Genomic DNA, 72,089 nt, shown 5'->3' on the forward strand with positions numbered 1-72,089 from the left:
ATAGTTCTGAAAAGACGGGAAGTAAAAAGCAAAGGTGAAAAGGAAATGTATACCCATTTGAATGCAGAGTTGCAAAGAATTGCTGGGAGAGATAAGAAAGTCTTCCTCAGGGATCAATGCAAAGAAGGAGAGGTAAATATTAGAATGGGAAAGACTAGAGATCTCTTCAAGCAAATTAGAGAATCCAAGGAAATATTTCATGCAAAGATGGGCTAAATAAAAGACAGAAATGGTAGAGACCCATCAGAAGCAGAAGATAATAAGAAGAGGTGGCTAGAATACACAGAAGAACTGTGCAAAAAAGATATTGGAAATTGAAGTCAAGTGGGTCTCAGTAAGCATCACTATGATCAAAGCTAGTGGATGCGATGGAATTCCAGTTGAGCTATTTCAAATCCTGAAAGATGATGCTGTGAAAGTTCTACATTCAGTATGCCAGCAGATATGGAAAACCCAGCCATGGCCACAGGACTGTAAAAAGTCAGTTTTCATTCCAATCCCAAAGAGAGTCAATGCCAAATAATGCTGCTATCTATGGGGGGGAGGGGTATCAAAGAATCACCCCAAGGACATTATTTGGTGGCTGAACCAAAAAACTCATCTCATTTTAAAAGCCTTTCCAAATTTCCACAGGATGTGTTTTCATCCATGCACAGACCCTTAAATGAGACCTTTCAGGCAGTGATGCCAGTATCCACACTACCCACTCTTCTTGCATTTTGTGGAGCCATCTGTGGCCAGCAGCTTTAGAATGAAAAGTATTAGTGTCATTTATGAGTAGCAACACCCTCATTATAAACAATGCAATGTCGCTGGAGGTTTGCTCCATTCTTCCTGCCCTCAGGCTTCTCTCGTTAAGAATAGTACTCCAGTCTCACCCAATTGTCTGAAATTGCATCTGTTCACCTAGTCCTTAGGGATGCCACAACAAAATGGGTTCTCAAAAATGTATGCATATTCACAGATTCCTATGCTGTGGCTAATGCCCGCCCCCTTCCCCACTCCCCCACCCCCCACCCCACCCCCCCGCGGTAAATTGATTTCACCTGCTCACTGCTCCTTTCTCCTGGGGGCTCACACATGCTGCTGCCACAATCACTAATACTCACACAAGATTCCTACTCAAGACAGGTAATTGCTTCCCTTAATTAATTTATTCTTGGTTCCTTGGAATCAATAGATATCACTGACTCTGGTCAGTGAAACCACTCCAACTCTCAGAAAACTCAACAGCGGACACTTCAACAAAAAATTCTTTCATATTTTCAATGCAAAGGACTTTGCTTATTGAATGCCATAGCAAGCTTCTTAAAGAGATACTCCTAAAATTGATTCCAAAAATGGATAAAAAAGAAGTTCTTTGTCCTCATCTTGCTAAACTCTCACACCCTGAGTCTTCTTCCGCACATAGAAATTCTTCTATTCTCCCCAGATTCCACGTTGGGTATTTTTTAGGCAATAATCAAGTTTTTATACTCTAAGACAATGTTCTAATTTGTCCTATGATTCTACTTCCCCAGTCTGCTTTAATTTTAGAATCACTTCACTCCGCACTACTTGGGTGCAACCTCAAAAATGACAGAATGACCTTAGTTCATTTCCAAGGCAAACCATTCAAAATCACAGTATTGCTAGTCTCTGCCCTGAATTCTGATCCTGAAGAAGTTCTGAGTCATCAGTTCTGTGAAGACCAAGAACACCTCCTTGAATTAACAGCAAGTGAAAGATGTCCTTATCATCATAAGGGATTGGAATGCAAAAGGACAAAGTCAAGAGATACCTGGAATAGCAGGCAAGTTTGGCCTTGGAATAAAAGATGAAGCAGAACAAAGACTAATCAAACTCTGTCAAGAAAATGTAGTGATCAAAGCAAAGATCCTTTGACAACCACACAAGAGATGGCTTTACACATGGACATCACCAAATGGTTCCTAATGGTATCAGCCTTACTATATAATCAGAGGGAGAAGTGTATAAGGTCAGGGGAAAAAAAAAAATCTGGAGCCCACTATGGATCAGATCATCAGTAACAATCTGCCAAATTCAGAAGGTCAGGTGCACAACTACTAGGCCTGCCAGGGACTAGAAAATCAAATCCTCTATGAATATGCAGTGCAGGTGGCAAAGAGATTCCAGGGTTTATATCTAGTAAACAGAGCACCTCAAAAACTAGGGAAGGAGGTGCAAAATATTGTACAGCAAACAGTGAGTGAAACAATGCCAAAGAAAAAGAAAAGCATGGAGGAGGATGTACAAATAGCTAAGGAAAGAAGAGCAGCAGAAAGCAAGTGGAAAAGGCAAAGGTACCCAAACAAAGTTCAGATTTCCAGAGAAGAGAAAGGAGATGTAAAGCACTCCTGCAGTACACAATGCAAAGATATATAAGAAATCAATAGAAGGGGAAAGACTAAAAAAATCTCTTAAAAAATCTGACTATATAAATGCAACATTTCATCCACAGGTGGGCTCAGTAAAGGACAGAAAGTTGAAAGGCCTAAAAGAAAGAAAAGAGATCAAGACAAGATGGAAAGAATGCAAAGAATTTTAGGACAAAAAGATCTTACTGCCCCAGATAACCAGGACACTGTGATGAATCCCACAGAGCCAGCCATTCTTGAATGTGAAGTCAAGTGGGCCTTACAAAGCACTGCTGTCAACAAAGCTAACGAAGGTGATGGAATTCTGTCAGTGCTGCATAAAATTCTAAATATTGATGCTATGAAAGTGTCACATTCAATATGTCAGCAAATGTGGAAAACTTAGCAGTGGTCACAGAACTAGAAAAAGGAAATTCTTACCCCAGTCCGCAAGAAAGACAGTACTAACGAATGATAAGAAAACACTGCACAACTTCACTTGTCTTCCAAGCAGGTAAAGTTATGCTCAAAATCCACTAAGCTTCTCTTCATCATTCCATGAACTGAGGAACTCCAGATGTTTAAGCTGGGTCAGACACATCAGAGGAATAAGAGTTGAAATGGTCACCATTTGCTGGATTTTAGAAGTCATAGAAGTACTAAATTTCGTTGATCACTCTCAGCAAATTTGGAAACTCAGCAGTGGCGACAGGAATGGAAATGGTCAACATTCATTTCAATTCCAAAGAAAGGCAGTGCCAAAGAATGCAGAAACTACCACGCAAATACACCCATCTCACACGCTAGTAAAGCAATGTTTAAAATTCTCTTAGCCAAGCTTCAGCAATATGTAAACCATGAACTTCTAGATGTTCAAGCTGGTTTTAGAAGAGGTAGAGGAACCAGAGATCAAATTGCTAATATCTGCTTGTTCATCAGAAAAGAAAGAGACTTCCATAGAAACATCTATTTCTTCTTTATTGACTATACCAAAGCTTCTGACTGCGTGGATCACAATAAACTATGGAAAATTCCAAAGGGAATGGGAATACGAGGCCACCTGATCTGCCCCTTGAGAAATCTGTATGAGGGTCAGGAAGCAACATGTTAGAACGGACATGAACAACAGTCTGCTTCCAAATAGGAAACGGGGTACATCAAGGCTGTATGTTGTCACCCTACTTATTTAACTTATAGGCAGAGTACATCATGTGAAATACTGGGCTAGAGGAAGCACAAGATGGAAGCAAGATTGCTGGGACATATTTCACTAACCTCAGATATGTACATGACACCACCCTTTTGACAGAAAGTGAAGAAGAAGTAAAAGAGCCTCTTGATGAAAGTGAAAGAGGAGAGTGAAAAAGTTGGCTTAAAGCTAAACATTCTGAAAACTAAGATCATGGCACCCGGTCCTGTAACTCCATGGCAAATAGAAGGGGAAAAATGGAAGTCATTGATGTATTTTATCTTTTTGGACTCTAAAATCACTCCAGATGGTGACTTTGGCCATCAAATTAGAAAACAAATATTTCTTGTCAGAAAAGCTGTGAGAAATCGAGACATGTGTGAAAAAGAAAAGATACCAGTTCGCTCACAAACTTTGGTATAGTCAAGTCTGTGGTCTTTGCGGTATTCACATAGAGTTGATTGAGCAGGACCACAAAAGTGGCAGAATCCTGAAGAATTGATGCTTTTGAATTGTGGTATTGGAGAAGATTCTTGAGAGTTCCTTGGACAGCAAGGGGATCAAATTAGTCAATCGTCAAGGAAATCAGCCCAAAATAACCGTTGGATGAACTGCTAGTGAAGCTGAAGCTCTAATACTTTGTCTATCTAATGCAAAGAGCCAACTCATTGGAAAAGACCCTGATAATGAGAAGTACTGAAGGTAGAAGGAGAAGGGTGTGACAAGAGTGAGTGTGTTGGATGGCATAACTGCCAATGCAATAGATATGAACTTGGGTCAGCTCCGGGAGATGGTAGTGCCTATTGAGGCTTGCCTGATGCAGTCCATGACATCACAAGGAGTCAGATATGACTTCCCACTAAACAACAAAAGGGAGCGTCCTAATTGCACTTTCATCTTTATCTCTCAAGATTTTCCAGCAGCACCTATAAAGGATAATATATTCTCTCCATTGTATATTGTTGCCTCCTTTGTCATAGATTAGGTAAGCATTTGGACAAGAGATTATTTCAGGGTCTTCTATCTGTTCCATGTTCCATTGGGCTGTATTCCTTTTTTTTTTTTTTTTTACAAGTTTCATGCTGTGTGGATGACTACAAATTTGAATTACAGACTGAAAGCAGGAAACCTGATTCCTCCAGTTCTGTTTATTTTTCTCATGATAGCATGGCTATTCAAGGTCTTTTACATTTCCCAACAAGTTGTAAAAAAAAAAAATTTATCTAGTTCTGTGAAAAATGTCATTGGCAATTTCAAAGCAATTGCTTTGAATATGTAAATTGCTTTTTGTCGCACAGCCATTTTCACAGTATTGATTCTCCAAGTCAAAGAGAATGTTATATTTATCCATTTATTTTGTCACCCTTGATATATTTCCTCCATGTCTTATTCAATTCAGCACACAAATCTTTTCTCAGGTTTACTTTCGGGAATTTTATTCTTCTTGCAGTGGTGACTGGGATTCCTTTCTTAATTTGTTTTTGATTTCAGTTTATAGGAATGCTAGAGATTGCTGTGTGTTAATTTTATAGCCAGACACTTCCCTGAATTCATGGAGTACTGCTAGTAATTATCTGGTTTTATGGTAGGATTCTCTGTGCATAGTATCATATCATCTGCAAACAGGGACAGTTTTACCTCTTTTTTTCCTTTTCATTTGAAACTTTTTTTCCTTCTTCTTCCTATTCTCTGATTGCAGTAGCTAGGTGTCCCAAGACTGTGTTGAGTAACCATGGTGAATAAGAAGCATCTTTCTTTTATTCATGAATTAGGGGTCATGGTTTCAGAATTTTACTATAGAGAACACTGTTTGTGGTGAGTTTATCCATAAATGGCCTCTATTATGTTAAAGAAGATTCCCTTTATTCCCTCCTCCTCTACAGGTTTAATCATACCTAGGTGTTAAATTTTGTCGAAAGCTTTTTCTGAATCTATATCCTAAACAGATTCAACACCTCTTCTTGGAATACTTAGGTATCTTTCGGTTTGTGTGTTTGTTTGTTTTTCTTCCTTTGGCCACATGATATAAAGAGCTGATCCATTAGATAGTGTCCTGACGCTGGGAATGATTGAAGGTAAAGGAGAAGTGGGTAGACAGTGATGGGATGGTTAGATAGCATCACTGATTCTATGGACGGAAATCTGAACAAATTGTGGTAGATAGTGAAGGGAAATCTGGCAGGCTAAAGTCCATGGGGTGACAAAGAGCCAGAGCTGACTTAACGACTGAATAACAACAAATGTTCTCCTTCTGTTCTTGACAGGAGTAGCTTTTTTTTGTTTTGTTTTTACTACTTCATTTTCTATCCTACCTCACCCTATCTAGATTCTACCTATGTTATATCGGCTCCTTATCATGTTGAGATTCAGCCACATTTTGCTGTTTTTATTGCTACCCACATGGCCCAACATTTGTGTGATTTTAAACTCCACATGTTTCAGTGGTTTCCTAACCACCAGCATACTGATATTTTCCTGACACACTGATGTTTCATTCTATTCTGTTCATCTCGGTCTCACATTGTGTGCATATGCCAATTTTCTATTTCCCTTGATTTTTCTTTGCTGTTAATGTATATAAGACATTCTTTTAAATTACTAATGAAGATTTTTTTTTTCTTTGTTTTATACATTCTTATGTGATGACTATTCCATATTGACCTGTTTGATGTTCTTTGATATGATATATTCTCCAGTTGAAATAACCAATCAAATCATATGACTATTTCTGTTTATGATTTACTCACCGCTGTTCAGGATTAGAGGCCTCTGTTTGAAAAATACAGCCTAAATAATGAAACAAATAAGAAACAAAACTTAAACATATAAATCTTAATAAATTCTAGATTTGAAAAGAAAATTATCTCCAAGAAAAGAATATATTGTTTGCAAGTTAAAACTGCCAAATCTGTCTATTCATCCCTAGATCAGCCAAAAAATATCATCAGCTTCTTTGAAAAGCATATTTTGAAATGATGATTAAGGCAAATGGCAGACGAAACAATGAACAACAAATTAATCTGAAACATATACAAGCAACTCCTGCAGCTCAATTCCAGAAAAATAAATGACCCAATTAGAAATTGGGCCAAAGAACTGAGATGACTTTTCTCCAAAGAAGACAAACAGATGGCTAACAAAAATATGATGATGCTCATTATCAGAGATGCAAATCAAAACCACAATAAGGTACCATTCCATACCAGTCAAATTGACTTCTATCCAAAAGTCTACAAGCAATAAATTCTGGAGAGGTGGCAGAGAAAAGGGAAGCCTCTTACACTGTTGGTGGAATGCAAGCTAGAACAGCAACTATGGAGAACAGTGTGGAGATTCCTTAAAAAATAAAACTGCAATAGGACTGCCATGTGACCCAGATTGCACTGCCTGGCATACACACCGAGGAAACCAGAATTGAAAGAGACAGGTGCCCCAATCTCCATTGCATCACTGTTTATCATAGACAGGGTATGCAAGCAACCTAGATGTTCATTCGTTGAAGACGAATGGATAAGAAAGCTGTGATGAATACACACTCTGGAATATTCACTTCAGTTCAGTTCAGTCGCTCAGTAGTGTCCGACTCTAGCACCCCATGAGTCTCAGCACGCCAGGCATCCCTGTCCATCACCAACTCCCAGAGTTTACACAAACTCATGTCCATCGAGTCGGTGATGCCATCCATCCATCTCATCCTCTGTCATCCCCTTCTCCTCCTACCCCCAATCTCTCCTAGCATCAGGGTGTTTTGCAATAATCCAACTCTTCACAGGACGTACCCAAAATATTGACCCAGATTCAGCATCAGTCCTTTCAATAAACACTCAGAACTGATCTCCTTTAGGATGGACTGGTTGCATCTTCTTGCAATCCAAGGGGCTCTCAAGAATCTTCTCCAACTACACAGTTCAAAAGCCTCGATTCTTTGGTGTTCAGCTTTCTTCAAGTTCAACTCTCACATCCATACCTGACCACTGATAAAACCAGAGCTTTGACTGGACGGACCTTTGTTGTCAAATTAATGTCTCTGTTTTTATATATGCTGTCTAGGATGATCATCACTTTCCTTTCAAGGAGTAAGAGTCTTAATTTCATGCTACAATCACCATCTACAGTGATTTTGGAAACCAAAAAATAAAGTCTGACACTGTTTCCACTTTTTCCCCATCTATTTCCCATGAAGTGATGGGACCAGATGCCATGATCTTAGTTATTTGAATGTTGAGCTTTAAGCCAACTTTTTCACTCTCCTCTTTCACTTGCATCAAGAGGCTCTTTAGTTCCTCTTCACTTTCTGCCATAAGCGTGATGTCATCTGCATATCTGAGGTTATTGATATTTCTACCGGGAATCGTGATCCAAGATTGTGCTTTCCGACCAGGGTTTCTCATGATGTACTCTGAAGAACTTAAATAAGCAGGCTGACAATATATAGCCTTGATGTACTCTTTTTCGTATTTGGGACCAGTCTATTGTTCCAGTAGTAGAATATTACTCAGCCATTAAAATCAGTTCTAAAGAGTGGGTGAAACCAGAGCCTTACTTAGAGAGTGAAGCCATAAAGAAAAACACCAATAGCGTATACTAATGTATATTTGTGGACTTTAGAAAAATGGTAATGGTAACCCTGTATGCGAGACAGGAAAAGAGACACAGATGTAAAGAACAGTCTTAGGACACTGTGGGAGAGGACGAGGGAGAGATGATATGGGAGAATGACATTGAAACATGCAAATTATCACATGTGAAAGAAATTTCCAGTCCATGTTCGATGCATGATACTGGGTGCTCAGGGCTGGTGCACTGAGGTGACCCAGAGGGATGGGATGGGAAGGGAGGTAGGAGGGAGTTTAAGGATGGGGAACACATGTACACACATGGGAGATTCATGTCAATACCTAGCAAAACCAATACACTACTTTAAAGTAAAAAAAAAAAGAGAAAATAAAACTGCAAATAAAAAAGGATTAGAACATATAAATGCAAACAAACAAAACAAAATTCAGAATTCTACATCAGGAGTACTAAATAACAACAGACAGGGGCATTTCTACTTTAGAGAAATTGTGGTTAGAGTAAAAATATCTTTCACTTTCCTTTTCTTGGTGAATGGTATTTGCTCTTCTGTAGTGGGAATGTTTTCATCAGTATCCCTTAAATCAGAGTCCATAATTGCTCTTCAAGTGACTTATTGCTGAGGATTTCAAGGAGAAATGGAAAGAGGGAACAAAGATATATCAGAAGGAATACAGAATCTAATATTAAGTGTAGAACAAATTGCACCACTTTGTATATAAATTTTTCAAAATTTTTTCTCACTTTGAATTAAGCCATTTTTTTCCAAGTCACTCACTGTTTAAGTTTTACCCATGGAAATGGGATCTTCTCCTCTCACACGAGGAGGCTTTCATGTGACCAAAGGAAATTATTTTCAGACTAGGGAACTTTTTAAAGAGATTAGCGGCCAGGGCTTGTAGATCTTGAAGGGTGCCTAAAGAAAGAGACCTGGGTGGGGCACTGTAAAAGAAGATAGTCTAGACACAGTCTCCCCAGCTTGTCACGCTTCATCTCTCTTTAAAAATTGGTCTTTTTACTTACCGTACCCCTGAAATAGAGGTTACTTCTGATCTTTGGACAACTACATATGGGAAGAAAGCCTACTAAGGAGCAAAATAACCAAGTGGTTGGTGTTGAAAATACCTAAATATGAAAGAGCTTAACAGTTCCAAGGAAATGGTTTGATTATGAAGATGATGAGAAAAATAAAAATTAGAAGACAGAGCTTTGCAGGCCCACATTCATTCCATAGTTCCACCTCAAACAGTTTACATTTTATCTACTCTATGCAACATAATCTGAGGAAGAAATTGTTACAATTTAGAGTTTGGCGGCTGCTAATCTGAAAATATCTTAAGTATTTAGAAGACATAGACATATAAGGGAAGTTGTTTGTTCAAGTCCAGAAAGTTATTAGTACGAGGTTTCCTCAGGAACTCTCCACTTGATGAAATTGTAGTACATTCTCAAGCTACTGTTATTCTCACATTTCCCTAAGGTTGGACAAAGGACTACACCAAGCAACCTGATACTCTGTGCAAGGCACTATTATCAGTATCATCATTTTCCATATTTCCATTGTATTGTTCTCATCAGCAGTCGGAGAAGGCAATGACAACCCACTGCAGTACTCTTGCCTGGAAAATCCCATCGACAGAGGTGCCTGGTAGTCTGTAACCCATGCGGTCGTGAAGAGTCGACATGACTGAGCGAGTTCCATTTCGCTCTTCACTTTTATACATTGGAAAAGGAAATGTTCCAGTGTTCTTGCCTGGAAAATCCCTGGGGTGGAGTTGCTTGGTAGTTTGCCATCTATGGGGTCACACAGAGTCGGACACGACTAAAGTGACTTAGCAGCAGTAGCTCTAGTGCAACTGTTTCTGATCATGATCAGTTTTGACAGATAAATTTCTTTTATATATTATTCTAGAGATATAAAATTCTAGCTGTGAATCTCTTCGATGAATGTGTTAACGATGAACAATATTAAAGTTTTCTGTCATGCTTGTGGAGAAGGCAATGGCAAGGCCCTATCTATGGCTATTCATCCGAAAGTTTCTGTGTTTAAATATGTTAGGAATTTATAAACTATATATATAGATGTGCTAAAGCACAATTTATACTATTTAAACCTTAGTCTAAAGAGAAGATAGAGTCAAAAATGGTGGTATTGAATATGAAGAATTCATATTAATGCATAGACTTTGGACAGACTACAGATACTGATATATTTGTGGAAGCTTCTTGGTGTCACTGGGAGCTTTTGAAGATTAAAATGAGTCTGATCTAGGCCTTCAAGTAATGACGAGGTTTCAGTAGGAGACATTCGTCAGTAGGAGACATTCGGAAAGAAAGGAAGGACAGCTCTGGCAAAAGGAACATTGACAAGACCCTGAATAGGAAAATAATAAAGCAAGGAGTTTAAGTGTACCTGAATGACAGATTTGCCTGTTACTCCAAGTGTTTCTTGACTTCCTACTTTTGCATTCCAGTCACCTCTAATGAAAAGGACATCTTTTTTTTTGGGGGGTGTTCTAAAACGTCTTGTAGGTCTTCATAGAACTGTTCAACTTTGGCTTTTTCAGTGTTACTGGTTGGGGCATAGGCTTGAATTACTCTAATATTGAATGCTTTGCCTTGGAAGCAGAGATCATTCTGTCGTTTATGAGATTGCATCCAAGTATTGCATTTCAGACTCTTTTGTTGACCATGATAGCTACTTCATTTCTTTTAAGGGATTCCTAACCCACAGTAGTAGATATAATGGTCATCTGAGTTAAATTCACCCATTTTAGTCCATTTGAGTTCACTGATTCCCAGAATGTCGATGTTCACACTTGCCATCTCCTATTTGAACACTTCCAATTTGCCATGATTCATGGACCTAACATTCCAGGTACCTAAGCAACATTGCTCTTTACAGCACTGGATCTTGCTTCTATCACTAGTCACATCCACAAGACGGCTTTGTATTTGCTTTGGTTTCATCCTTTCAGTCTTTCTGGATTTATTTCTCCACTGATCTCCAGGAGTATATTGGGCACCTACCAACCTGGGGAATTCCTCATTCAGTATCCTATCATTGTGCCTTTTCATACTGTTCATGGGGTTCTCAAGGCAAGTATACTGAAGTGGTTTGCCATTCCCTTCTGCAGTGAACCACACTGAGATAGACAAGGCTGTAGTCTGTGTGATCATATCGACAGGTTTTCTGTGATTATATTTTCAGTGTGTCTGCCTGCTGATGCCCTCTCGCATTACCTACCATCGTACTTCGGTTTCTCTTACCTTGGATGTGGGGTATCTCTTTACAGTCGCTCCAGCAAAGCACAGCCATTGCTCCTTACCTTGGACAAGGGGTATCTCTTAACTACCGCACCTCCTGACCTTGAACATAGACTAGCTCGTCTCGGCCCTCCTGCGCCTGTGCAGTCGCCACCACTTGGACATGGGGTTGCTCCTCTCAGCCACAACCCAGAGCTCGGGCGAGGGGTAGTTCCTCTTGGTCATGCTTCTGCGTGGTCCATCGCACAGCCAGCATCACTTCTGCATGGTTTGTCATGCAGTTTTGACAAGAGAACGCACTGGTCATAGCAAAAACCCTCTTTCACCAACGTAAGAGAAGACTCTACACGTGGACATCACCAGATGGTGAACACTGAAATCAGATTGATTATATTCTTTGTAGCAAAAGATGGAGAAGCTTTATACAGTTAGCAAAAACAAGACCAGGAGCTGACTGTGGCTCAGATCATGAATGCCTTATTGACAAATTCAGACTTAAATTGAACAAAATAGGGAAAACCACTAGACCATTCAGATATGACCTAAGTCAAATCCCTTATGATTATACAGACGAAGTGAAAAATAGGTTTAAGGGACTAGATCTGATTGATAGAGAGCCTGACGAAGTATAGACGGAAGTTCGTGACATTGTACAGAAGAGAGGGATTAAGATCATCCCCGCTGAAAAGAAATGCAGAAAAGCTAAATCACTGTCTGGTGAGGCCTTACAAATAGCTGTGAAACGAGGAGAAGTGAAGAGCAAAGGAGAAAAGGAAACATATAAGCATCTGAATGCAGAGTTCCAAAGAATAGCAAGGAGAGATAAGAAAGCCTTGCTCAGCAACCAGTGCAAAGAAATAGAGAAAAACAACAGAATAGGAAAGACTAGAGATATCTTCAAGAAAATTAGAGATACCAAGGGAATATTTCATGCAAAGATGGACTCGATAAAGAACAGAAATGGTATGGTATGGGTTCTTAATAGAAGCAGGAGAAATGGAGAAGTGTCAAGAACACAGAACTGTCCAAAAAAAAGATCTTCCCGACCAAGATAATCATGATGGTGTGATCACTCATCTAGAGCCAGACATCTTGGACTGTGAAGTCAAATGGGCCTTAGAAAGCACCAAAAAGAACAAAGCTAGTGGAGGTGATGGAATTCCAGTAGAGCTGTTTCAAATCCTGAAAAATGATGCTGTGACAGTGCTGCCCTCAATATGCCAGCAAATTTGGAAAACTCAGCAGTGGCCACAGGACTGGCAAAGGTCCGTTTTCATTCCAGTCCCAAAGAAAGGTAATGGCAAAGAATGCTCAAACAACCGCGCAACTGCACTCATCTCACACTCTAAAATCATGCTCAAAATACTCCAAGCCACTCTTCAGCAATAAGTGAACCGTGAAGTCCCAGATGTTTAAGCTGGTTTTAGAAAAGGCAGAGGGACCAGAGATCAAATTGCCAGTGTCCCCTGTTTCATGGAAAAAACAAGATAGCTTCAAAAAAACATGTATTTATGCTTTATTGACCCATTTCTTTTTTCAGTCATTTGTTATTTAGGCATTGAGCTTCATGAGCTGCTTTTGTAGTGTAAGGATTAATTATTTGTCAGTGACTTCGTTTCCTGTTATTTTCTCTGTTTCATAGGGTGCTTTTTCACATTGCTTATAGTCTCCTACTGATCACTATAGTAAAAGCGGATATCAAACGAAGTCATAAGTAATCCTGTCAGTCAAGTAAGGAAGAAGTTGAAATTTGCGGTTTAAATATCAGAGGAAGCTGGTTCATCACCTGTAAGCAGTGTATGTGATGAGGGGAGAGACTTGATGAGACCTCAGTGGGAGAAAAATGGATTTCTTGATATCTACAACAAATAAGATATGTACAAGGATTGCCAATTTCTCATCAGAGCTTCTTCCACACTATTATGTCAATCAGTCGTCTAATGGTCTACTTTTCCATGGTCTTTCTTTATCTTCAACACTTCTCAGGAGCTTGCCTTCATTTACTGCTATTTTCTCCCTTTCAAAGAGTTCCTTTTCACATTTTTTTTAGGTTCCTTCATTGTACAAAAGCTTTTAACTTCAATTAGGTCACATATGTTTGTTTGAGTTTTATTTCCGTTTCTCTGGGAGGTGGGTCAGAGAGCATCTTGCTGTGATTTACGTCAAAGTGTGTCCTACCTACGTTTTCCTCTAAGAGTTTAATAATTTCTAGTCTTATATTTAGATCTTTAATCCATTTTGAGTTTAGTTTTGCATATGTTGTTAGGAAGGGTTATGGTTTCATTCTTTTACAACTGGTTGATGCCTTTTCCCTCAGCACCACTTGTTAAAGAGATTATCATTTCTCCATTGTATATTATTTCCTCCTTTGTCAAAATTAAGATGCCCGTGGATGTGTGGACTTATATCTAGGCTTTCTATTTTGTTCCACTGATCTAGATCTCTGTCTTTGTGCTACTGTCTTTATAACTGTAATTTTTTAGTATAGTCTGAAGTCAGGGAAGTTGATTACTCCATTTCATTCTTCTTTCTCAGGATTGCTTCTGCTTTTAGAGGTTTCCCTGTGTTTCTATATTTACTGTGAAAGTGTAAATACTGTGAAAATATTTGTTCTAGTTTTGTGAAGAATACTATTGCTTACTTGATAAGAGTTGCATTGAACCTATAGATTGCTTCGGTTTGTGTACTCATTTTCACTATATTATTTCTTCAAGTCCATCAACCTGATATAATTCTCTATCTGTCTCATCTTTCTTTCATCATTGTTTTATAGTTTTCTTTATATGAGTATAAGTCTTTTTGTTTCTTTATGTAAATTTACCGCTAAGTATGCTATTCTTTTCATTGCAACGCTGAAGAGGATTTATTCTCTTTCTATTTTCTCATTGTTCATGTATAGCAGTGCAAGGGGCTTCTGGGTAATAATTTATAACCTGCAACATTTTGATATTCATCAATTAGCTCTAGTAATATTCTTGTGGTGTCTTTAGGACTTTCTATGTAGAGGATCATGTCGTCTGCAAATAGTGAGAGTTACTTTTTTTTTTTTTTAACCAACCTGGATTACTTTTTATTTCATTTTCTTCTCTGACTGTTGTGTCTAGGACTTCCAAATCAATGTTGAATTGTTGTGGTGAGAGGACTTCCAAATCAATGTTGAATTGTTTTGGTGAGAGTGAGCACCCTTGGCTTCCTCCTAATTTTATAGGAAATCCTTTTAATTTTTCACCATTGAAGATACTGTTTGTCGTGGATTTCTCATATATAGCTTTTATTGTGTTGAGATATGTTCCTCTTGCACTTGCTTTGTGGAGAGTTATCCAACCAGTCCATTCTATAGGAGATCAATCCTGGATGTTCATTGGAGGGACTGATGCTAAAGCTGAAACTGCAATACTTTGGCCACCTCATGCGACGAGTTGACTCACTGGAAAAGACTCTGATGCTGGGAAACGTTGGGGGTGGGAGGAGAAGGGGACGACGGAGATTGGGATGGCTGGATGGCATCACTGACTCTTGGACATGAGTTTTCGTGTACTCCGGGAGTTGGTGATGGACAGGGAGGCCTGGCGTGCTGTAATTCATGGGGTCGCGAAGAGTCGGACACGACTGAGAGACTGAACTGAACTGATCATAAGGAGGTGTTGACTTTTGTGAAAGACTTTCTCTGCATCTATTGAGATAATTATATTGTTTTTAATCTTTCAGTTTAATATGATGTATCAGATTAATTTGCAAATATTAAGGAATCCTTGCATCCCTGGGATGATGCCCACATGCTTCTAAGGTAATGATGTGTTTTTTTGATATGTTTTTGGATTCTGTTTGCTAGAAGTTGCAGGAAAATTTCTGCACCTATGTTTACAAATATGTTTAGTGACATTAGCCTGTAGTTTTCTTTCTTTTTTCCATCTTTGTCTGGTTTCGGTATTAGGGTGATGGTGGCCTCGGAGAATGAGTTGGGGGAGCTTATCAGCCTCTGCAATTTTCTGGAAGAGTTTGAGTTGGTTAAGGCTTTGTTCTTCCATAAACCATTTTTTGGTAAATTAAAAAAAAAAAAGTAGGATTCACCTGTGAAACCGTCTGGTCCTGGTCTTTTGATCGTTGAAAGATTCTTGATTACAAGTTTTATTTCCGTGATTCTGTTTCATCTATAAGATTTTCTACTTGCTCGTCCATTTATGGACAGTTATTCTTTCTAAGATTTTTTTTTTTTTCCATTTCTTCAACGTTGTCCATTTATGTGACATATAATTTCTCACAATAATCTCTTATGACCTTTGATATGTCTGTGTTTTCTGTTGTCATTACTCTATTTTCATCAGCAATTTTATTATTTGGATTCTTCTCCACCACCCCAGCACCCCCTCTTGTTTTTTCTTTTTCCTTGATCACTCTGGCTAATGCTTTGTCTTTGATTTATATTCTAAAAGAACCAGATTTTCATTTTATTGAGTTTTGCCATAGTCACTATTGTTCCTTTTTCACTTATTTCTGCTCTGATTTTTATGGTTCTATTCATTCTACTGGTGTTCTTCTTTTTGTGTTTGCTTTAGATGTAAAGGTAGCCTCTTTCTTTGATGTTCACCTTCTTCCTTGAGGCAGATTTATATGCTATGAAACTCTTTCTTAACATTGCTTGTTACTGAAACCCAAAGTTTTGGGTTGTCGTGCTTTAATTTTCTTTTTGTAGTTTTATTTATTTTATGGAAGTTAATTAGTTTATATTATTGTATTGATTTTGCCATACCTTAACATGAATCTGCCCCAGGTGTACATGTGTTTTTATTTTCCTTTGATTGAATTTAAATTTGATTTCCTTTTTGATTTTTTCTGTGATCTGTTGCTTATTCAGATGTCTGTTATTTAGCCTCCATATGCTTGGAGATTTATTTAATTTTTCTTCTGTGTTTGACACCTATTCTTACTTCATTGTGATTGGAATAGATGCTCGAAATTCTTTCACTTTTCATTTCTTTCTTTTTTTTTTTTTTTTTTTGTTTGTTTGAATTTAGCAATGCTAGCTTTATGGACGGGGATTTGACCTTTCCAGGAGGCTGTTCCATGTGCACTTGAGGAAAGGTGTATCCATTACTAATGAGTGTAATGCCTATATATAGCAATTAGGTGTAACTAGACCATTGTGCTATTTAGCAAACCCTCAATTTGTAAGGTAAATGCAATCAAGTAGAAAAGGGGAAATTAACAGTAACACAATTATAATGGGGGCTTTTATATCCCACTCACACCTATGGACACTTCAACTGAAGAGAAAATTAGCAAATACTCATGAGCTGTAAATGTTCTTTTGTAGGTTGTCTGTTTTTACACTAATTGCAGTGCCTCAGGTACAGGAGGAGGAGGTACTCTAAAGTTGGCCATATTTAGAATTTGCAGGAAGTTACCCAGCACAATTGGTAGAGTTGGAAAATTGATAGAAAAGTCCTAATACAAAGATGTGGCTTCCAAGCTATTGCTATCTTCCATTTTTATGAGTCGAGAAGTACTCACCAAGAAAGTGAAATCCCTGATATGAGGGTATATGATCTCAAAATAGAAATATGCCTAAGAGAACAGTCTATATGCATAAAATTGAGTCCTGGCTCGAGCCTTATTAATTATACTAAGTGTTAGAAAATGTCTGATAGAACACATCCCCTGCAAGTCTCCCAGAACCTCCCCTAAATTACTATCTCCTTCATTTCTAAGCTATGGCATTGTACTTGGTATAGTATCATAGGCTGAGGCTTTAAGATTATAAAAGCTCGTGGAGGACAGAGACAACATTAATTTATTACCTTTGTAAATATCTCCCAAAGGCCTGAAGCCAAGTCTGGTGCAGCTGCCACCACCCAAAAGGCCAGATGCTAACTCTGAAATCTGCCCTTAATTCTCCTCTCCAACTTCCCCAATCTTATCACCAACAGTGGTGTCTGTTGTCCCTTGCCCTGGAAAGATTCTTTGTTCTTACAGTCTTCTTCATCGTCCAGGGGTGACTACCCATTGTCTGTATTTCAAACTCTCTGCTGATTGAATGAACATAATTTAGGAATGGAAACCAGAGGCTGCAGACAGGCCAGTACAGAAGATTCTGAAGTTACATAGTGGGAATCTGCACTGACATGTGGCTACGTTGAATGTTATTAGTGACTTGAATCCTATCAACTGGGTCATCTGGGAGATGAACATTTTCTCTGTGAAACTGTACAAAAGGATTTCTGTATGACTTTATTTGGGTGCAAGCCTTCTCTATAGTCTCCTATACCTGGAACTGTTCCCTCCAAATATTCCCAGTTGAACATACCTTGGCCTGATGTACACACAATCTCTCCTTTAGGCTTGGCTAAGACGGGGGGTTCAGAGGTCTTGTTGACCCAATTTCTCAAGTTGGTAGAGGACTTACAATCTACACTCTTTATCAATAACTGGGGTATGTGCCTTGAAGGGCTGCAGGTGTTAACAAAGAACTTGCCTGGAGCTGTGGTTTTGCTGCTCTAATGGCCCTTCTTAGAGCCGAGGAACATGTGATTATTCATAGGCCCTTCAGTTTGGACTGGTATTATTTATTTATTTATTTTCACCAGTTGTGCACTTTGCAAACTAGAATCGTGGTCTTTTGGGGTTCTCACAAATCCAGAGGACTGGCAGTAATACTGGGGGCCATAGATGAGAACTTTTAAAAAGGGACTTCAACACACCTGGAAAACTCTCTGTGGGAAAGGCCCAGGTGGCTCCAACACATCGTGGGAGACCTTGTGATCCTCTAGTCTTCCCAAAGGCTACTGCCGCCTATTGTCTTGGTTAACGGAGGTGTGATTACCATGATGTGCTTGCTTTGTGTCATCACTAAATCAATAGGCAGCAATGCCTTGGTCATTGCCCTTTGCAACATTTTGACCAGTCCTCAGGATTGGTCAGGTCTTATCCTCGGGATTTAGAAGGAAATCAGTGGGAAGGATTAAAGGAGAGTTCTGTATGTTGTTGACCAGGTCATGCTGCCTTCCTGATGTGCTTTCTTTCTTCTATCCCTTTCCCTAAATTATGCCCCTTCCATTGTTTCCTAGGAGATCTTACCCATTTAATAGAATGTTCATCCCAGCTGAATCTCTGAGGAAACAGTGAAAACACTTAGGGAGCATTAGGAATCTTTGAGGATTATCAGTTGATGGGTAAGAGTGTTCTTTATCACTTTCCTTTCCCTGAGAACCTAAGTAAGTACGGTGAATTCTGTTAAGTCACTCAGTCCTGTCCGACTTTTTTGACCCCATGGATTGTAGCCTGCCAAGCTTCCCCGTTCATCAGCACCACATAGAGCCTCCTCAAACCCATGCCCATCGAGTCAGTGATTCCATACGAGCATTTCATCTTCTGTCTTCGCTCTCTCCTCCAGCTTTCAATCTTTCTCAGCATCAGGATCTTTTCCAGTGAGTCAGTCCTTCACATCAGGTGGCCAACATATTCAAGTTCCAGTTTCAGAATCAGTCCTTCCAATCGATATTCAGGACTGATTTCCCTTAGAATTGACTTCTTTGATCTCCTTGCAGTCAAAGGGACTCTCAAGAGTTTTCTCCAACACCACATTTCAATAGCATTGATTCTTTCGAGGTCAAATTTCTTTCTAGTCCAATTCTCACTTCTACTTGACTCTGTACGTAGATTTGACTAGATCGACCTTTGTCTGCTTTATAATATGCTGTCTAGCCTGGTCATAACTTTTCTTCTAAGGAGAAAGTGTATTTTGATTTCATGACCAGAGTCACCATCTGCAGTGATTTTGGAGCCCCCTCCCCCAATAAAGTTTCTCACTGTTTCCATTCTTTCCCCATCTTTATGACATGAAGTAATGAGACCAGATGCCATGATTCTCATTTTGGATGTGGTGTTTTAAGTCATCTTTTTCATTCTCTTTCACTTTCCTCAAGAGACTCTTTAGTTCTTTTGAAGTTCTGCCATGTCAATAGTTTCAGCTGCATATCTGAGGTTACTGATATTTCTCCAGAAACCTTGATTGCAAACACTGTTTTATCCAACGTGGCCTTTTGTATGATTAATTCTACATGTAAATTCAATAAAGAGGGTGACAATATACAGCTTTGATGTGCTCCTTTCCCAACTCCTAACCATTCTGTTCTTCCATTTCCTGTTCTAACTGTTGCTTCTAGACCTACATACAGTTTACTCAGGAGGTATATAACATGGTCTAGCAGTGCCATCTTTTGTCGAATTTCCCATTTTGCTATGATCTACCCAATCAAAATCTTTGGCATCGTCAAATAGGAGTAGGTGCTTTCCTGGTGTTTTCTTGCTTTTTCCATTCCCCAACAGGTGTTTGCAGTTTGATCTCGGGTTCGTCTGTCCTTTTTAAATCCAGGTTGAACATGTGGAAGCTCATGGTTCACATTCTGTTGAAGCCTGGTTGGGGAATTTTGAGCAGTTCTTTGCGAGCGTGTGAAATATGTACAACTAAGCCATAGCATGAACATTCTTTGGATTGCCGTTTTTGCAGTTGGAATGACAACTGACCTTTTCCAGTACTCTGGCCACAATTGAGTCTTCCAAATTTACTAGCATATGGATGGCAGCACATTCCTAGTATCATCTTTTAGAATTTGAAATATCTAAACTGAATTCCATCACTTCCACGAGCTTTGCTTGTAGTTATGCTTCCTAAATCCCACGTGACTTCACATTCCATTATGTCTGACTCTAGGTGAGTGATCACAGCATTGTGCTTAACTGGGTCATGAAGAACTTCTGTGTATCATTCATCTGTGTATTCTTGCCACCTCTTCTAAATAGCTTCTGCTTCTGTTACATCTGTACCATTTCTGTCCTTTAATGTGCTCCTCTTTGAATGCAATTTTCCCTTGGTATCTCTGATTTATAGGAGGGATCTGAAGTCTTTCCCATTCTCTTTATTTCCTCTATTTATTGGCATTGATAACCAAGGAAATTTTATCTCTCTTTGCTATTCTTTGGGACTCGGCATTCAAATGTATACAGTTTTCCTTTTCTTCTTTTCGTTTAGCTTGCCCCTTCTTCTCAGCTCTTTGTAAGGCCACGTCACTTTGCTTTTTGCATTTCTTTTTCATGGGGATGGTCTTGATCACTGCTTCCTGTACAATGCCACAAATCTCCACCCATAGGTCTTCAGGCACTCGATCAGATATAATCCGCGGATTCTGTTTACAACTTCCACTGTATAATCATAAGGGCTTTGATTTTACATGTGTAAAATATATTAATTCCCTGTTTCATGTAGGGAAATATTCACCCAGGCTTTCATCTAAGAAATACAGAGAACTCTTTATGGTATTAGAGAAATACATGAAATATAGCTGTTCAATGTTTGACTGTTTAGCACAGGTCTTAATTTCTGAATCATTGAAAATCCTCTATTTTAAGTTTACAAATCTGGGAAATGTTTTCATACGTGAATAATTGAGATTTCATATGAGAACCTTTCTCCCCAGATTTTCAAATATGAAATATACAGAATTCCAAATCTCCTATCAGAAGACCTTCATTCAAAATTTCTTGATGGAAATACAGACAATTTCATAGCTCAAGCATGAAAATCTGTGCACAAATTCTATATGTCTAGTAGGAAAATTAGTGCAAGTTTTTCACATATTAAATAGACAGTATTCAGTATCTCATGAAGGAAAGTCAATACAAAGATTTTCAAATGAGAAATATGAAAATAATCTCATATTTCATGTTAGAAAACCTGTGACCATGCTTTGATATGTGAAATGGACATTTTCATATCTCCTTTAAAAGAATCTGCATCCAGATTTTCATAGCTCTAACGTGAAAAATTCCAGATTTTATGCAGAAAATTCTGTGTCCATACTTTCATGTGTGATGTATAGAGAATTCCATGATTCAAATTGGAAAAACTGTCCCCAGATTTGTATATGTGAATAATAGAGAATTCTGTATTTCACCTACTGAAACCTGCATCTAGATTTTCATATGTGAAACTTAGAATTTCACCTTTTATGTAGGACTATCTCGTTTCAGATGTCTATGCTTGAAACAGAAAATACCTTCATCAAGAGGCTCCTTGGTTCCTATTGTTCTTCTGTCATTTGTGTGTTGTCACTGGGATAACTAAGGTTATTCGTATCTCCCGCATAAATTTTGTTTCCAGCTTGAGCTTCATCTAGGATTTTATTTTTCATGATGTTCTCAGAAACAGAAGTTAAATAAGTAGGCTAACAATCCATAGCTTTGACATAGTCCTTTCCCGATTTTGAGCCAGTTTATTGTCCCCTGTCCAGTTCTAACTGTTGCACCTTTACTAGCACGCACATTTCCCAGGAGACAGGTTAGAAGTTCTGGTATTCTTATCGCTAGGAATTTTCCACAATTATTTTCCCTTTGTTTTAGTTTGAGTGTGATTCACAGTGTCCTAGTTATGAACAGAGACAATTAAGCAGATATAAATGATTGTATGGTATCCCCTTTCTTTTTCTATGATCCAAACATCAATTAATGTGTACCTCTTATGATTAAATCACTAACTACACATTTTGTTTCTTTTGTTTTGTATTTTAATTTTATATTTGGGTCATTGTTGCTATTGTGGTTTTCTCTCTTTTGCAAGTATTCAAGTAGGAACTGGTAATTTCTTGTGTTTGCATTCTTATTTTACAAGATTTAAGTTATGGTCATGGCAGTCTCTGACCTTTGACACCCACTGAATGGAGTTAAGCTTTGAGATCCAAAATTAGACATCTGTGCTGTGGGAAAATGTCAGGAATGTTAAAAAAAAAAAAAAAAGCTAGATATATTCAAGTGCTGACTTTTTGAGCTCAATTATGCTATTATATTTTAAGTGGAAAGTTCTGAATTTCTTCATGCTGATGAAAATTCTTCATTAAGAGAAATTTCTAAGGGGGAAAGAAAAGCAGTAACAACAATAAAATGCACTTGATTGCATTTGGAAGTCAAAGTAGTACTTTTATGTGTGTATGCATGCAAACTCCCACCAAACAGAGTAATTCATGTTAACTAATGTTTCATGTTTTGCTTTCAAGGATTAAAAAAAAAAAAAATAGAGCTTGCCAGGAAAAACAGAAGTTCGAAGAAGATAAAAATTTAGGTGGACGTGAAATGCAACTCTCTCAAAGAATGGATCACAAATACTACTTCTACACTGACAACAGTTCTCCAAGTGCATCCGATAAATACTAGCAGAAGACCCGGGTCACCAGAGTGTCCCTTGTGGGTTTCAGACATACCGGGGTGGAAAGGAAATAAGATGGAAGAAGGAAGGTAAGAGGAAGCAAGACAAAACCTGCCCCTTGGGGTGGGAGATGGAGAAGCAGGGAAGAGATTTCCGGAACGAGGCAAGATGCTTCACTAAAGTGTACATTACTTGGGCTGAAAGGAAGCAAGGAGGAACAGCTAATGAAATATAAATTGTATAGAGCAAGAGTCACACAGACAATGTGTGTCATGGCCTATAGGCCCAAACTACAATGCAGCTCAACCAGTGTGCATGGGGTCTGGCAGCTGGAACACTGGATTTAGAGAGCCATCCTGGGAGAGGACTGCTGTTGACTATGTGGAGATGGCCTAATGGAGCAGGTACGAGTAGATATGTAGCAGGGAATGCATTTTGAGTATTCGCAAACTGCCAAAGAGGCAGGACCTTACTGCTGATCACACTCCGGAGGTAGAGACACTTTTGTAGCCCCTCCTCTTCCTACCCGTTAACACCGACTGCAAGGCAATAGAGAAAGACCAGCCAGAAGTATCACTCATTCCAAATCTCTTATGCCCATGGCTGCTGACTCCTATTCATAATTGGCACCACCAGGGTTCCAGCATTCCAAACAGCTGTACCACTCCTGTGCTCACCAAGGCAGACCCCAGTGCTCCACAAGTGTCTCGGGGAAGACTTCTTTGGTGACCATAGGTGAAGGAAAGATGAAAATTACATCTGAGACCCAGGGACAGAGACATTAAGGAAGAGGACTGAAAATCTTCCAACCGGTTGAGCATGCCACTGATTAAATACACACTATTAATCACATAGACCCTGTATCTACAGAATAGATCAAAAGATGATAAGAGCTCAAGCAAAAGAAAATGACCAGGCTAAGGCAGCTGTAAGAATTCACAGGAATTATAGCAGTTTTAAGTATGAGCACTCCTTGGAGAGATCCAGAGTCCAGTTTCCTCCATCGTTGGACAGCTTCCTAAAGAGGTATAGTTGTCCTCTGACTCATCTTGGGGACTAGGACACTGACAGATGAGACACTAGGAAATATGCATTATTCTTTTGATGCATTGCATTGTTGTGTTGTTGGTGCACTATTTTGCCCACTTGTAGCCTTCTTTGTTATTACACATTGCTTTGGCCTTTTAAGATTATTTCAACCATATTTTTTATTTCTTGTATAGATGTTTCAACTTTTACTTTGGCTACCTATTTTCTAGGCCTTTAGTTGCTGTTGCATCTCTTCCTTTTTAAAAGGTATGCATTTCTACATTAATTGTGATTTTCTGTTATTCTGTGGGGGCTGTATCTGATCTTGTCAGATTTGCTTTCTTTATTCTTCAGTTGACATTCTGCTCTGGTGTTGTTTCTTTGGCTTGAGATTTTTTCGATTGGTTCCCTTTATGAATCTGTTGTTTTTTCTATTGTGTTTATTGCTTGTGCTCCTTTTATTTATTTTTTTCTTTTTGCCATTTACCTGTGTTACTTTTTTAAATCTCCTCAATCTCTTCCTATGGTATCGTGTTTCTCTGAGCATAAGATGGGTCTGATCTCCTCAGGTGTCATCATGGAAAACAGGATCATGGTACACCAGGGAATTCCTGTCTACAGTGAATATTAACTGGTGACAGTCTTCATGAAGGCCTCTTTCTTGATCTAAGATGCACTCCAACCAACGACCTGTGCAACCCAGGGCTGATGCCTCACACCACACAACAAGCAAGACAGAAATACAAACCAAATCATTAGCAGATACACTGGCTAATGTCAGACTAATCCCATCAGTACAGTTCCGTTCAGTCGCTCAGTCATGTCCTACTCTCCGCGACCCCATGAATCACAGCACGCCAGGCCTCCCTGTCCATCACCAACTCCCGGAGTTCAATCAAATTCATGTCCACAGACTCGGTGATGCCATCCAGCCATCTCATTCTCGGTCGTCCCCTTCTCCTCCCACCCCCAACCTTTCCCAGCATCAGAATCTTTTCCAGTGTGTCAACTCATTGCATGAGGTGGCCAAAGTATTGGAGTTTCAGCTTTAGCATCAGTCCTTCCAATGAACACTAATCCCATAGACACCTGCAAATGACATGAACAGACATGGTCACACCATTAGTGAAAGAAATCTTAGCTGCAGACTCAAGAACATAGTTTCCAGTCTCTCCCACTGCAAAGTCCAAAATAGGCACTCAACCAACTTTATCGACTTGGGGTGAAGACGAGGAGCAATAACTATAACCCAGCAGTCTGAGAAGAAATGACCATTAACACAGAAAGTAGGGAAATATGAAGACAGATAAATATGTTGTGGGCGAAGGAATGTGGTAAAAATTCAAAACACAATGAAAGAAAAAATGGGCAGGCTCCCTACAAAATACTTGGAAGTAACGATAGTAAAGGTGAGAAAAGCATTCCTGAGATAGAATGGAGAAAAGATGAGAAACATTTTTGAAGGGCCTAGAAAAACGAATAAGTAACAAAAAATAATTAACAACGGACATTAAAAAAAATGGACATTGGTCTCCTATAGGCTAATACACACTGTTGTACTGTTGAAGCCAACACAACTTTAGGAAGTAATTATCCTCCAATTAAAAAAATGAAATTTAAAAAGAAACACAACCGTTCAATGGCAAGAGACCTGACAAAGTTAAATGATACGTATTGGACATTTCAACCAAACAGAGAAAAATATGCATTTTTCTAAAGTGAAAATGAAATATCTCCAGGATATATCACAAACTGACTCTCAAATCAAGCCTCAGTAATTTGAAGGTAATGGTAATTGTATCATTTTTTTAAAAACCCACAATGCTATCTTTTACATACCAGATATGGGGACAGATACTGTAAAAATCAAGAATCCATGTAGGCTAACAAATACACCTCTACATGGCCAAGAGATCACTGATGAAATCAGAGAGAAAATTTAAAAAAAAATTTAGAAGAAAATAATATTAAAAGCATGATTATCTAACAGTTGTGGAGCATGCTTAAGCAGTAAGAGAGTGAAGTTGATAAATACTACACATCTCAAGTAATTAACATAATATTAAATCTAAAGCATTTAGAGAAAGAAGAAAAAGCAGACAAAATTTCCCAAAGTGAATACAAGGGACAAAAATGATAAAAGAAAATCAGAGCAGAAATTAAAGAAAATACATGATGAAAAAAAAAAAGCCAAAATCAATATCTTTAAAAGGGGTCTCTTGGAGAGGATAGACAAAATAGATAAATCATGGTCCAGACTTATCAAGAAAAAAAGAGACAAACACTTAAATCAATCAAATTTGACATGACAAAGGATGATATTATAACGGATACCACAGAAATAACGAAGAATCGTAAGAGACTACAGCAAACACCTGTAAGTCAATAAAATTCAGGGTCTTGAATCCATGGATAAATGCTCAGAAATTCAACGAAGAAGAAACAGAATATTAACCAAACAATGGTAAGCACTAATATTGAAACTGTGATAAAAATTTTCCAATTGATAAAATTAAGGCAGATGGCTTCACATGGAAATTTTACAAACCAGTCAGAAAACTGCCAACACATGGACTTCTGAAACACTTCTAAAATTCTAGAGTGGAAGAAACCCCCACAAACTCTCCCACAAGGTCACCATCACTCCAATACCAACACCAACATAACAGAGAAAAGGAAAGTTAGACCTATATCACATAGATGAACAGAGGCAAATATCCTTAGCAAAATACAAGCAAAAAAATCCACCAATACCTTAAAAAGACTGAACAGAATTACTAAGTGAGGGTATATGACAGATACAGAAACACCTTCAGAAGCTTCATATCAATGGGTCAGTTCAGTTCACTTCAATCTCTCAGTCATATCCGACTCGTTGCGACGCTATGAATGAGAGCCCACTAGGCTACCCTGTTCGTCACAATGCTCGGAGTTCACCCAACTCATGTCCATGGAGTTGATGATGCCATCCAGCCATCTCATTCTCTGTCTCCCCTTATGCCCTGGAACCCAATCCCTCACAGTATCAGGGTATTTTTCTAAGAGTCAACTCTTCCCAGCAGGTGGACAAAGTATTGGAGTTTCAGCTTCAGCATCAGTCCTTCCAATGAACATCCAGGACTGATCTTTAGAATGGACTGGATGGATCTCCTTGCACTCCAAGGGACTCTCAGGAGTTGTCTCCAACACCACAGTTCAAAATCATCAATTCTCCGTCGATCAGTTTTCTTCACAGTCCAACTCTCACATCCATACATGACCACGGGAAAAAGCATAGCCTTGACTAGACGGACCTTGGTTGGCAAAGTAAGGTCTCTGCTTTTTAATATGATATCTACGTTTTTTAAAATTTTCCAAGAAGTAAGCGTCTTTTAATTTCATGACTGCAATCACAATCTTCAGTGATTATGGAGCCCCAAAAAATAAAGCCTGACACAGTTTCCACTATTTCCCCATCTATTTCCCACGGAGTGATGGGACCAGATACTGTGATATTTTCTTTCTGAATGTTGAGCTTTAAGCCAACATTTTCATTCTCCTCTTTCACTTGCATCAAGAGGCTTTCTAGTTCTTCCTCACATTCTTCCATAAGGGTGCTGTCATCTTCATATCTGAGATTATTGATATTTCTCCTGGCAATCTTAATTCCAGCTTGTGCTTCTTACAGCCCTGCATTTCTCATACGTGTTCATCATATAAGTTAAATAAGCAGGGTGACAATATACAGCCTTGACATACTCCTTTTCCTATTTGGAACCAGTCTATTCTTCCATGTCCAGTTCTGACTGTTTCTTCTTGACTTGCATATAGATTTTTCAAGAGACAGGTCTGGTATTCCAATATCTTTCAGAATGTTCCTCAGTATATTGTGATCCACACAGTCAAAGGCTTTGGCATAGTCAATAAATCAGAAACAGATATTTTTCTGGAACTCCCTTGATCCTTTGATGATCCAGCTGATGTTGGAAATTTGATCTCTGGTTCCTCTGCCTTTTTATAAGCAGCTTGCGCATCTGGAAGTTCACAGTTTATATTTTGCTGAAGCCTGGCTTGGAGAATTTTGAGGATTACTTTACTAGCGTGGGAGTTTCGTGCAATTGTGAGGTTGTTTGAACATTCTTTGGCATTGCCTTGCTTTGGGATTGGGATGAAAACTGACTTTTTCCAGTCCTGTGGCCACTGCTGAGTTTTCCAAGTTTCCTGGCATATGGAGTGCAGCACTTTTAAAACATCAAATTGCATTATTTGCAATAGCTCAACTGGAATTCATCACCTCAGCTAGCTTTGTTTATAGTGATCCTTTCTAAGACCCATTTGACTTCACATTCCAGGATATCTAGCTCTAGGTGAGTGATCACACCATCGTAATTATCGGGGTCATAAAGACTTTTTTCGTATAGTTTTGTGTATTCTTGCCACCTCTTCATAACATCTTCTGCTTCTGTTAGGACCATACAATTTCTGTCCTTTACTGACCCTATCTTTGCATGAAATCTTCCCATGGGTTCTCTAATTTGCTTGAAGAGATTTCTAGTCTTTCCCATTCTATTGCTTTCCTCTCTTTCTTTACATTGGTCGCTGAGGAAGGCTTTCTTATGTCTCCTTGCTATTGTCTGGAACTGTGTATTCAGATGCTTATATCTTTCATTTTCTGTTTTGCTTTTCGCTTCTCTTCTTTTCACAGCTATTTGTAAGGCCTCATCATACAACCATTTTGCTTTCTTTGCATTTCTTTTCCATGGGGATAGTTCATCCGACATTCTATCAGATCTAGTCCCTTAAATCTATTTCTCAATTCCACTGTATAAACATAACGGAGCTGATTTAGGTCATACCTGAATGGCCGAGAGGTTTTCCCTACTTTCTTCAATTTAAGTCTGAATTTGTCAATAAGTATTTCAAGATCTGAGCCACAGTCAGCTCCTGGTCTTGTTTATGCTGACTGTATAGACCTTCTCCATCATTGGTTGCAAAGAATATAATCAATCTGATTTCAGTGCTGACTGTCTGGTGATGTCCATGTGTAGAGTCTTCTCTTGTGATGTTGGAAGAAGCTGTTTGCCTGTTTGCTATGACCAATGCATTCTCTTGGCCAAACTCTATTGGCCATTGCCCTGTTTCATTCTTTACTCCAAGGCCAAATATATCTGTTACTCCAAATGTATCTTGACTTCCTACTTTTGCATTCCAATCCCCTATTGAAGGATTGAAACCATATGATCACCTCAATAGATGCTGAAAAATCTTTCATATATTCCAACAATCATTTGTGGTAGAAACTCTCCAACAATTGAACATAGTAAAAACTACCGCAATTAACAAAACCACACAAATCAAAACTACAACGATGTATCACCTTGCACCATTCCAAATGGCCACCATTAAAAAAAAAAAAAAATCTGTAACAGCCCTGCTAGTCCAGGGGCTAAGACACCATGATCCCAATGCAGAGGTCCCAGGTTTGAACCCTGGTCCTGGAATTAGACTCCACATGCAGCGATTGAAATTTGTTGCAACCAAATAAAGAAGTAAATATATACGTGTATATATATATTTATATGATTGTATACGAATATATGAACGAGAAAATGTGGAGAAAGGAGAAACCCCCTGCCTATACCCAATAATCACACTGTTTTCCATACACTAAAAGGAAACCTTAAACTAAAAATACATGTGTATGCCAGTAACCATTGTAAAACCATTTAGAGTAGCCAATAAAGGGAAGCAACCTCAGTGTCCATCAAACGAAGAATGGATAAAAAAGCTATAGTCCATATATAGGATGGAAAATTACTCACCCATAAAAAGGGAGAAAGTTGGATTATTTGCAGGGTTGCAGATGAATCTAGAGCCTATTACACAGTGAAGGAATTAAAAAACAGAAAGATCAATATTGCATATTAATATATATATAAGTGGAATTTAGAAAACAGGTACTGAAGAACCCATTTGAAGGGTAGGAAGAGATGCAGTCATAGAAAACAGACTTGTGGACACAGTGTGGGAAGGAGAGAATGGAATGCATTGACAAATTGCACAGACATATGTAAAATACCAAGTACGTAGTAGATAACTAGTGCTATGGAGAGTTCTAGTGGAGTGGGTTGTGGGGTAGGAGAGGAGGTACAAGAGGGAGTTGGGAGGACCACTCAAAAGGGAGGCTCAGCTATATTTACTAATAACTGATTTATTTCTCTGGGCCGCAGAAATTAACACAACATTGTAAGTTAATTATGCTCCAAATTTTAATCAGTTTGTTTCAATTGAAGAAAGAAAATCAGTCCTTGGCCAACTTGTGAAAGTGACAAATAAAGTATCCAGGGCATGTCAAGTAAAATATGTACCTGCCGGGAGGCAGCGATGGAAATCCTACCCATGGCAAAGGTCAGTTGGGGAAGAGGCCTGACAGGCAAAGGCTAATCAGGGCTCGAGGAACCCCCTGGACTTACCTGAGCATCTACCCCAAAGAAAACCGGAGTCTGACTGCTTTACTATCTTACGCCTCTTACCAAGTCCTCTAATACTTACAGGGGCTTCCCCCCAACCACCTTTCTCTGAAAACATTAATTCAGAGCTGTAGTTTAAAAGTTCTCCTCGGCTTAATAGGAGTGTTCCAATCCAAGCCCCTCTGATAGCTTTCTAACTTGCATGACAAGTTTGTCCGGGCTCTTACAACTATGAGTGTGACTGTTTATAGCCTCCCAGCCATGCAAGGACCGAAAGCCTAATATTCTAAAATACAAGAATCTGTTGAAGAAGTTAAAATCATTAGAGTAGTACTAAAAAAGATTTCATTGTTGAATCAATGCTTGCTGCAAAGTTTCCTCTATCCATTGTATCCTTGGAAATATATTAATTACATACAGAGAATATAAGTAGTAACCTTTGATTTAACCACATCAGATCTTAAGTTAATAAATTCCTTTCTTGCAGCTCACTACACCGGTGCCTTATAGGAATGTAACTTTGTTATGTGTCTAACACCTAACTTTAGGAAAGTCACCTTAAAAGAATATAAGCCTTTTACTTGCTAACTAACCTATTGTTAGGAGAGAGGGCCATAAAACTGTTAGCAGGCCCCCTGGCCAGAAGATGATGTAAATCACCTAAAACTTTTATCATACAAAAATAAGCCCTGATCCTGATAAGGGTCAAGACTGCTGACTCCAAGTGATTTTGGCGTGACTCTATACCTCCCTTTCTCTGTTTTATATGTGCACAACTTAGGGTATAAAAGCAGCACTGGAAAATAAAGTTTTGGGCCTTGCTCACTGAAGCTTGGTCTCCCCGTGTTGTTCTTTCTCTTTTTCCATCCTTTTCTCTATTCTCCTTTTTCTGGTTGAGATCCTTGGAGCGCTGGGCCCTCTGAGTTTACTTATCTGCCTGGGCTTCTAAGACCCACTCGAGGGGGTGCCCTGGTCGGGTGCCTCCAGTGATTCGAGAGGGCGCCTGCGGCCTACGTAAACAGAGCAAGCCCCGTGCTGGGGTTTTATTGGTTTCCAGCGTAAACCAAGGAATCATCAGCCCATGTCTCTCTCTCTCTCTCTCTCTCTCTAACACCGACGCCGTTCATCCCGAGGATACCCTGGGCCTTATCGAGGCTGGACCCCGATATGTACCCAAGACTGCTTTAGTATGTATAGACTTAGCAAAAACAAACAAACAAACTTAAAATGCAGAACTAAGTTAACCAAGGTCCGTCTAGTCAAGGCAATGGTTTTTCCCGTGGTCATGTATGGATGTGAGAGTTGGACTGTGAAGAAGGCTGATTGCCGAAGAATCGATGCTTTTGAACTGTGGTGTTGGAGAAGACTCTTGAGAGTCCCTTATACTGCAAGGAGATACAACCAGTCCATTCTAAAGGAGATCAATCCTGGATGTTCATTGGAGGGACTGCTGCTAAAGCTGAAACTGCAATATTTGGCCACCTCATGCGACGAGTTGACTCACTGGAAAAGACTCTGATGCTGGGAAAGGTTGGGGGCGGGAGGAGACGGGGACGACAGAGAATGAGATGGCTGGATGGCATCACCAACTCTGTGGACATGAGTTTGAGTGTACTCCGGGAGTTGGTGATGGACAGGGAGGCCTGGCGTGCTGTGATTCATGGGGTCGCAGAAAGTCGGACACAACTGAGCGACTGAACTGAACTGAACTGAACTGAAGTTAGCCAGAATAAGTTCAGACTCTACACTTAAGTGTCCCTTCACTTCACTAATTTGTCATAAACGTAAAGAAGGGGTTCCTAAAATAAAGCAAACAAATGTGATATGTTTTCATAAAATGATGTCACCATTTTATGAATCCATGAATCCCCTCAAGTTTTAAAAAGTAATAGCAGACCTTTGACTTTCAGAACTATGGTAAGTAGGAATTAGTAAGCATAGGTTAAAACTGAGGTGCTGCACAAGAATCCCTTATATCGCAATACTAGAATGTGTGCTTCTGCTGCTGCTAAGTCACTTCAGTCATGTCCGACTCTGTGTGACCCCATAGACAGAAGCCGACCAGGCTCCCCTGTCCCTGGGATTCTCCAGGCAAGAACACTGGAGTGGGTTGTCATTTCCTTCTCCAATGTGTGAAAGTGAAAAGTGAAAGGGAAGTCGTTCAGTCATATCTGACCCTTAGCGACCCCATGGGCTGCGGCCTACCAGGCTTCTCCATCCATGGGATCTTCTAGGCAAGAATGCTGGAGTGGCTTGTGTGTGCTCCGAGATTGTGTGCTACTGACTGGGAAAAATGCATAGCCTAAAAGTGGAGAATTATGTTTTCTTCAGCAGGACTTTCATCCTAAGAAGTATTTCATCATGAGGAGTAACTTCTCAAGTATTGCAAAAAGACTGCTATGAACAAGAATAGATGGAGCCAGGTTTTACAAAAGTTTTGGTACAATGATCAGGTATGGAGAATGTCCAAATATTATGGTTAATGAAGAAACACTGGACACCACAAGTGAATGGATTGAGATATTTTTTACTTATGCGAATATGCAAAAATCTGGGCTCCTTGAAATAATTCCTTTGATAAACACCTTAACTAGGGCTAGTATCTATTCTTTCAGTCTGGAATCAGTCCTTCAGGCAACACTGGTGGCAGCTGCAGTAACTAAGGACTTGATCATTTCAGTACAGTTCAGTTCAATTCAGTTGCTCACTCGTGTCCAACTCTTTGCGACAACATGAATCACAGCATGCCAAGCCTCCGTGTTCATCACCAACTCCCGGAGTTCACTCAAACTCATATCCATCGAGTTGATGAGGCCATCCAGCCATCTCATTCTCTGTCGCCCTCGTTTCCTCCTGCCCCCAATCTCTCCCAGCATCAGAGTCTTTTTCAGTGAGTCAACTCGTTGCATGAGGTGACCAAAATATTAGAGTTTCAGCTTTAGCATCAGTCCTTCCTTTGAATACCCAGGATTGGTCTCCTTTAGAATGGACTGATTGGATCTCCTAGCAGTCCAAGGGGCTCTCAAGTGTCTTCTCCAACACCACAGTTCAAAAGCATCAATTCTTCGGCGATCAGCATTCTTCACAATCCAACTCTCTTGATACAAGTCCTCAAGGACATACCGGAAATTGTATACCTCCTGCAAAATCCATCAGTTTAGTTCTGTTCATTCGCTCAGTCGTGTCCGACTCTTTTCGACCCCATGAATCACAGCATGCCAGGTCTCCTTGTCCATCACCAACTGCCGGAGTTCCCTCAAACTCATGTCCATCGAGTCAGTGATGCCATCCTGCCATCTCATTCTCTGTCGTCTCCGTCTCCTCCCACCCCCAATCCCTCCTAACATCAGACTCTTTTCCAGTGAGTCAGCTCATTACATGTGGTGGCCAAAGTTTTGGAGTTTCACATCAGTCCTTCCAATGAACACCCAGGATTGATCTCCTTTAGAATATATACTGCTACCTATATACAGGAAGATAATATACGTAAACTTTCCACATATACATATGCATGTATATGTTTAGCTATATATATATGGCTGTCTAGGTTGCACTAGTAGTAAGTATCCTGCCTTCTAACGCAGAAGTCATAAGAGATGCAGGTTCGATCAAAGTGTTGGGAAGATATCCTGGAACTAAGCGTGAAAACCAAGTCCTATTTCCTCACCTTGAGAATTCAGTGGATTGAGAATACATGATGGGAAACAGTCTCTGTGATGCAGAGTGTCAGACAGGAGTGTAGTGACTTAACACATGAAATATCACTAAATAAGGGTTACTTAAATATATATATGTATATATATGTACACATATTATAATACAATATGCACTATAATATATGTAAACAATTATGCTAACAATGTATAATAGTATATATTATATATCATTAATATATATTATACATGATATAATAGTATAATATAATATATATGTGTGTGTGTTCATGTATTGTACACCTGCTTCTTTCATTTACAACGAATGATATGCTCAGCAAAAAATCAGTATCAGTTCAGTTCAGTTCAGTCGCTCAGTCGTGTCCGACTCTCCGCAACCCCATGAATCACAGCACGCCAGGCCTCCCTGTCCATCACCAACTCCCGGAATACACGCAAACTCATGTCCACTGAGTCGGTGATGTATCCAGCCATCTCATTCTCCGTCGTCCCCTTCTCCTCCCGCCTCCAAACTTGCCCAGCATCAGAGTCTTTTCCAGTGAGTCAACTCGTCGCATGAGGTGGCCAAAGTATTGCAGTTTCAGCTTTAGCAGCAGTCCCTCCAATGGACATCCAGAATTGATCTCCTTCAGAATGGACTGGTTGGATCTCCTTGCAGTATAAGGGACTCTCAAAAGTCTTCTCCAACACCACAGTTCAAAGGCATCGATTCTTCGGCGATCAGCTTTCTACACAGTCCAACTCTCACATCCATACATGACCACGGGAAAAACCATCGCCTTGACTAGACGGACCTTGGTTGGCAAAGTAATGTCTCTGCTTTTTAAGATACTATCAAGGTTGGTCATAACTTCCTTCCAAGGAGCAAGCATCTTTTAATTTCATGGCTGAAATCAGCATCTGCAGTGATTTTGGAGCCCAAGACAATAAAGTCTGACACTGTTTCCACTGTTTTCCCATCTATTTCCCATGAAGTGATTTGACCAGATACCATGATCTTTGTTTTCTGAATGTTGAGCCTCAAGCCAACATTTTCACTCTCCTGTTTCACTTTCATCAAGAGGATTTTGAGTTCCTCTTCACTTTCTGCCATAAGGGTAGTGTCATCTGCATATCTGAGGTTATTGATATTTCTCCCGGCAATCTTGATTCCAGCTTGTGCTTCTTCCAGCCCTGCGTTTCTCATGATGTATTCTGCACATAATTAAAGTAAGCAAGGTCACAATATACAACCTTGACGTACACCTTTTCCTATTTGGAACCAGTCTGTTTTTCCATGTCCAGTTCTAACTGTTGCTTCCTGACCTGCATACAGATTTCTCAAGAGGCAGGTCAGGTGGTCTGGTATTCCCATCTCTTTGAGAATGTTCCACAGTTTATTGTGATCCACACAGTCAAAGGCTTTGGCATAGTCAATGAAGCAGAAATAGATGTTTTTCTGGAACTCTCTTGCTTTCTCCATGATCCAGCGGATGTTGGCAATTTGATCTCTGGTGCCTCTGCCTTTTCTAAAACCTGCTTAAACATCTGGGAGTTCACGGTTCACATATTACTGAAGCCTGGGTTGGAGAATTTTGAGCATGACTTTACTAGCGTGTGAGATGAGTGCAATTGTGCGGTAGTTTGACCATTCTTTGGCATTCCCTTTCTTGGGGGTTGGAATGAAGACTGACCTCTTCCAGTCCTGTGGCCACTGCTGAGTTTTCCATATCTGCTGGCATATTGAGTGTAGCACTTTAACAGCATCATCTTTCAAGACTTAAAATAGCTCAACTAGAATTCCATCACCTCCACTAGCTTTGTTCGTAGTGATGCTTTCTAAGGCCCACTTGACTTCACATTCCAAGATGTCTGGCTCTAGGTCAGTGATCACGTTATCGTGACTATCTTGGTCATGAAGATCTTTTTTGTACAGTTCTTCTGTGTATTCCTGCCACCTCTTCTTAATAACTTCTGCTTCCGTTAGGTCCATACCATTTCTGTCCTTTATCGAGCCCATTTTTGCATGAAATGTTCCCTTGGAATCTGTAATTTTCTTGAAGAGGTCTCTTGTTTTTCCTATTCTGTTGTTTTTCTCTATTTCTTTGCATTGATCACTGAGGAAGTCTTTCTTATCTCTCCTTGCTATTCTTTGGAACTCTGCATTCAGATGCTTATATCCTTTCTTTTCTCCTTTGCTTTTCACCTCTCTTCTTTTCACAGCTATTTGTAAGTCCTCCTCAGACAGCCAATTCGCTCTTTTGTATTTCTTTTCCATGGGGATGGTCTTGGTCACTTTCTCCTGTACAATGTCACGAACCTCCGTCCAGAGTTCATCAGGCACTCTATCAATCTGATCTAGTCCCTTAAATCTATTTCTCACTTCCACTGTATAATCATAAGGGATTTGATTGAGGTCATATCTGAATGGTCTAGTGGTTTTCCCTACTTTCTTCATTTTAAGTCTGAATTTGGCAATACGGAGTTCATGATCTGAGCCACAGTCAGCTACTGGTCTTGTTTTCGCTAACTGTATACAACTTCTCCATCTTTGATTGGAAAGAATATAATCAATCTGATTTCGGTGTTGACCATCTGGTGATATCCATGTGTAGAGTCTTGTGTTGTGTTGTTGGAAGAGGGTGTTTGCTGTGACCAGTGCACTCTCTTGACAAAACTTTATTAGCCTTTGCCCTGCTTCATTCCGTTCTCCAAGGCCAAATTTGCCTGTTACTCCAGGTGTTTCTTGACTTCCTACTTTTGCATTCCAATCCCCTATAATGAAAAGGACATCTTTTTTGGGTGTTAGTTCTAAAAGGTGTTGTAGGTCTTCATAGAACCAATTAACTTCGGCTTCTTCAGCATTACTGGTTGGGGCATAGGCCTGGATTACTGTAATACTGAATGTTTTGCCTTGGAAACATACAGAAATCATTCTGTCGTTTTTAAGATTGCATTCAAGTACTGCATTTCGGACTCTTTTGTTGACCATGATGGCTACTCCATTTCATCTAAGGGATTCCTGCCCACAGTAGTAGATATAGTGGTCATTCACTTTTTATGCCAACTTAAAGTTTAAAGCTCAACATTCAGAAAACTAAGATCAAGGAATCCAGTTCCATCACTTCAAGGCAAATAGATGGGAAAACAGTGGAAATAGTGGCTGACTTTAATTTTCTAGGCTCCAAAATCACTGCGGATGGTGATTGCAGCTGTGAAATTAAAAGATACTTACTACTTGGAAGGATGTTATGACTAAACTACACAGCATATTAAAAAGCAGAGACATTACTTTGCTAAAAAAAAAGTCCGTTAGTCAAGGCTATGGTTTTTCCAGTGATCATGTATGGATGTGAGAGTTGGATTATAAAGAAAGTTGAGTGCAAAAGAACTGATGCTTTTGAACTGAGGTGTTGGAGAAAACACTTGAGAGTCCCTTGGACTGCAAGGAGATCCAACCAGTCCTTCCTAAAGGAGATCAGTCCTGGGTGTTCATTGGAAGGACTGATGTTGAAGCTGAAACTCCAATACTTTGGCCACATGATATGAAGAGCTAGCTGATTTGAAAAGACTCTGATGCTGGGAAAGATTGAGGGCAGGAGGAGAAGGGGATGACAGAGTATAAGATGGTTGGATCATATCATTAACTCAATGCACATGGGTTTGGGTGAACTCCGGGAGCTGGTGATGGACAAGGAGGCCTGGTGTGCTGTGGTTCATGGTGTCGCAAAGAGTCGGACATGACTGAGCGCCTGAACTGAACTGATACAGTTTATACACATATATATATATATATTTATATAAATTTATATTATATATAATATAAACGCTACGAAATATAAATATATATATTATACAATATATTAAAATTTTATGTTAGATAAACAGTCTATGTTATCTAAAGTTATGTTATTTATAATATATGTGATAAAATATGTTATATACAATCTATTAACAGTTTATATATATGTTAATAAGTGATATTTGTTTTCCTTTTTCTATTTTATTTCATTATATTGGACTCTTTTTCAATCCGTCCACCTCTCTACAAATGACCCGATTTCATTCCTTTTTTGATTGGGTAATGTTCTATTTTATATATATACCAAATTATCTTTATTCATTTCTTTTTAAATGGACATTTTTGTTGCTTTAGAATTCTGCTGTTGTAAATCCTGGAGCCATCAATACTGTTGTTATGCATCTTTTGTAATTATGATGTTCTTTAGGTAAATCCCAACCATCCCAGCAGTGGAATTGCTAGATCATATAGTTTCTTCATTCCTAGATTTTTAAAGACTTTTCATACTGATCTGCATACATACTGGCTGTATCAATGTATATTCCTTCTAGCAGGACTGGAAAGAAAACGAAAGTGAACGTCACAATGCCATGTCCATATCTTTGTGACAGACTGGGATTCTCTAGTCCAGAATGCTTCTTCTGAGGAATCTGAGTTCCTGAATTCAGAATCTGAATTAAAATATTCAGGGCAATTCCCTTCTCCACGGGAATTTTCATAACCACGGGATTGAATCCAAGTCTCCTGCATTACTGCTGGATTCTTTCCATTCAAGCCACTTGGGAGGGTTACCTTTTCTCCACACCCTCTGAAAAATTTATTTATTTGTAGATTTTTGTTGCTGTTGTTGTTGCTGATAAGGGTCACTCAGGCCAGTGTTAGGTGCTACCTCATTGAAGGTTTTGTTTCCCTTTTTCTAATAGTGATGTTGAGCATCTTCTCTTATGATATTGAAAACCTGTTAGTCTTCTTGGGAGTAACGTCTATTTCCTCTCGGTCCATTTTTTTCCAATGGGGTTGTTAGTTTCTCTGCTATTCAGCCACGTGTGCTATTTGCTTATTTTGGAGTTTAATCTGTTTCCATTTCCTTCATTTGCAAATGTTTTCTCCCACAATGAAAATTGTTTTCTGTCTTGCTTATGGTGTTGCTGTGTAAAAGTTATTAAGTTTAATTAAGTCCTACTTGGTTATTCTTAACTTTATCTTCATTGATTTAGGAGCTAGATTTAAAAAGAAAAAAAAAATCATTCTCCATTTTATGTCAAAATGTGTTCTACCTATGATTTCCTCTAATAATATAGATTTAGAGTGAGTGACCTTATATTTAGGTATTTATCCAGTCTGAGTTTATCTTCTTACATGATGTTAACGAGTGACTAAAGGTGATCCACTGAAGAAATGAATGGCAAAACACTCCAATACAGCCATGAATTAACTCTATAAAAAGGCAAAAATATATTACCCTGAAAGGTGTCTCTCCCGGTGCAGAAGCTGTCCAAAATGCTACTGGGGAAGAGGAGAGGGCGATTTCTAATGGCTGTAGGAATCATAAAGTGGTGAGATGAAAGAGGAAATGAAGCTCAGTTATGGATATGTCTGATGATGAAAATAAAATCTGATGTGCAAAGAACAATAATGTATAAGAACACGGAAAGTTAGTCCCATAAATCAAGGTAAATTGGATGGGGTCAAATGGGAGAAAGCAAGAGTAAACATCAACTAGGATTCATGGAACTAAAATGGAGAGGAATGGGTGAATTTAATTCAGATGACTATTTTGTCTATTACAGTGAGCAAGAGTCTCATAGGAGTAAAGGAGTAGTAATCATAATCAACCAAAGAGTCTTAAATGCAGTGTTTGGGAGCAGCCTCAAAAGCGACAGAATGATCTCAGTTCGTTTCCAAGGCAAAAGATTCAACATCACTGTAATCCAAGTGTAGGTCCCAAAAGATGATCCAAAGAAATTGAAATTGATCACTTCTATGAAGACTGCAAGAACTCTTAGAATTAAGACCGAATGAAAGATGTCTCCATCACGATAGTTCAGTTCAGTTAAGTTCAGTCGCTCAGTCGTGTCCGACTCTCCGCGACCCCATGAATCAAAGCACGCCAGGCCTCCCTGTCCATCACCAACTCCCGGAGTACACTCAAACTCATGTCCACAGAGTCGGTGATGCCATCCAGCCATCTCATTCTCCGTCGTCCCCTTCTCCTCCCGCCCCCAACCTTTCCCAGCATCAGAGTCCTTTCCAGTGAGTCAACTCGTCACATGAGGTGGCCAAAGTATTACAGCTTCAGCTTTAGCATCAGTCCCTCCAATGAACATCCAGGATTGATCTCCTCTAGAATGGACTGGTTGGATCTCCTTGCACTATAAGGGACTCTCAAGAGTCTTCTCCAACACCACAGTTCAAAGGCATCGATTCTTCTGCGATCAGCTTTCTTCACGGTCCAACACTCACATCCATACATGACCACGGGAAAAACCATTGCCTTGACTAGACAGACCTTGGTTGGCAAAGTAATGTCTCTGCTTTTTAAGATACTATCAAGGTTGGTCATAACTTTCCTTCCAAGGAGCAAGCGTCTTTTAATTTCATGGCTGCAATCAGCATATGCAGTGATTTTGGAGCCCCCAAAAATAAAGTCTGACAGTGTTTCCACTGTTTTTCCATCTATTTCCCATGAAATGTTAGGACCGGTTGCCATGATCTTTGTTTTCTGAATGTGGAGCTTCAAGCCAACCTTTTCACTCTCCTCTTTCACTTTCATCAAGAGGATTTTGAGTTCCTCTTCACTTTCTGCCATAAGGGTAGTGTCATCTGCATATCTGAGGTTATTGATATTTCTCCCAGCAATCTTGATTCCAGCTTGTGCTTCTTCCAGCCCAGCGTTCCTCATGATGTACTCTGCATATAAGTTAAATAAGCAGGGTGACAATATACAACCTTGACGTACACCTTTTCCTATTTGGAACCAGTCTGTTGTTCCATGTCCAGTTCTAACTGTTGTTTCCTGACCTGCATACAGGTTTCTCAAGAGGCAGGTCAGGTGGTCTGGGATTCCCATCTCTTTCAGAATGTTTTACAGTTTATTGTGATCCACACAGTCAAAGGCTTTGGCATAGTCAATGAAGCAGAAATAGATGTTTTTCTGGAACTCTTGCTTTCTCCATGATCCAGCGGATGTTGGCAATCTGATCTCTGGTGCCCCTGCCTTTTCTAAAACCTGCTTAAACATCTGGGAGTTCACGGTTTACATACTGCTGAAGCCTGGCTTGGAGAATTTTGAGCATGACTTTACTAGCTTGTGAGATGAATGCAATTGTGCGGTAGTTGGAGCATTCTTTGGCATTGCTTTTCTTTGGGATTGGAATGAAGAATGACCTCTTCCAGTCCTGTGGCCACTGCTGAGTTTTCCAAATATGCTGGCATATTGAGTGCAGCACTTTCACAGCATCATCTTCCAAGACTTGAAATAGCTCAATTGGAATTCCATCACCTCCACTAGCTTTGTTCGTAGTGATGCTTTCTAAGGCCCACTTGACTTCACATTCCAAGATGTCTGGCTCTAGGTCAGTGATCACATTATCGTGACTATCCCCATCACCATAGGGGAGTACAATTCAAACGAATGAAGTCAATAAATACCTGGACCAAACTGGAGCAACTTTGACCTTGGAGTACAAAATGAAGTAGGGCAAAGACAAATAGAATTACACCCAGAGAATGTACTGATCAGAGCAAGCATTCTTTAACTACGTCACAGGAACCGACTTTACACATGAATCTCACCAAAAGGTCTGTAAGGATTATCAGCTTGGTTATTCTCGGTAGCAATCAAGATGGAGAAGCTGTATAGAGTCAGCGAAAACAAGACCTGGACTTGATTGTGGCTCAGATCATCAGATTCTCATGACAAAGTTCAGGTTTAAAATAAAGAAAGAGTTGATTGGGTTGGAACCGCTAGGCTAGCCAAGTACAACAAAAATCAAATTGCCTCTGGAAAATGCAGCGGAAATCACAACCAGTATTAAGGGCTTAAATCTAGTAAACAGTTCCCCAAGAACTACAGAAGGAGCTTCAAAATGTTGCACAGGGAGCAGTGAACAAAACCATCCTAAAAAAAAAGAAAATCTCAAAGACAAAGTGATTTTCTGAGGAGGGTTTATATATAGCTGTGGAAAGATAAGAAGCAAAAAATAACTGAAAAATATAAAGATAGCCCAACTAAATGCAGAATTCCAGAGAAATTGAAGAGACAAGAGGGTATCTTCAATAAACAACGGAGATAAATAGAAGAAAGCAAGCAGATAGGGAAATACCAGTGATCTATTCAAGAAAATTGAAAATATCAAAAGATCACTTACTCCAAAGATGGACACAATAAAGGACAGAAACATAAAGGACTAAAGAAGCAGAAGAGATCAAGGCAGGATAGAAAGAATACAAAGAAAAACTGTAGGGAAAAAAAAAGACCATAATAACCCAGATAACCACAAGGTGTGAGCTTTCACCCATAGACACTCATTCTGAAATGTAAAGTCAAGTCTTACAAAGCATTTCTGACCGTAGAACTAGTGGAGGTGATGGATTTCCAGCAGAACTGTTGAAATCTTAAATGCTCTCAATGTGCTGCAATCAAAATGGTGCAAATGTGGAAAACATAGCAGTGATCAGGGGACTGGAAAAGGTTAATCCTTATCCAAATTTCCAAGAAGGACAGTACTAAACGAAGTTCAAACCACCACTCAATTTCACACATCTCCCATGCTAGTAAAGTTATGCTCAAATTCCTTCAAGCTAGTCTTCAACATTACATGAACTGAGAACTTCCAGAAGTTTGAGCTGGGATTAGAAACATCAGAGGAACCACAGATCAAATGATCACCGATTACTGGATCATAGAAATACCAAATGAATTCCAGAAAATCTCTGCCTGTTTTTCATTGACCACTGTAAAATTATAGTCTGTGCAACATATAAATTGCGGAAAACTCTTAAAGAGATGGGAAGAGCAGAACATTTTACCTGTCTCCTTCATCCTTGACCTGTAGGCAGGTCCCGAAGCAATAGGGTCAAGTATGCAATGACTGACTAGCTCGGGGTTGAGAAAGGAGTATGATAAAGCTGTTGATTGTCACCTCATTCATTTAACTTATATGTATAGAAAAGCATGAGAAATGCCAGGCTGGATAACTTAGAAGCTGAATCAAGATTGCTGGGGACAATGTCACCAACCTCAAATATGTGTGTGACTATCACTCTGCTGCTACTGCTACTACTGCTAAGTCACTTCAGTCGTGTCCGACTTTGTGTGACCCCATAGATGGAAGCCCACCAGGCTCCCCCATCCCTGGGATTCTCCAGGCAAGAACATTGGAGTGGGTTGCCATTTCCTTCTCCAATGTGTGAAAGTGAAAAGTGAAAGTGAAGTCGCTCAGTCGTGTCCGACCCTTAGCGACCCCACGGACTGCAGCCCGCCAGGCTCCTCCATCCATGGGAGTCTCCAAGCAAGAGAATTGAGTGGCTTGCCATTGCCGTCTCCTAATGATAGAAAAAGAAGATGAACTAAAGAACCTCTTAATGAAGGTGAAGGAGTACAAAGGCTTTTTTTTTTTTCTTTTTTTGGGCAGTGGTGACAGGGTGGTTTACTTTATTACTCATTTCTTTATTTTCTTTTTTAAAATTTATTTATTTTAATTGGATACTAATTATTTATATTATTGTATTTCTTTTGCAAATTGACATGAATCTGCCCCAGGTGTACATGTGTTCCCCATCTTAAAACCCCCCATTGTACAGAGTGAAGTAAGCAAAAGCTTTTGAAGAGTGCAGAGTGAAAGTGAAGTAATTTATTCGTGTCCCACTCTTTGAGATTATAGAATAACAGGCCCATGGGTTATAGCCTAACAGGCTCTTCTGTCCATGGAATTTGCAAGGCAAGAGTATTGGAGTGGGTTGTCATTTTCTTCTCCAGGGAATTTTCCTAACCCACGGTCTAACTCTGCTCCCCCGCCTTGCAAGCACACGCTTTACCATTTGTCCCGCCAGAGCAGGCATAAAACTCAATGGTATAAAAACTCAGATCACAACCTCCAGTCCCATCACTTCATCGCAAAGAGAAGGGGTAAAAGGAAAAAACAATGTCAGGTTTCCCCTTCTTGGGCTCTGACATCAAGTGTCTGCAGCCATGAAATTAGAAAATAAATGCTTCTTTACAGAAAATGTATGACAGAATTTGATAAAGTGTTACAATGAAAGAAATCACCTTGCTGGCAAAGGTCCATTACAGTCAAAGCTATGGTCTTTCCCGTAGTCATATACTGTTGTGTGAGGGACCATAAAGGAGGCAGAACAACTGAAGAACTGATACTTTTCAACCAGGGTGCTGGAGAAGACTCTTGAGAGTCTCTTGGACAGCAGAGAGAAGAAATCAGTCAATCTTAAAAAATTACCCTGAAATACCCATTGGAAGGATTGCTACTGAAGTTTATGCTCTAATAATTTGCCCACCTTATGTGAAGAGACAACTCATTGGAAAAGACCCTGATGCTGGGAAAGACTGAAGGCAAAAGGAGAAGAGGGCACGAAGGATGAGATGATTGGGTTGCATCAGTGATGCAATGGACATGAACTTGTGTAACCTTCAGGAGATGGTGTGGGACAGGGAAGCCTGGCATACCACACACCATGGCATCACAACAAGCCAGTGTCCTAATTTCATTCTTTCACTTTTAGCTGTCCAGATTTTCCAACATCACTTATAAAAGAGATTATGTAGTCTCCATTGTATATTGTTGTCTCATTTGTCAGAGATTAGATGACCACTTGGGCAAGCGATGATCAGGGTTTCTATCCATCCCAATGGCTTATATTTCTGCTTTGGGCCCATTCCATGCTGTACTGATTACTGTAGCTTTGTAGTATTGACTTATGTTAGGAAGCTTGATTCCTTCAGCTCTGTTTTCTTTCTCAAGCTCGCATGGCTATTCAAGATCTTCCGCATTTCCATACTAGTTGCAAAAAGATTTTGCTCTAGTTCTGTTAAAAATGCCATTGGTGTCTTGATAGCAACTGCATTGAAACTTTAAACTGCTTTTTATAGTGTAGCCATTTTCACAATATTGTTTCTTCCAGTGCATGTGAATGGTATATCTGTCCATCTCTTTGTGTCAGCTTTGCTTTGTTTCTTCCATGCTTTATTATTTTCTGCACACCAGTCTTTCCCCTGCCTCGGTAGGTTTATTACCAGGAATTTTACTCTTCTTGTTTCCATGGTGAATGGGATTGTTTCCTTCAATTCTATTTTTGATATTTTGTTGTGAGTGTGTAGGAATACAAGGGATTTCTGAGTATTAATTTTATATCTAGCAACTCCCCTAAACTTATTGATCAGCTCTAGTAATTTTCTGGTGGCATCTTTGGATCTCCAGGCATAGTAGCATAGCACGTGTAAACAGTGGCAGTTTTACTCCTTTTCCCGTTTGTTTCAAATTGTATTTCTTCTAATCTGATTGATATAATGAGGAATCCAAAGTCTATGCTGAATACCAGTGTTGAGAGTGGGTATTTTTGTCTTATTCATGAATTAGGGGTCACATTTACAGGTTTTCACCATTGAGAATCATGCTTGCAGTGAGTTTATCCATATGTGGCCTTTATTAATTTGCAGATGGTTCTGGCTGTTCCCACAAGTTATATACAGGGTTTATTATGAATGGGTCTTCCATTTCGTCAAAAACTTTTACTACATCTCTATCCTAAACTGTTTCAGGATCTTTCCTCTTAAAAGTTAGTTGTTTTTTAGTGTTCTTTCTTCCTTTGTCCACCTAATACAAAGAACTGACTCATTAGAAAAGGCTCAGATGGTGGAAAATATTGAAGGTCAAAGGAGAGGTGGGCAGCAGACGTTGGGACAGTTAGATAACTTCACCAACTCTATAGACATGAATCTGAACAAATTCTGGGAGATAGTGAAAGGAAGCGTGACAGGCTCTAGTCCATGGGGTCACAAAGTTGGACATGATTTCCTGGAAGAGCAACAAATTCTCTCCCCTGTGATTGAGACCATTACTTATTCTCAACTGCTTCATTTTCTATCCACCTCACCCTCTCCATATCTCAGGTATCTTAATTTTACTCGTTATCATGTTTAGAATCAGTTGCGTTTGTTTGACTTTATTGTCACCCGCCTGGCCCCAAATTTGTGTGATATCTCAATTGCATATGACGTATATGTGATAAGAGCATGGCGTTGACAAATAATGATATTGAGAGGTGCAGGCAGAGTTGGGGTTTTTCCAAGTCAGCTGAGCACAAAGCCCTATGCTATTTGTCTGTGGTTTCTGGAAAGAAAGCACAGAGGATAGAGTCGTGCCAAAGTAAATAGCACTGTGAAACTGTCCAAGGTGATGTGAGAATACAGAACACTGTTGTTCATTTCTCAGCTATCCATGGTGAGCACTTCCAAACCTGCCCACCTGGTTAGGAACCTTCCAGGATAATTAGCAGAGGTGGAAGAGGTGCTTGACTTGATTGAAGAGGGAGTGAAAAAAAGAAATAAAAAAGAACTGGGACAAAATAAAAAGGGGGGATGTTGCTTGAATGAAATATTGAATTTTGTATGCTTCACATTTGAAAACTGGGGGAAGATATTCTTACAATTAACGTGAAATCTCTGTATTTCACATGTGAAAATGTCAGTCAATCAGTCAGTCAATTCAGTCGCTCAGTCGTGTCCGACTCTCCGCGACCCCATGAATCACAGCACGCCAGGCCTCCCTGTCCATCACCAACTCCCGGAGTACACTCAAACTCATGTCCACAGAGTCGGTGATGCCATCCAGCCATCTCATTCTCTGTCGTCCCCGTCTCCTCCCGACCCCAAACTTTCCCAGCATCAGAGTCTTTTGCAGTGAGTCAACTCGTGGCATGAGGTGGCCAAAGTATTGCAGTTTCAGCTTTAGCATTAGTCCCTCCAATGAACACCCAGGATTGGTCTCCTTTAGAATGGACTGGTTGGATCTCCTTGCAGTATAAGGGACTCTCAAGAGTCTTCTCCAACAACACAGTTCAAAAGCATCGATTCTTCGGCGATCAGCTTTCTTCACAGTCCAACTCTTACATCCATACATGACCACGGGAAAAACCATAGCCTTTACTAGACGGACCTTGGTTGGCAAAGTAATGTCTCTGCTTTTTAATATACTATCAAGGTTGGTCATAACTTTCCTTCCAAGAGCAAGCGTCTTTTAATTTCATGGCTGCAATCAGCATCTGCAGTGATTTTGGAGCCCCAAAAATATAAAGTCTGACACTGTTTCCACTCTTTTTCCAGCTTTTCACACAGGAGATATAGAATTTTATATGTTACCAATATAAAATCAAGTCCTAATATTTTTCTTAAAATATGGAATTTTCTACATGAAATATAAAATCTCTGAATTTCCCATATGAAACTATATTGGTCTTGATTTTTGTGAATACGTTTTGGAAGTTTTTATGTTTCACATAAAATGGAAATCAACCCCAGGATATTTCTATATGAAACATAGATTTCTCTTTCTTGCTGACATGAAGACCTGCACACATGTTTTCCTAAATGAAAATAAAGAATTCCTTATAGTTCCTGTGTGAAAACATTGATGGTGATTTGAAACATTAAAATTTGAAGTGAAACATGGAATTTTCCAATTTTATATTTTAAAATCTGGGTGCGTATATTTCACAGGATAATCAGAAATTTTGTAAATGTTTAATGAACTCTGCACTGATTTTCCTACATGAAGATGGAAAAATCGTGTATGAAAACTTTAGATTTTCCCCCATGAAATAGGTTTTGTCATCTATTTTGCACATGAAAAGCTGAACACACCTTTTCCTAAGTGATAATTAGACGTCTCTCTATTAGTTCATGTATGATTCTGTATGTGCATGTTTATACATGAGTCATTTATTTCTCCAAATTTTTGTACGGTAATAAATGTGCTGTTTCTCTTCTATGAAATACGGAGTTCTCTATGAACACATATTTAATACTTGCACTGATTATTCTACAGCAGTATACGAATCTCCACTTTTCACATATGAAAATTTGTACATAGATGTTCCAACAGGGAACCTTGTGTTCTCTGTAATTAACATATGAGAACTGACTTGATTTTCTGACATGAAAAATGACATTACATATAATTAATATATTCATCCTAGGTGTGTTGACATATGGATCAATCTATATTATATATATGAAATTCTGCAGATAGAATTTACTACATAAAATATATAATTGTGTATATTTTGCATATGAGCATATGAGTATAATTTTTCAATTTAATATATGGAATTATCTGTGTTTCATATATGGACATCTGAATAAAGATTTTTGACATGACTTTTGAAAGTTGTATATTACACATAAGATTTTCTTACATGAAATATGAGGTGTATATTTCACATATGAAAATTAGGATACAGTTTTGATAGATGAAATCTGGATTGCGTTATCATTCATAGGAAAATGTGGGTACATTTTCATAAATATATTTGGAAAGTAAAAAATTTATATGCAGTCCTAAACCCAAATTTTCATGTGCAAGATAGGAGTATTTGATATTTTAAATATAAAGAAATCACTTAGTCTTTCAAGCATGAAATATGGAATTTCCTATATTGTTAATATGGAAACCTGAGTACATATTTTCTCATATGAAACAGAATAAACTCTATTTCACATTTGAACCTCTGGACACAAATTTCTTAAATGAAATTTCAGATTTGCTGTATATCATATATGAATATATGTGCTCCAGTTTTTACAGGGAAAATGGAATTCTCTCCTTTTCTTTTATGAAAATACAGATGGCAACCATCTACCTGAAATATAGGATGCTGTGTATTTCACATAAGAAATTTGGGCATATCTTATCTTACATGAAACATGAAAAGTTTTCTACTCTTCATATGAAAGCCTGGACTCTGATTTCCCTGTAAGAAATATGGTATTCTCTGTGTTTAACACAGGAATCCTGTAAACAAATTATCTTAACAGTAGGGTTCTCTATGTTTTGCCTACGAAAATCTGTACACATCTTCTCCTTTATGAAACATGTAATTCCCTACATTCAATATATGTAAACCTGGGCACAGGTTTTTTAGCATGATATATAGAGTAAAATATGTAAATTTCCCTGTTTTTTATATGCAAACTGGGATCCCATATAAAATATTTGTCATTTTACTGAATTTATATGAAATCTACTTACGGTTTTTAGTATATGAAATATAAAAAATTCTAACATTATATATGTTAAAATAGCTTCAGATTTCCAAACATGAACCATGGAGTTTGTACATTTTGTATACGAAAATCTGGCAACGTTTTTCTTATGTGAAGACATGAAAGCCTCTTTATGTTACATTTGGAGTTTGACATGCAGATGTCCCAAAATGAAATTTGAGATTTGTATATTTCATTTCTGAACATCTGGGTGCTGTTTTCTACATGAAATGTGGAATCCTTTAAATTTCACATGTGAAAATATCAGTGTCTATCTAAAATATGAAACACTGTCTATTTGCTATTAGCAGATTAGGGCGCAGATCATCCTAAATGACATTTGAATATTCCCTATATTTCACATAGGAAAAACCTAAGCACTGTTTTTCTTAGATGAAATGTGGTATTTTTATTTGTATGAAAATATTTTCACAGGACAATTTTACATATGAATTCTCTATAATTCATATAAGAATGCAGGTACAGACTTTCCTCCATGTAATTAGGAATTTTTTATATTTCATAAATTCAAAACATACTCAGATTTTCTGTATAACATATGGAATGATCTGTTTTACATATGAAATCTTGACTTATTTTCATGTTAAATATTTCCTATCTATATTTCATGCATGAAAATATGGGTCCAGGTTTTCCTCTTGAATTTACTATGCAATTAACTTTGCTTCATATATCAATTCTACACACCAAAATTTCTCCATGAGTTATGTGATCCTCCTTATTTTACATAGGTTTATCAGATGGTAGATTTTTGTACATGAAATATGGAATTCTCAACATGATATAAGTATGAAAACCAGAGATTTTCTTACATGAAAAAAGGTCACTTTCCAGATTTTGTATATGAAAACGTGTGTGGAGGTTTTTTAAATTAATTCATTTAAAATATTTCATGTGTGAATGTATGGATAGAATTTAATGCATAAAATATGGAATTTCCTGTATTTAGTGTATAAAACTCTAGACAAAACTCTAGGCAAAAGTTCTATGATTGCAAAGAAATTTTCTCTTCCACATGTGAAAATCTGTGCCCAGGTAATCATCCAAAAAATATGGGATTCTCAATATTTCATATCTAAACATCTAAGGACATATTTCCACTATTAAGTATATATTTTATGCAATATATCACAATAAATAACTTTAGGAAACATGAAAACCTCATCACCAATATCCTTCATGAAATATGGAATTTTGTATGCTTCATATATTAAACCTTGGGCACTGATTTTTCATGAGGAATTTTGGAATTTTCTCTTCTTACATAGAAAAATCGAAGTACTGATTACTCCACATGAAGTATGGAATTTTCTTTCTTTCCCATATGGGTGTCTGTTTTCCCACATATAAACAGAATACTCTATATTTCAAATGTAAGCTATGATCACTGATTATCCTACATGAAATAGAGAATTCTCTGTATTGCCCATAGGAAAATCTGGGCCCAGATATTCTTCCATAACCCGTGAAATTTTGCATACTTCAGGGTCAATTTCAGCTGAATGAGTGTATTGCCTGCATATGTGAATCTTCTAAAAGATTCTAAATATAGTACCGAAGTCGCCATTTTACATATGAAAATCTGCATGTCAATTGTCTCCCATGAATTATGGAATTCTGCAATTTATCATACAAAAATCTGGACTCTGGAATATACATTTAGAGAAAATTTCATATTCTATTTCACATGAGCAAATATGGATGTAAATTCTCCAAGAAATGTGCAAGTGGCTAAATCCAGGTGTGCAATTTCCCTGCATGACACTTGCAACCCTCTATCGGTCACTTATAAGCTATAAGGTTTTCCTATATCATGAACTGAATTAGATATATTTCATGCATGAATATCTGGACACAGATTTTCTTAATTAAATATGGAATTCTCTGAATTTAATATACTAATCTAGTTTCTTTGCCTACATGAATTATTCATGCTCAGTTGCTGCATTCGTGTTAGACTCTTTGTGACCTTGGATTGTAGTTTTCAGGATTCTCCGTCCATAAGATTCCCATAAAACATGGAATTTTCTATTTTCAATTATGAAATGGTAGAGATGATCCTATATAAAAAAGTGATTTCTCTATACTTTCACATCTGAACATTTTCCCACCTTTTTTCGTATATGAAATTTGGAGTTTTCCTTATTACATAGATGATTGTATGGGAGCCAGTTAATCTATATATGAAATGTTTAATTCCCTACATTTCACTTGTGCACATCTCGACAGAATTTTTTCAGAAGAAATGTTGAATAGGATATTTAGCTGCAATATGAAATACAGTATATTTTCCACATGGAAGTTTGTGCAGAGTTTCCACATGCAGTTATTGGGGACCAGCCTTGATATGGCCAAGGGTATCCTCAGGATGAACGGCGTCGGCGTCAGAGAGAGAGAGAGAAAGAGAGAGAGGGGCTGATGATTCCTTGGCTTATGCTGGAAACCAATAAAACCCAGCATGGGGTTTGCTCTGTTTACGTAGGCCGCAGGTGCCCTCTCGAATCACTGGAGGTACCCCACCAGGGCACCCCCTCGAGTGGGTCTTAGAAGCCCAGGCAGATAAGTAAACTCAGAGGGCCCAGCGCTCCAAGGATCTCAACCAGAAAAAGGAGAAGAGAGAAAAGAACAGAAAAAGAGAAAGAACGACATGGGGAGACCAAGCTTCAGTGAGCAAGGCCCAAAACTTTATTTTCCAGTGCTGCTTTTATACCCTAAGTTGTGCACATAAAAAATAGAAAGAGAGGTATAGAGTCACGCCAAAATCACGCGGGGTCAGCAGTCTTGACCCTTATCAGATCAGGGCTCATTTTTTTATGTCTCGTGATATACAAAAGTTTTAGGTGGTTTACATCATCTTCTGGTCAGGGGGCCTGCTAACAGTTTATGGCCCTCTCTCCTAACAAAGGTTAGTTAGCTAGAAAAAGGCTTATATTCTTTTAAGTTGATTTTCCTAAAGTCAGGTGCTATACACATGACAAGGTTACATTCTTATAAGGTACAGGTGTAGTGAGCTACAAGAAAGGAATTTATTAACTTAAGATCTGATGTGGTTAAATCAAAGGCTATAACTTATAACCTCTATATGTGATTAATGTATTTCCAAGGATACAATAGATAGAGGAAACTTTGCAGCAAGCATTGATTCAACAATGAAATCGTTTTTAGTACTATTCTAATGATTTTAACTTCTTCAACAGATTTCTGTATTTTAGAATATTAGGCTTTCTGTCCTTGCATGGCTGGGAGGCTAAAAACAGTCACACTCATAGTTGTAAGAGCCCGGACAAACTTGTCATGCAAGTTAAAAAGCTATCAGAGGGGCTTGGATTAGAACACTCCTATTAAGCCGAGGAGAACTTTTAAACTACAGCTCTGAATTAATGTTTTCAGAGAAAGGTGGTTGGGGGGAAGCCCCCGTAAGTATTAGAGGACTTGGTAAGAGGCATAAGATAGTAAAGCAGTCAGACTCCGGTTTTCTTTGGGGTAGATGCTCAGGTAAGTCCAGGGGGTCCCTCGAGTCTTGATTAGCCTTTGCCGATCAGGCCTCTTTCCCAATTGACCTTTGCCATGGGTAGGATTTCCCTCGCTGGCTCCCAGCATGCAGTACAGAATTATTTGTGTTTAACGTATGATTATCCAAGAGCTTATTATCGAACATGGCATATGGAATCTGTATGTCTCCTTTAAAATTCTCTGTGCAGAATTTTGTACATTCAAAATTGAATTCTCTATATTTCACATATGAAAATCTTATCAAAGATTTTCCTCCATGACTTACTGAATTCTTTAGTTTACCTATGAAAATCTGTATGTTGATTCTCCTACATGAAATTGGGAAATTTCATTATTTCACATAGGAAAATCTGGGATAGATATTTTTTCTTAAGTGAATATGGGTTTCTCTATAGTACGCAAATAAAATCCAAACATGGATTTTTAAGATTAACTTGAAATACAAACTCATATTTGAAAATATTCTTATATCCAATATGGAATCATAGTTTTTCACATATGAAATTCTTGACACAGATTATTTTCATGCAGTATTCTCTAGGCTTCATGGATCAATTTAGGATGAAGATATTCCGAAGTGAAATACGCCTGTCTTTCTATTTCACGTATGAGCATCAGAGGGTTGATTTTTCTATAGGCTACTTATGGTACTCTTTATTTCACATATCAACACTTGGAGTAGATATCCCTACATAAAATATAGATTTGGTATACTTTTCATATGAACATCTTATCACAGATTTTCCTACATGAAATATGGAATTCTCTATGGTTTGCATATCAAATTGTGGGTGGTAATTTTTCCATATGGAATTATCTAGATATCATTTATGTATGTAATCTGAGTGGCAATTACCCTTATGTATTTCTCTAGATAACACTTATGAATATTAAGATCTACTAGTGTTTACATGAAAAATGGAATTTTTGACTGTGTTTCACCTGTCAAAAATCTGGTTCAGAAACATAAAATTCCCTTCACATCACATAGGAAATTTTGGGCTCATTTTTCTGACATAGGGCGTGGAATTATGATATGATACATGCATACATGATCGTATGGGTCCCTATTTCTGTACATATCACATATAGAAACCTATTCACACATTTTCTCAAATGAAAGTGGGATTCCAATGTATTTAACATTGAAAATGTAGCCCCAGAATTTCCATACTGAAGTATGGAATTCTCTGTATTTCACATATGAATATCTAGCTGCATATTTTCCAACAGAAAATGTGGAATTATCTATAGTTCGTGCATGAACGTCCAGGTGATATTTTCCATGTGAAATATGGATTTCTCAATATTACACACATATAAGTGTGAGAATACAAAATTCTCTGCATTTCATATTTGAAAAGTTGAATGCAGATTTTCTCAGAGAAACTTGGGTTTCTCTATATTTCATAGAGGGATGTATGGGTGCAAATATTCCTACTTATAATACATTTCAAGTGATCATACATGTGAAAATCCATGAGCACTTTACTGAGATGTATTATGAAAATTTCTATTTGTCTTTTTGAGAATTTGTGTTCAGTTCTTAATAGACTAAATATGGATATTTCTGTTTTGTGTATTCAAATCTGGCTGGCTATTTACATATACAATATTTGTAATTTTCCTAAATGTATATGAAAATCTACAGAAAGTTTTCGTATGTGAAATATGAAAATTCTAGAATTTTATATGTGATAATGTTTTGAATTTCCAAACATGAAATATGAAATCCTTTATATATTGATAAGAAAATCTGGACAATGGTGTTTCTATGTGAAGTACATGAAAGCCTCTGTATGTTGTATTTGGAAATGGATGCGGATGTTCCAAAATGAAATGTAGAAATTGCTGTATTTCATATCTGAACATTTGAGTGCAGATTTTCTACATGAAATGTGGAATCCGCTATATTTCACACAGGAAAAATATTGCTGTCTATTTTTCTGTCTAAAATATGGAACAATCTATGTTTAACATTAGCAGATTAGAGTGCAGATGATCCTAAATGAAATATGGAATTCTCTATATATGACATATGAAAATAAATCCTGATTTTCCTGGATGAAATATGGGATTCTCTATATCTCAATGAAAATTTGTACAGAGGAGAATTTTATGTCTGAAATCTCTATATTTCACATAAGAATGTAGGTACAGATTTTCCCACATAAACTTGGAATTTTATATATTTCACAATATGAAATATTGACTTTCCTTTATTTCACATGTGAACATCTGGGCATAGATTCTCTCAGATGAAATGTTGAATTCTATATTTTAAATGGCAATGTCACAGTGAATACTTTTAATAAAATATGAAATACTATATTTTCCATAGGGAAAATATGTGCACAGATTTCTAAAAACAAAATGCCATTCTCTGTATTTAGCATATGAAACACCAAGAGCTTATTATTTTACACATAATATATGGAAATGAATATATACACACACATAATATATGGAAATCTGTATTTCTCCTGTAAAATTCTGTGTGCAGAATTTTTACACACAATATTAATTTCTCTTAATTTCACATGTGTAAGTTTGTCAAAGATTTTCCTACCCATAATACTGAATTCTTTACTTTACATATCAAAATCTGGATTTGGATTTTCCTTTATGAAATTGGGAAATCTCTGAATTTCACATATGAAAATCTCGGAACAGATTTCCCTCCATGAAATTTGCTTATTTTCATTTGATAAATGAATATACATTTATTTTTCTACATTACAGGCATAAATTTTGAGCACAGGTTTTCAACATGATATATGGAATTAAAGATGAAATACACATTTCAGAATAGGTAGGACCAGAATTCAATATATGGCATTAGAGAATTCTATATATCATGTATTTAAACCAACATTCTAGTATGCATATATGAAATATAGAAACTTGATATTTCATGTTTGAATTTCTTTTTTCAGGTTACCATATATAAAAAGTATAAAATTTCATATTATATTTCAGAAAATATTCATTCTGATTTTCAATGTGAGTATATAGAGAAACAAAGGTTTCAACAGAAAATTATGCAATCCTTTATTCTTTGTGAAATATATAAAAGTCCCTATTTCTCGTAGGAAAATCTATGCGTAGAGTTTCAAATGCCTAATATTGAGCATTCCATATTTCATTTGGGAATATCTGTGCCAAGTTCTCAAATGTAAATTAGAATACTATATTATTGCACAAAAGTTTGTGTCCAGATTTTCTCAAGTATACAGTAAAATATTTTGTGAGACATAGAATATACGTATGAAAGATTTTGAATAGAATTAAGTACATAAAAAATTAAAACATAACAAATAGACCCAAAGGTAACCTGTATCGATTATATCCAGGTTACTGATAGTAGTTCTGTTGCCACCACTTTTAAAGTAGGTTTTCTTTGGGGGAAAAAAAAAAAAAAAAACTTTTAGTCTTTTAACATGCACATATACACTAATATATGTACAACACATTCAGCTTGATTTTACTATTTTCTTAATAAGTGTATTATATAGTTGGATGACAATTGAAGTTTTCAGTAAGATACTGATATTTAGATTTCTTATTTTGACTTCCAAATTGACGTTCGATCCACCAAGACTTATACTATTTTGGTAAAATCATTAATATACATTGAACAGTTAATTTTATTGGAGTATAACTGATTAAGAATACTTTGCTAATTTCTAGTCTAAACCACAATGCTTGCATATTGCATTCTGTGGGATAGAAAAGACTCAAAAATGCCTTAGTGATGGAACCATAACCATATATCTAAACCTTCAATTTTAGACTTCCTCCTAATTTAGGTCAACACAGTGCATTAGGTAGAGTTCCCTGTGTTGCATATAGGTATCATAAGCACATGTGTGTCAGTTACGATCTCCCAATAGCTTCCACTACAAACCGTTTCCTCCACGCATACTTCTCTATATCTGTGTCCCTATCATTGCTTCTCAAATAAGATCATCTCTATCAGTTTCTTAGAGTCCATATATGTGTTAATCTGTAATATTTGTTTTCCTTTTTGCATTTTAGTTCTTTATGATTATACAGTAGAAATGAGAAATAGATTTAAGGGGCTAGATCTAATAGATAGACTGCGGGATGAAATATGGACGGAGGTTCGTGACGTTGTATAGGAGACAGGGATCAAGACCAGCCCCATGGAAAAGAAATGAAAAAAAGCAAAATGGCTGTCTGAGGAAGCTTTCCAAATAGCTGTGAAAAGAAGTGAAAAGCAAAGGAGAAAAGGAAAGTTATTCCCATTTGAATGCAGAGTTTCAAAGAATAGCAAGGAGAGATGAGAAAGCTTTCCTCAGCCATCAATGTAAAGAAATGGTGGAAAACAACAGAATGAGAAAGATAAGCGATCTCTTCAAGAAAATTAGAGATACCAAGGGAACATTCCATGCAAGATGGGCGCAATAAAGGACAGAAATCGTATGGACCTAAGAGAAGCAGAAGATATTAAGAAGAGGTGGCAGAATACACAGAAAAACTGCACACACAAAAAAATCTTCACAATCAAGACAATCACGATGGTGTGATCACTGACCTGGAGTCAGACATCCTGGAATGTGAAGTCAACTGGGCCTTAGAAAGCATCACAACGAACAAAGCTAGTGGAAATGATGGAATTCCAATTGAGCTATTTCTAATCCTGAAAGATGATGCTGTGAAAGTGCTGCACTCAACCTGTCACAAAATATGGACAACTTTGCAATGGATACAGGACTGGAAAATGTCAGTTTTCATTCCAATGCCAAAGAATGCTCAAACTACCACACAATTGCACTCATCTCACATGCTAGTAATGAAATTCTCAAAGCCAGGCTTCAGCCATATGCGAACCGTGACCATCCAGATATCCAAGTTAGTTTTAGAAAAGGCAGAGGAAGAAGAGATCAAATTACCAACGTCTGATGGATCATTGAAAAAGCAAGAGAGTTCCAGAAAAACGTCTATTTCTGCCTTATTGACTCTGCATAAGCCTTTGGCTATGTGGATCACTATAAACTGTGGAAAATTCTGAAAGAAATGGGAATACCAGGCCACCTGACCTGCCTTTTGAGAAACCTATATGCAGGTCAGGAAGCAACAGTTAGAACCGGGCATGGAACAACAGACTAGTACCCAATAAGAAAAGGAGTACATCAAGGCTGTATATTCTCACCCTGATTATTTAACTTATATGCAGAATGCATCATGAGAAACGCTGGCCAGAAGAAGCCCAACCTGGTATCAAAATTGCTGGGAGAAATATCAATAACCTCAGGTATGCAGATGACACCAGCCTTATGGCAGAAATTGAAGAGGAACTCAAAAGCCTCTTGGTGAAAGTGAAAGAGGAGGGTGAAAATGTTGGCTTAAAGCTCAACATTCAGAAAACAAAGATCATGACACCTGGTTCCATCACTTCGTAGCAAATAGATGGAGGAAATGTAGAAACACAGTCAGACTTTATTTTGGGGAGAGGCTCCAAAATCACTGCAGATAGTGATTGTAGCCATGAAATTAAAAGACACTTCCTCCTTGGAAGGAAATCCATCACCAACCTAGATAACACATTAAAAAAACAAAGACATTACTTTGCCAACAAATGCCCATCTAGTCAAGACAATAGTTTTTCCAGTAGTCATGTATGCCTGTGAGAGTTGGACTGTGAACAAAACTGAGCACAGAAGAAGTGATACTTTTGAACTGTGGTGTTTGAGAAGACTCTTGTGAGTCCCTTGGACTGCCAGGAGATCCAGCCTGTCTATCGTAAATGAGATCAGTCTGGGTATTCATTGGAAGGACTGATGTTGAAGCTGAAACTCCAATACTTTGGCTACCTCATGCGAAGAGTTGAATCACTGGAAAAGACCCTGATTCTAGGAAGGTTGGAGACAGGAGGAGAAGGGGATGACAGATGATGAGATGGCTGGATGGCATCACCGACTCGATGGAGATGAGTTTTCATAAATTCCAGGAGTTGATGATGGACAGGGACGCCTGGTGTGCTGTGGTTCTTGGGGTCACAAAGAGTCAGACACGACTGAGAGACTGAACTGAACTGAACTGATATGACCTTTTCTGAATCCAGACACATTTCTACATTGACCTGAATTCTTTCCTCTTTAAGACTGGACTCTTTGGTAGAGGGTGAGGGTGGGATGTTTTGGGAGAATAGCATTGAAACATGTATATTATCATACGTGAAACTAATCACCAGACCAGGTTCGACACATGATACAGGATGCTCAGGACTGGTGCATGGGGATGATCCGGAGGGAGGATAAGGAGAGGAGGGAGCGGGGGTTCAAAAAAGGGAACACATGTACACCAGGGACGGATTTATGTCAATGTATGGCAAAACCAACATTGTTAAGTAATTAGCCTCCAATAAAAATAAATAAATGAATAAAATAAAAAATAAAAGACTGAGTGATAGTCTAATATATCAGTTCAGTTCAGTCGCTCAGTCGTGTCTGACTCTTTCCGACTCCATGAATCACAGAACAACAGGCCTCCCTGTCCATCACCAACTCCCAGAGTTCACTCAAACTCATGTCCATCGAGTTGGTGATGCCATTCATCCATCTCATTCTCTGTCGTTCCCGTCTCCTCCCACCCCCCAATCCCTCCTAGCTTCAGACTCTTTTCCAGTGAGTCAACTCGTCGCATGAGGTGGCCAAAGTATCAAGTTTCAGCTTTAGCATCAGCCCTTTCAATGAACACCCAGGATTGATCTCCTTTAGAATGGACTGGTTGGATCTCCTTGCAGTCCCAGGGACTCTCAAGAGTCTTCTCCAGCACCACGGTTCAAACACATCAATTCTTCAGTGATCGTGTGCCAAATTGTCTTTATATATTTCTCCGTAGGTGGACACTTTTTTTTTTCCAGGTGCTAGCTATTGTAATTATTGCCGTCATCAGTTTGGGGATATGTATCTTTTGGAGTTTAGATTTTCTTCAGGTATATGACCAGTAGTGGGATTGTGGATCATAAGGTAGTTGCATTATTATTTTTTAAAGGACCCACCATACTGTTCTCCATAGTGACTCCTTCAACGTATATACCAAGTAGGAGGACAGAAGGATTCTCTTTTCTTCACACCTTGTCTAGGATTTATTTTTTTGGTAGATTTTTAGATACTTGCCATTAGGGCCAATGAGAGTTGATATCTCATTGAAGTTTTTATTTTCTTGTCTCTAACAGTTAGTGATTTTGAGCATCTCCTCATACATATTGGCCATCTCTATATTTTCTTGAGAGAAATGTGTATTTCGTTTTCTGTCCATTTCTTTTCAATTTCGTTGTTTGTTTTTCTGTTATTGGGCAACATGAGCTGCTTCATATTTTGGAATTTAACCTCTTGTAATTTCCTTCCTTGCAAAATATTTTCTCCCATAGTGTGAATCATTTTCTGTCTTATTTGTCGTTTTGCTGTGCAAGCCATTTAAGTTTAATTAGGTTGGATTTGTTTGGTTGATTTTTGTTTTATTTTCATAAAAATAGGAGGTAGGTCAAAGATAAAAAATAAAGATATGTTGATATAATTTATGTCAAAGAGGGTACTTATACTTTCTTCTAATGTTATAGATTTAAACTGGCTGGGATTATATTTGGGTCTTTCATCCATCTTGAGGTTATCTTTTACTGCAATTCTTTGGCCACCTCATGCGACGAGTTGACTCACTGCAAAAGACTCTGATGCTGGGAAAGGTTGGGGGCGGGAGGAGAAGGGGACGACGGAGAATGAGATGGCTGGATGGCATCACCGACTCCGTGGACATGAGTTTGAGTGAACTCCGGGAGTTGGTGATGGACAGGGAGGCCTGGCGTGCTGTGATTCATGGGGTCGCGGAGAGTCGGATACGACTGAGCGACTGAACTGAACTGAACTGAACTGAAGGAGTGACTCCAGCTATCCGCTGATGAATGACATGGCAAACCACTCCAGTGCACTTGCCCTAATTCCCTCATGAATGTGTAAAAAGGCAAAAAAAAAAAAAAAAAAAAACACCAATGACACTGAAAGTTGAGTCCTTCAGTTCAGAATGTGCTCAGTATGCTACTAAGGAAGAGCAGAGGAAAATTACTAATGGCTGTAGAAAGCATGACGTGGTTTGACAAAAGCTGAAATCAAGCTCATTTATGGATTTGTCTGCTGAGGAGTGTAAACTGTTTTTTTTTTTTTTTTTCTACTTTTGTGAAAGGTGCTATTAGTAATTGCATAGGAATTACATTGAACCTGTAAACTCCTTTTTGTAGTGTAGGCATTCCCCAATATTGATTATTCCACTGCAAGAGAACAGTATATCTCTCCATTTCTTTGTGTTATTTTGATTCATTTCATTTCTTCCTTATTCTTTGCTGCACACCAATATTATCCCTACCTAAGTAATACTTTGGCCACCTCATGCGACGAGTTGACTCATTGCAAAAGGCTCTGATGCTGGGGAAGGTTGGGGGTGGGAGGAGAAGGGGACCACCGAGAATGAGATGGCTGGATGGCATCACCGACTCTGTGGACGTGGGTTTGAGTGTACTCCGGGAGTTGTTGATGGACAGGGAGGCCTGGCGTGTTGTGATTCATGGGGTCGCGGAGAGTCGGACACGACTGAGCGACTGAACTGAACTGAACTGAACTGAACTGAACTGAAGTAGACATATTCCCAGGAATTTCATTCCACTTGTTGCTGTGGTGAGTGGGACTGCTTCCTAAATTTAAATTTTTGTCCTTTTGCTGTTAGTGAATAAGAAGACAAGAGATTTCTTTAGGTTAATTTTGTATCCAAAATTAACTCTTCCTTAAACTCAACTCTTAATTCTAGTTATTTTTAGGTGGCTGATCTTTCACCATAATCGATCATCTCAAACAGGATCTTCAGGATCTTCAGTAACATTCCAGAGCTCTAGCCTTTCTGCTTTCACAATATACATGTTTTCTGCTTTACTTTTCTAACTCTTCAGTGTGATTGAGTGAATGAATGACAACTTGCAGAAATGAACAGTGAGCCCTGCTCTGTGGTTTCTCAGTGCCTCATAATGACTGAAAGTAGTCCCGAAAAGGGGTGCCTTCTCAGGGGTTTGTACAAAACTGCCAATACCAAGAGACACACAACATCCCTGTGAAGGGAGTGGCCAGAAATTGGTGAAGTGTGTGGACTGAACATTCCTTTCTAGGTCAGCTTTTCATGATCTCTTTGACCATTTCATAATCGCATCAGGATGTATAACTACTAACCTAATTTGTCAGATTATCCACTTTTAAGGGACTTGAGAGCCATGCTGTTGTTGTGTACTTTTATTTAGCCCCCATGTATGTAAACACCTAGCCTTGTTAGGGCCCAAAAGTTACAGAAACATATTTGGAAATGATTTGGAAATCTAGCTTCAGCACCAACCCACTTCGCTGCCTGGCTCAGGGCTAGCGACCTGGAAATGACGATTTGTCATGCTGTGCCTCTGATTGATAGATCTATGTGCATTGGAAGAGGAATGGACTTCTTCCTTTGGTAGTGCTAGCTCTTAACAAACCAGACAAAGCTCCTCAGTGGCTTCAGTTGCTATTATATAGATAGTTGTTTTGTAGAATCTGTGGAAATGTACTGGAAGTGTTGGCCTAGTAACTGGAGGAGAAAATTCACTTTTTCTTGCTGGCCAACCCTCTACCACCTCTTTTGATTTCAAACATACTAGCGTGGTGAAACTCAGATGGGACATCTTGGTTCTTGATCATTCCTTTACGACTCACTGCTTCTATTGTGGTCACAACTACTCAGGAATGTGCACAGGTACACATTAGATGGATGCCTCCCCTAGTAGTCCTAGTTTGAGAAACATTCTGAAAGCTACTCTGTTACACTCTGGGTGGTATCTGGCTAAAGTGAAAATTAAACAAAGGTCTTGGTGATAAGTAACTAGAAAATAGTCTGGGATGCCATCAGGTCTACCCCTGGTGTATCTCCACCCTGCCTCAGTGGTATAACTGGGAGGGACCAGTAACACGCCTTTGTTGGTAAGGAACAGACTAAGTCCGAACAGGAAAGGAAAGCTTTGGTGGAAAATCTGTCTCCACCCACTTCTAGAGTATGGAGGGACACCTCCTGGTGAAAGGAGCCATGACTGTGGAGGCTGCTTTTTTCTCTTTTAAAGATGAGAGATTGACGTTCCAGAACCACTCATTTAAAAGGTGTTAAAACAGCAGAGGGAGGAAGATGGCAGAGGAATAGGATGGAGAGACCACTCCCCCAATGCCCCGCAATTCATCAAAAGAATATTTGGACGCTGAGTAAATTCCAGAAGACAACTTTTAAATGCTGGCAGAGACATCAGGAACACAGAAAAGCAGTTCATTGTCTCCAAAAGGAGGTAGGAAGTAAAATAAAATATAAAAAGAGAGACAAAAGAGGTAGGGATGGAGATCAGTCCGGGGAAGGTAGGCTTAAAAAAAAAAAAAAAAAGGAGAGAGAGAGAAGTTTCCATACACCAGGAAACACTCACTGACAAGTCTGTGGCAAGCCTTGGAAGCTCAGAGGGCAACATAACCGGAAGGAAAAATAAATAAATAATTTAAACCCACAGATTATGTTTCCAATGGTAACTCCCAGTGGAGAAGCAGCGCAGACACCGGCATCCCCACTAGAAAAGAGGGACTGGGCAGGGTGGCACAGGCTGCATTGCTTAGGGTAAAGATTGGGCCTGAATGCCCCGAAGGCAATCTCAGGGAACTAACTTTAAATACCAAAGCAGACTGTGGGATAGCTACCCCGTGAAAAGGTGAAAAGCCGTAACTTAAGACACTGCTAGAGATGCTCACTGAACAAAGGACTGAGCAGAGCTAGCCAGCTGTGGATGGTCTATCCCTGCCAAGACAGGCAGGGTAGGGCAGCCAGAGCCAGAAGGGGGCAATCGCGCCCTCAGAGAGGCATCTGATACCAAACGGCAGGCAGGCTTCATTGCTAACCAAGACTTCCTGGGATTCAGGCCAGTCGACATCCACATGAGAAGGTACGCTGGTTTTACACTCAGAAAACACAGGGGCAGGACTGGGGAGGAGATAAGTCACAGTGACCACGCTCGCCAAATATCTGGTCAACTGAGCTGCTCAGAGAAGGGCAAAAAACGCAGGCCCAACCAAGTCTGAGCCTTTGAGGAGTGCCCGAGTACCTGAACCTGAGGGGCTTAGACCTGGGAAATGCATACAACTCAGGAAAGTTTTCAGACTCTTCCTGGCCGAGCAACCTAGAGCCTAAGCAGTATAAACAGGGAAAGCACACACACTGTGAGTGGGGACAAACACAGTGTGGCTGAGACACTGCAAGCACTCCCCACAGACGTCAGTGATATTTGTTTGCAGCGTTCCCCCCTCCCCACAGCATGACTGAACAAGTGAGCCAAAAATGTGTCCACCACCGCCCCCTTGTGTCATATCAAAAATCAGACATTGAAGAGACCAGCAAACTGAAGAAGCTAAAACAAATGGAACTGTCTTGGAAGTGACAGATGGAGAAGTCTTGAGGCTACTGCAAGAATAAGAATGAAAACTAGAGGCAGGAGGCTTAAGTCAAAATCCTGAGAACAGCAGAGAACTCCTGACTTTAGGGAAAATTAATCCATAGGAGCTCATCGAACGCCTCCATACCTACATTGAAACCAAGCACTACCCAAGGGTCAACAAGTTCCAGAGCAAGAAATACCACAAAAATTCTCCAGCAACACAGGAAAATAGCCCTGAGTTCAATGTACAGGTTGCTGAAAGTGACTTCAAACCCATCGACATCTAATAAATCATTACTGGACACTTCATTGCACTCCAGAGAGAAGAAATACAGTTTCACCCACCAGAACACCAACGTAAGCGTTGCTAAGCAGGGAACCTTGAAAAGCCACCTGTCCAATGCCACCCACAGCGAGGAAACTCCACAATAAAGAGAAATCCACAAACTACCAGAAGACGGAAAAGCTACCCCAAACACAGCAATATAAGCACCATGAAGAGGCAGAGAAATGCCCAGCAAGTAAAGGAACAGGATAAATGCTCACCAACTCAAATAAAAGAGGAAGAGACAGGGAATCTACCGGATAAAGAATTACCAATAATGATAGTGAAAATGATCCAAAATCTTGAAAACAAATTGGACTTACAGGTAAAAAACCTAGAGACAAGAATCGAGAAGATGGAAGAAAGGTTTAACAAGGATCTAGAAGAAATAAAAAGAGTCAATATACAATGAATAATGCGATATATGAGACAAAAAAAAAGAAAAAAACCTCTGGAGGGAACCACAATAGAATAACAAAGGCAGAAGAGAGGAAAAGTGAGATAGAAGATAGAGTGGTAGAAATAAATTAAACAGAGGAATAAAGAAAAGTAATTAAAAGAAATGAGGACAATCTCAGAGACCTCTGGGACAATGTTAAATGCCCGAACATTCGAATCATATGACTCTCAGAAGAAGAAGACAAAAAGAAAGACCATAAGGAGATACTTGAGGAGATAATAGTTGAAAACTTCCCTAAAATGGGGAAGGAAACAATCACCCAAGTTCAAGAAACCCAGAGAGGATAAACCCAAGGCGAAAAATGCCAAGGCATATATTAATCTAATTAACAAAGATCAATGCAAAGAACGAATATTAAAAGCAGCAAGGGAAAAACAACAAATAACACTCAAGGGAATTCCCATAAAGATAACAGATGATTTTTCAGCAGAAACTCTTCAGGCCAGGAAGGAATGGCAAGACATACTTAAAGTGATGAAAAAAAGTAACCTACAGCCCAGATTACTATACCCAGGAAGGATCTCAATCAAATATGAAGGAGAGATCAAAAGCTTTACAGACAATCAAAAGCTGAGATAATTCAGCATCACCAAACCAGCTCTCCAACAAATACTAAAGGATCTTCTCTAGGCAGGAAACACAGAAAGGGTATATAAACTTGAACCCAAAACAATAAAGAAAATGGCAACGGGATCATACTTATCAATAATCACCTTAAACGTAAATCGGTTGAATGCCCCAACCAAAAGACAAAGGCTGGCTGAATGGATACAAAGACAAGACCCCCATATATGTTGTCTACAAGAGACCCACCTCAAATAGAGGGACACATACAGACTGAAAGTGAAGGGCTGGGAAAAGGTATTCCACGCAAATAGAGACCAAAAGAAAGCAGGAGTAGCAATACTCATATCAGATAAAATAGATTTTAAAACAAAGGCTGTGAAAAGAGACAAAGAAGGAAACTACATATGGATCAAAGGATCAATCCAAGAAGAAGATATAACAATTAAAATATTTATGCACCCAACATAGGAGCACTGCAATATGTAAGACAATTAACAACAAGTATGAAAGGGGAAATTAACAATAACACAATAATAGTGGGACACTTTAATACCCCACTTACACCTATGAATAGATCAACTAAACAGAAAATTAACAAGGAAACACAAACTTTAAATGATACAATAGGCCAGTTAGTCCTAATAGATCTCTATAGGACATTTTACCCCAAAACAATGAATTTCACCTTTTTCTCAAGCGCACATGGAACTTTTTCCAGGATAGATCACATCCTGGGCCATAACTCTAGCCTGGGTAAATTCAAAAAAATTGAAATCATTCCAAGCATCTTTTCTGACCACAATGCAGTAAGATTAGATCTCAATTACAGTAGAAAAACTATTAAAAATTCCAACATATGGATGCTGAACAACACGCTGCTGAATAATGAACAAATCATAGAAGAAATCAAAAGAGAAATCAAAATATGCATAGAAATGAATGAAAATGAAAACACAACAACCCAAAACCTCTGGGACACTTTAAAAGCAGTGCTCAGGGGGAAGTTCATAGAAATACAGGCACACCTCAAGAAACAAGAAGAAAGTCAATTAAATAACCTAACTCTACATCTAAAGAAACTAGAAAAGGAAGAATTTAAGAACCCCAGCGTTAATAGAAGGAAAGAAATCGTAAAAATTAGGGCAGAGATAAATGCAAAAGAAACAAAAGAGACCATAGCCAAAATCAAAAAAGCCAAAAGCTGGTTCTTTGAGAAGGTAAATAAAATTGACAAACCACTAGCCAGACTCATCAAGAAACAAAGGAAGAAGAACCAAATCAATAAAATTAAAAATGAAAATGGAGAGATCACAACAGACAACACAGAAATACAAAGAATTATTAGAGAATACTATCAGCAATTATATAGCAATAAAATGAATAACTTGGAAGAAATGGACACATTCCTAGAAATGTACACCTTGTCAAAACTGAACCGGGAAGAAATAGAAAATCTGAATAGACTCATCACAAGCACCGAACTAGAGGAAGTAATCAGAAATCTTCCAGCAAATAAAAGCCCAGGTCCAGACGGCTTCACAGCTGAATTCTACCAAAATATTAGAGAAGAGCTAACACCTATTCTATTCAAACTCTTTCAGAAAATTGCTGAGGAAGGGAAACTTCCAAACTCATTCTATGAGGCCACCATCACCCTAATTCCAAAACCTGGTAAAGATCCCACAAAAAAGAAAACTACAGGCCAATATCACTGATGAACATAGATGCAAACATCCTTAACAAAATTCTAGCAATCAGAATACAACAAAATATTAAGAAGATCATACATCATGACCAAGTGGGCTTTATCCCAGGAATGCAAATATTATTCAATATTCAAAGTAATACACCACATTAACAAACTGAAAAATAAAAAACATATAATTATTGTAAGAAAAACGCCGCGGCAAGATAGTAAGAAACGCCGGAATGAGTGATCACAAAGGCTTTATTGGGCAATCGCTCTCGGGCAGCACTCCCAAGCGCGAGCAGGCAAGGGCGGGAGTCTGCGATGGGAACAAAGGAGCCTGGCACTTTTATACCCCTGCGACTGGGAATGTGGCAGATCTTTATTATTTATGGTATAGATTGAACTCGGTGATGGGGGGTTGGTTCTTTTTGACCCTGTGTGGGTTTTTAATTGACCAACGCCGAGATGCCTTTATGCCTGTCCGTTGACCAGGCAACAGGCCACCGATTGGTGGATGTTTTCCGGAAATACTGACGCTCTTCCGGCCCGGTATAGTGACGCTCTTCCGGCCCGGTATACGGACGCTCTCCTGGCCTGTGTATACGGACGCTCTCCTGGCCTGTGTTTCTCGCCTGCTGTCAGCGTGACCTTTCATTTATCTCAATAGATGCAGAGAAAGGCTTTGAGAAAATACAAAAAACAATGTTTTTTGTGGGAATAGAAGGGACATATCTCAACATAATAAAAGCTATGTATGACAAACCCAGAGCAAACATTATCCTCAATTGTGAAAAACTGAAAGCATTTCCCCTAAAGTCAGGAACAAGACAGAGTGCCCCCTCTCACCACTACTGTTCAACATAGTTCTGGAAGTTTTCGCTGCAGCATTCAGAGCAGAAAAAGACATAAAAGAATACAAATTGGAAAAGAAGAATTAAAACTTTCACTGTTCGCTGATGACATGATCCGCTACACAGAAAATCCCTAAAGACTCTACCAGAAAACTGCTCGAGTTAATCAATGAATACAGTAAAGTTGCATGGTATAAAATCAACACACAGAAATCCCTTGAATTCCTATACACTAATAATGAGAAAATAGAAAGAGAAATTAAGAAAACTATTCCATTCACTGTTGCAATGAAAACAATTAAATACTTAGGAATATATCTACCTAAGGAAACAAAAGACTTGTACATAGAAAGCTATAAAACACTACTGAAAGTAATCAAAGAGGACACTAATAGAGAAATATACCCGTGTTTATGGATTGGAAGAATAAATATTTTGAAAATGAGTATACTAACCAAAGTAATTTATACATTCAATGCAATCCTTATCAAGCTACCAACGATATTTTTCACAGAACTAGAACAAATAATCTCACAATTTGTATGGAAATACATAAAACCTCGAATAGCCAAAGCAATCTTGAAGAAGAAAAATGGAACTGGAGGAATTAACCTGCTGGATTTCAGGCTCTACTACAAAGCCACAGTCATCAAGACAGTATGGTACTGGCAGAAAGACAGAAATATAGATCAATGGAACAAAATAGAAAGCCCATAGATAAATCCACACACCTATGGACACCTTATCTTCGACAAAGGAGGCAAGAATATAAAATGGAGAAAAGACAGTCTCTTTAACAAGTGGTGCTGGGAAAACTGGTCAGCCACTTGTAAAAGAATGAAACTAGAACACTCCCTAACATCATAAACTAAAATAAACTCAAAATGGATTAGAGAGCTAATTGTAAGACCAGATTGTATAAAACTCCTAGAGGAGAACGTAGGCAAAACACTCTCCTACATACATCACAGCAGGATCCTCCAAGACCCACCTCCCAGAATATTGGAAATAAAAGCAAAAATAAGCAAATAGGACCTAATTAAATTCAAAAGCTTCTGCACAGCAAAGGAAACTATAAGCAAGGTGAAAAGACAGCCTTCAGAATGGGAGAAAATAAAATGAAGCAACTGATAAAGGATTAATCTCCAAAATATACAAGCAAATTCTGCAGCTCAGTTCCAGAAAAATAAATGACCCAATCAAGAAATGGGCCAGAGAACTAAACAGACATTTCTCCAAAGAAGACATAAAGATCGCTAACAAACACATGAAAAAATGTTCATCATCCCTTATAATCAGAGAAATGCACATCAAAACCACAATGAGATACAATTTCACACCAGTCAGAATGGCTGCTATCCAAAAGTCTACAAGCAATATATGCTGGAGAGGGTGTGGAGAAAAGGGAACCCTCTTTCACTGTTGGTGGGAATGCGAACTAGTACAGCCACTATGGAGAAAGGTGTGGAGATTCCTTAAAAAATCTGGAAGTAGAACTGCCCTATGATATAGCAATCGCACTCCTGGGCATACACACTGTGGAAACCAGAATTGAAAGAGACACATGTACTCCAATGTTCATTGCAGCACTGTTTATAATAGCCAGGACATGGAAGCAACCTAGATGTCCATCTGCAGATGAATGGATAAGAAAGCTTTGGTACATATACACAATGGAATATTTTTCAGCCATCAAAAAAAATGCATTGGAATTAGTTTTAATGAGGTGGATGAAACTGGAGCCTATTATGCAGAGTGAAGTAAGCCAGAAAGAAAAACATCAATACAGTATACTAATGCATATATATGGAATTTAGAAAGATGGTAACCTTAACCCTGTATACGAGACAGCAAAAGAGACACAGATGTATAGAACTGTCTTTGGGACTCTGTGGGAGAGGGTGAAGATGGGATGATTGTGTAGAACGGCATTGTAGCATGCATATTATCATATGTGAAATGAATCACCAGTCCAGGTTCGACGCAAGATACAGTATGCTTGGGGCTGGTGCACGGGGATGACTTGGAAGGAGGATATGGGGAAGAGGGAGGTGGGAGGGGGGTTCCAGAAAGGGAAAACATGTACATCAGAGGTGTATTCGTGTCAAGGTATGGCAAAATCAACCAATATATTAATGTAAGGTAATTTGCCTCCAATAAAATAAATTAAAAAATAAATAAATAAACACAGAATGTATTAAGGCTCTACATGTAAGACGAGAAACTCCAAAACTGCTAGAGGAACACAAGGGCAAAACATTTTCTGATATAAATCACGGCAGGATAGTCTATCAACAATCTCCCAAAGTAATGTAAATAAAAGAAAAATAAATAGGAATGAAGTAAATTTAAAAGCTTTTGCACAATGAAGAAATCGAATGGGAGAAAATATAGGAAACTGAACAACTGACAAAGAATTAACTTTTAAAATATACATGCAACACATTCGGCTCAATTCTAGAAAAATAAACGACACATTCAAAAAGTGGGCCAAAGAGCTAAACAGATTGTTCTCCAAAGAAGACATTACAGACAGCTAAAAAACACATGAAAAGATACTCAGTATACCTCATTACCAGAGAAATGCAAATCTAAACCACAATGAGGTACCATCTCACACCAGTCACAATGCCTGCTATCAAAAAGTCTACAAACGATAAATGCTGGAGAGGGTACAGGGAAAAGGGAACCCTCTTACACTGTTGGAGGGAATGCAAACTAGTACAACCAGTATGGAGAATGGTGTGGTGATTCCTTAAAACCCTGAAAATAAACCTGCCATACGACTCAGCAATCCCACCGCTGGGCATAATACACACCGAGGAAATCAGAATTGAAAGAGACATGTTTACCCCAATGTTCAATGCAGCACTGTTTACAATAGCTAGGACATGGAACCAACCTAGATGTCCATCGGTATATGAATGGGTAAGGAAACATGGTACACATACACAATGGAATATTATTCAGCTGTTAAAAACCTTTGAATCAGGTCTAATGAGGTGGATGAAACCAGAATCTATTATACAGTGAAGTAAGTCAGAATGAAAAACACCACTACAGTATTAGTTCAGTTCAGTTCACTCGCTTAGTCGTGTCCAACTCTTTGCGACCCCATGAACCACAGCACGCCAGGCCTCCCTATCCATCACCAACTCCCGGAGTTCACTCAAACCCATGTCCATCGAGTCGGTGATGTCATCCAGCCATCTCATTCTCTGTCGTCCCCGTCTCCTCCTATCCCCAATCCCTCCCAGCATCAGACTCTTTTCCAGTGCGTCAACTCGTCACATGAGGTGGCCAAAGTATTGGAGTTTCAGCTTTAGCATAAGTCCTTCCAATGAATACCCAGGATTGATCTCTTTTAGAATGGACTGGTTGGATTTCCTTGCAGCCCAGGGGAGTCTCAAGAGTCTTCTCCAGCAGCACAGTTCAAAAGCATCAATTCTTCGGTGATCAGCTTTCTTCACAGTCCAACTCTCACATCCATACATGACCAGGGGAAAAACCATAGCCTTGACTAGACAGACCATGGTTGGCAAAGTAATGTCTCTGCTTTTCACTACAGTATAGTAATGTCTATAAATGGAATTTAGAAAGGTGATAACAATGACCCTCTGTGTGAGACAGCAAAAGGGACTCATAGGTAAAGGACAGACTTTTGGATTCTGAGGGAGAGAATAACTTTGAAACATGTATATTACCATATGTGAAACAGCTTTCCAGTCTCTGTTTGATTAATGAGACAGGGTTCCCTGCACCGGTGCACTGGGACAACGCTTGTGGGTGGAATGGGTAGGAAGGTGGAAGTGGGGTTCAGGATGTGGGACACATGTGCACCCGTGGCAGATTTACGTGAATGTATGGAAATAAGTACTACAATATTGTAAAATAATTAGCCTCCACTTAAATAAATTAATTAAAACAGAACAAAACAAAATTTAATGGTACACCAGAGAGGAACCGCTTCTGATAGCTAGGCTTTCTCAGGAGGAGGGGCAGCAGAGAAGAGCCAAGGTAATCTCAAACTCAATGAGCGGCAGGAGGCCATAGGTTGGTAGGACCTGGGGAATACTGATTCTGACAAAGGTGCTTAATTCTCCCTGCCTGCTTCAGGATCACCTAGGATTCACATGTTATACCTACAGATGCTTTGAGTGAGATTTGGACACAGGAAGTCCCCAACTCCCCCAACTCGGACTGTCACTATCTACCTTCATGATCCGAATCCAGGCTTGGCAGCAATCCTGCATGAGCCTAGCTTCCCCATTTGGGAAAGGAGAGTGTCCCAGACTCTACAAGTCTGGGACTTCAGGGACCACCTCCTGTTTCCCTCTAAACCTCTTTTCCTATCAGGTACCATTATGGTAGGGCTTTC

This window comes from Moschus berezovskii, chromosome Y (assembly GCF_049115385.1).
Source record: "Moschus berezovskii isolate FMDL1 chromosome Y, NW_MosBer_1.0, whole genome shotgun sequence".
Lineage (NCBI taxonomy): Eukaryota > Metazoa > Chordata > Mammalia > Artiodactyla > Moschidae > Moschus > Moschus berezovskii.